At 41.7% G+C, this 72089-nt stretch overlaps 1 protein-coding gene across 1 annotated transcript; it reads left to right on the top strand.

Moving 5' to 3' along the window:
* Positions 1 to 21731: 21731 nt before the first annotated feature.
* MAP7D3 (MAP7 domain containing 3) lies at positions 21732 to 69320 on the top strand. Its single transcript, XM_075720800.1, has 21 exons — positions 21732 to 21805; positions 22908 to 23035; positions 39151 to 39252; positions 40087 to 40167; positions 41575 to 41738; positions 44626 to 44740; positions 45698 to 45730; positions 50791 to 50892; positions 53347 to 53445; positions 53848 to 53946; positions 55044 to 55169; positions 57272 to 57417; positions 57796 to 57926; positions 58507 to 58751; positions 63271 to 63406; positions 64532 to 64712; positions 65860 to 65964; positions 66233 to 66286; positions 67088 to 67181; positions 67644 to 67842; positions 68983 to 69320. Exons 1-21 carry the CDS (start codon positions 21732 to 21734, stop codon positions 69290 to 69292), a joined length of 2724 nt encoding a protein of 907 aa, XP_075576915.1. The 3' UTR covers positions 69293 to 69320.
* The last annotated feature ends 2769 nt before the right edge of the window (positions 69321 to 72089 follow it).

The following is a 72089-nucleotide window of genomic DNA, read 5'->3' as shown; positions in this document are numbered from 1 at the left end:
TACCCAGTTCTGCACAGCACCATTAAAAAGGAGTTAAAACCCAAACTACAGATCCATTGAATCAGAAACATTCAGACCACCGTTGTTCAAAATAAACAGTATAAAATATTTAACAGCAAAGGGATCCAGTGTTAAGTTTTAACTAACAATTGTTATTCTTTTTCTTCAAAACAGAAGCAGCGGGGCACGTTGCAGGGCCACACAGCACAAAGACCTGGCTGCACAGGGCGGCTGGCCGAGCAGAGGGAGGGCTGGAACTGCCCTCTGGACACCTATCTGTAAATAACACACTTCATCATAAACCATAATCCTGCAAACTTTATTGTAAAAGATTAGATTAGTTCACTAAATAAGGGCGGGAAAAGATTAGCAGGGTGTTAATCCTGTCTTTCAAAAACCTTGAAGGACGTAAATATTACAGAGTATTTTTGGAGGCAGCTAACAGCTAGCCCATACAAACTTCCAGGTTACAAGTTGGTTTTAATACAAAATTGACTTTTTTCATTACTTTTTAATTTCAGAGCTGGGAGAAAAATCTTTTTGACCATGATTTATTGAATCCTGTAGCAGGTATTTTAGAAACCTGGGTAAAATCCTTATGAAGTTGTAGGCATTTGAGAAATACAACTTTAAGAATACAACCACACCTTCAGATTTACTCAGGTCCTTTGCTACAGGCTGATTCTAGAATGGCATATATTTTGTTCTGTCAAAATATCCCAGGCAGGTATTTCTAGAATGAAAAAATTCAAATTTCCTACATTCATTTTTAATTTTTAAAAAATTATACTTTTAAAATTCAAATTGGAACAAGGATTTTGAGTGGCCTAAAAGAATGTGTTCTGAAACATGTTTTCTTTTTCTTTTTTGGTTATGTTTCAACATGAGAAGTAGTAGAAATTTTAATTAAATCAAAATCCTGTTCCCCCCAGAGTAGTTACCAATGGTTCCTGAACGAAACCTAGCGTCAGCGAACATTTTGCACCTTGTTTATCACAGTCTGCTGTGCCATCACCTCACGTTGCCTTTTGACATGGCAGAAGCTCTGGATGAACTTCCAGAACATGACGTTCAACGGGATCACGGCTGCTCTTTTTCACTTCCCGCTGCGATGCAGCGCCGCTGTTTCAGCAGAGTTCCCTGGGCACGGGCTTCTGAATGTCTCTCTGTGCAGCCCTCACTGGGGAAAATAAGCCCCAGTTGTTTATCCATTTGCATCCAGCTCATTGCCATGCAATTGTTGAGATGCTACTATCATTTTACTCACCAGGTATTACAGCTGGAGTAGTAGGCACAGTGTGCAGCTGCCTACATATACTGTCTCATACAACCACACATGAGCAGTGTCTGTTCATTCTTAACAGCTCTTAATCTGCTCTTAGCAGCCCTTAATTTTTTTCTCCATGACCACAAAGGACGTATCTGTAAAAAGTGCATCTGGACATCTGTTTTGCAGCTATAAGGACCAGATTGTTGGTCTTGCTCCACCTCTGAAGTCCTCACAGATCCACCAGCCTAGGGGATCCCTAGCTGTGTCCAGGCACTGAGCCCAGGGCTATTCCTCTCCCCGCAGCCAAGCCCCTTTCCAAACATCAGTGCCAGGAGCACGGCCACAGCATGCTGCATCTCATGTGAGGTTCCTGAGTGGCTCCCAGGAAAGGCCCTGGCCTTTCACCTGTCAAAAATATTGCATTACATCCAAGGACCGAGCCTCACCAACATTTCTCACAGCAAATCAAGAGGAGAACCTTCTGCATGACCCATGAACCTCTCTGCAGCACCTAGCAGGTGGTTGATTGATCCAATCTGCTACTGCTGTTACAGCCACAACACATAATTGCTGGGACAGAAAGTGCTACTTCCATGCAACACACCTACACTCCACTCCCTGGCTTAATGGCCCCAGAGTGACGGCAGCACAGAGACGGACACAAATTACAATGTCAATCTCGTAACTGATTTTATTAGTAGTGTCACCTCCTAGTCCTCTGGAATTATGGATTATGAAAATTGCCTTGAAAGTAATTTGATGTTATGAGACTTTGGAACAGGACCTTTATGGCTTGAGTGGTTAATACCGTATTAGACTCATGTTGTGGGACATTTAAGTAATGAAAGAGGAACGAGGTGGAAAGGTGAGGTAGATATGAGTAGCTGTGGTGCGAGTTTAAAAGATTGAGGGAGAGATTTGTAGCAAAACTGGCATGAAATGAAGACAGATTCTAAAATGACCTGTTTAAACCCAGCTTGTCTCCACAATATGATTGAAGACATCTGGTTTGCTATGAAAGAGCTAGGTCAGATGCACTGCTCTGCACAAGCTGATTTACCACACTTCTGTCTGGGGTACAGGACAGACCAGAAGGCCCAAGCATATCCAAATGACTAATGTGAGTCCCTAATAGGGACTCTGATCAAATACCCCCACCTCTGTCACAGCAGTCTTCACCACTGTGAAGTGCTTGACTGCATTTAGCTGCCCTTGATGAAGCCAGCTTTGCCTTAGGTGCTTCCCCCACTTTCCCAGAAGGGGATGCTAATAGACACAAGCACAGATTGGCCTGGGGAGTGCACTGACGGGCACAGAGCTTTGGACTTGGTGAGATGGAGGGGATATTCCGCACTTTCCCTGAATTCTTCAGTTTTCCCCACTGGAGTCTCAATCCCAGGCGTCTGCCTGCCAGGCGATAAGGAGAAGCAGTGGTTCTTTCTGCTGCCAAAAAAACCCTTAATTAAATACATCCCAAGACACTTTTTACCTACAGAACTCCATGATTTTAAACTTTGGCTTGAGAAACATGAAGACTGGGTCATTAGAGTAAGGGTTCAGCCTAACTAGACTTCCTAGTAGGTGAGCACAGCAAAAATATACAACAAATATCAGAAGGACCTACAGTCACATACCGTAATGGTTATGCGGGTAAGCCACCAACACAGCTTTTCTTTTATAAGGTCTTTGTGACACATAAGATGAAATATTTCTTACGGAATTTCGTTTATATCTTATTCTGAGCAAGTTCTTGAACTTCCTTTGTCAAAGTTGTAATTACGTTACAGCCAGGACAAGGCGTGCAAGGTCTTAATTACACTGGGTGAACTTTAAAGAGCTTAATTTAGTGCCTCTGTTAAAGCGACAAACGCCCAGTGACTTCAGCGGAGACCCAGTTCAGTCACCCCACAGGCGGGCTGGCCCCGGCAGACCGGTGCAGGCAGATGTTTGCAAGGCGTGGGCTGACGTGGGACCACTGGATGTCACTGTTGTCCCACGCAAGTTTTGCTGCCGGGCCCTTTCCCGGGCACACAGCAGGTGGCTCTTGCAAAGCAAATGCTGTCGTTGAAGCAAGAGCAAAAGCAGCGTAAAAAGAAGCAAGCCGCTTATTTTTCGAAAGCAGCATTAAAAAGAAAGAGTAGAATTGCAAGAAACGAGGAGTGAATTTTGCTCAGGGGTCATTGCTGTGCTCCGAGGGTGACGTGGGCTCATCTCCTTGGGGTCTGCAGCAGCGTGAGCTCAGAGCCCAGCCAGACGCTCACACAGAGCCCTGCAGAAGGTAACATGTGCCAAGCTGACACATGCTGGAACGAGGCACAGATTGCGTCCCTGTCAGCTACACATTACTGCTTAATGTATGAGCCCGAGGGACTCATACATAACTCAGCCCGAGAGAGGCTGTTAAGCATGGCTCACGGTACACTGTAATCCATCTGCAGAACAGGAGAGCTGATCTGCAGCATCAGTTAGTCCTCTGCCTCTCCTTCAGCTCCTTTTTAAATATGCTCCTGTCCGGATCCTGAGCACATGTATAGTGCAGGAACAAAACCAGAAAAATAAACATAATAAGAATACTGTCCGGTGGTTAGTAATTTCCACCGCCATTCTGCCACAAGCCAGAAACACCTTCGGGAAGAAAAGTAAGAACCGTAAGTTGGGCTCAGATATTTCTTAAAGTTACCTTTAAAATCATTTGTGCCAGTGAGACAGAATCCCTCTTGCACAAGACCACCAAAATTACAAACCAGAGATGTGGCCCTGTGGCTTTAATCTGTGCCAGGTTACACTTTAAATCCTCCCTTCCTTGGTAAAATCTTAGTTATATTCAGGTAAATATGATGGAGTAATGATTCTCATCTGAGCTGAACACTGCTGTCCAGGCAGGAGTTCAGAAAGACGGGGACCTCCATGATAGTCTGTAGAAGGAGCTTCCTTCAAGCTACTGAGGTGTGATTCTTCTCTTTGACTTTTTCATGCCTGGTGGTTGTGGTTTCAGGAAAAATGATCCCCTGCTCTGAATTTCGCATTGGACCATTTGCATTGAAAACATGCCCTGGACCCACTCTCTGGCTGTTCCTCCCCACGTGCAATGGGACTTTCCCTCTTGCCCTTTTCATTCAGTCTGCTCCATCAACTGTGCAGAAGGGCATTTCTGATCGGTGGTATTCCCAAACAGGGTTCCTGCTGGGATTCCTAAATTCTCCCACATCTGGAGCTTCCCTCAATGCACGTGAATGGAGGAAAACCCTGATCCCAAGTTTCCTGATACATGCACCTACATTTAGAAGTTACCTAAAGGCTGGAAACTTACTGTTTATAACTTGAGGATTTCTACATGGTTATGATGCTGCTAGTCAAAAACACGAAAGCTCCAGTTACTCCGAGAGCCACCAAAATTGGGCAGTTCAGCAGTGGTAACAGGCTAAATATTTCAGACAGTCAGCTGGGGCCGAAAACAGACCAAAGCAAGAGGAAGAAAACTTGTTCCATAATGGCCCATGGACATACGGCTGCAGATGTGGAAGAGAGCAGCACATCAGTGGGAGGATTTCCTCCACAGCCACTGCATCCAGCTGGGGAGTTGGAGCTGTCTTAACTATGGGAACTATTCTGCTAGGAAAGTACAGACGACACAGAAACTCAAATAGCCGAGATTTTTTCCACAGCCTGAATTCAGTGTGTCACATCATCGCTGCTTTTCTCATTCCCTGTGGCTGGGGAATTTCTTAAAGTGATAATAACATTTTCACTAGACATGAACCAAAAGCCTGTAAAAGCTTCACGGTTAAACACAATAGGGTGAGATTCACATCTCAGGTAAGCGGATATACATTTCTCCCTCTGCTTACGCTAGACTTGGTTGTGCAGCCAGGGACCCAAAACACAGGGACCATTACCAGCTAACAGCACAGCACACTGTCACGTCAGCCTTTGGTTCCCCCAGGACAGGCTGAGCTGCTAAGAGGCAACAGCCCTTCTCTGTTACATGTCTTATAGGCTAGGATTTGTTACTAGATTTTATTTTATTACCAAGCAATGCCAGGAGTCTTTTTACTTAGTGTCTTGCTAAGAGAAATGTATTTTGTCCATTAATTATGGGTACTAGACGTGAGTGGGAGGAAGAGCTTTTGTTTTCTCTCCGTTCCTGCTAGTTAACCATGTGTAGCTGGTGAGAAGGAGAAGCAGTCATGCAGAGGTAGGGCCTAGTAGATGGAAACGTTGCTCCGTGGCCTGCCTTGAAGATGCTGGTGATTTTGGCACATATCTCATGCAGATAGTGTGCGTCAAACACGCAAACTGTGCTGGCAGATGCCAGTGACTCCCCATTTCACGAGCTATAAAAATGGGTCGTGCCTATCCTTTCCCCCCAGAAGTTCCTCCAGGCTGGGGCTGCAAGTGATGTGCAAAGGCAGAAAAGGAAGACGGTGCCCTGTTGTAGGATGGATGGATGAAGGCCAGAGGGGTTGGTTGTTCTTCAGCTACATCTCAACCCACCCTCACCCTCACGCAGGGAAAAGGGGCCCAGGGGGTGGTCAGCGGGCAGGCTGATGTCCCGGCTGCCGGGGGGCTTCCTTCCCTGCCCGCAACGGCCAGACCACGGTCACAACAGTGCCCATGTCACCAGGGTTTGCTGAGGGTAGAAAAGGGTTTGTCCTGTGACTTCTGACTCCTGTCCATGCCTGTGGCTGACCCTCTGTTTCATCTCTGCTAGCACAGGGCAAACCTCAGGCAATTCAGTGGTTTGATCCAGACGCGTTTATTCTAAGTGCATCCTCATGCCATCTGCACTCTTCAGAAAATTTTGATTGGGAATTTCATAAAACACGCCTTTAACTCTTTTAATTCCTCTGTAAATAGGCAACTGTCTTTACTTAGCAACTGCCTGACTCATTTCCTCTCAGAGCAATCCCCAGGGTTCACCCAGCTGTACTTCCTCTTCATATTTTCTACATCTTCTGATATTTTTCCTTTTCTAGCTGAGGCAGGCCGTTAAAAATAGCAACAGGATTGCACTGTGTGTTTGTAAAATCAATACTACCACCCTAGAGATCTTCCCAAGCCCTTTCTCAGAATCATTACATTTTCAGTTGTATAATTACGGAAAGGATGCATTTTAGTCATCCTAAAAAAAAAAAAAAATTTCGTTATGAACATTTAAACTTGTTCAATATAATTCCAATTTATGTTTTTAAATACTTCTGAAATAATATTGACATTAACAATCTCGCCAAAGTAGGAAAAACAGACTTAAGGGATGAAAGCTTTTTGCCATCTTTGTATATTCCCCAGATGCCTAGAGGATATACTGCTTTCCAATGCACTCTTCTACAATAGTTTACATTCATTATCACCTAGAACTGTCCTAATACAGAGTTAATTTTTTGCTGTAAAGAGATACCAAAATTCTAACACATGAAAGCCCAAACCCTGTAACTACTCAGTGGAACAAGCTGTGCTGTGCCAATGGAGACTGTTTCAGCAAAAAAATTAGCCCTGCTTTTAGGTAAAGAAGGAGTCTGGGATTTACTAGCTGTAGTAGCACTGCCTGAAGAAAAAGAAAAGTGAAAATGGCAGCCATTTTTTCATCATGATTAAGTTTACTGTAGACATGTCAGTGTGCAAGGTGCCGTATGCTCACACTGCCCACCGTCTCTGCCACGTACAGCAGAAGACGGTCTGCATTCCTAAAGGTGACCCTGTACCCATTTCAGGGCAAGGGCCTTGCTCAGGCCGTGGAGAATAAAGCTGAAATCTGAGACTTCACTACACGTTCAGTAAAATGTCATTTCTGAAACCAGAAAAGTCATGATCGACAGCTAGTGATATTTATGCGACTGCCATTCATGCTGGCAGAACCCCAGCCTGCGCTGCTCCTGGGTCTAACCTGTCCTGCAAGAACGGTCAAGGAAGCGTCTCTTCCAGGAGCACCTCATTCAGTCTGTCACTGCTCTGGGCAGAAACGAGCCGTGGCCAAAAATGTGTCTGAAACTACTGGGGCCCAGGAGATGCTTAAATCTAAACCTCAATTTGAGCTTTGCTGAAAGGATGTGCCTTTGCAGCCCCTCAGAACATTACATCTGCTCTGCTGAGGGCATTTGGGAGCCAGAGCTAGCTTTTAATTGCATTCTCCCAGCTCACTTCTAATTGAATTTTGCTTTAACGTTTGTACATGAGAAGGAGTGATAATTGAAGGGGAGGGGACCCTGCTCGAGTCAGAAGTGTGTATATTCAGCTGATTTATAGCAGGTAATAACCAGGGCCTCACTGGATTGTTCCCATTGAGATAGAGGCTAAAGACAGAAGTCAGATATTTACAATACTGAGCCTTGTTTCCTCGAACACAGAAGAAGAAAACCAAGCAGGGCTTCTCCTATTCACTGTTTCCAAATCAGGGTCATTAGCATGGCCTACGCCCAAGACAGTCTGTCCTCCTGTTATTTCAGGAGTCCATTAGATGACTCCTTTTCTCACTGACATGCAAACTATCCGGCTTGCCTCAAATCCTCTAGCCTTTACCTTTGCAAGTGCAAGCTTTGACATGCAGTCCATTGCTTTGACTGGGAAACCAAAGAGAAACATGGACTTTTAGCTGTCATTACAGAAATAGGTGGTAATTGGTCTTTCTACTCAGTTTCCAAGAGCGCAATGGTAAGTGAACCACCAGCTTTAACCAAGTCTGCAGTTGACGTACCCTCCACTGCACACAAAGCATTCATAATTCCTGATTTATTCTGTTCTGCCACAGCCCACTGGAGATAAATTCCAGATCAGATGCTACGTCATCCTTCTGTGCTGTGTCTTACATTTAGTCACTCCACACAGGTATGCACCTTCTTTAATTTCTAGTGGTAAACTGTGCAGTGTGTTCAAGTGAATGGATTCTTAAGGGCTGTACTGCGTCAAAGGCTTTTAAGGAAAATTGTCCCATGAAAGCAGGATGAAATCTGAATGCAGAATACAGCTTTGTGCTTGTACCACTTCTCTTTGGAAATGAGGTATTTGTCAGAAAAGCAGTAAACAGGCATGAGTAGTTCTCTCTTTATTTCTGCAGGTGGCACCAAGCATTTAGTTCTGAGACATTTGTTCTTTTAAAGCTATTTTAAATATCTAAAAGATGATCTCTGTGCTATTCTGCCAACCCTTCCCATATCACAACCTGTATACTAGAATGATGCCTAGACAAAGCAATAGGGTCTGTTTTGATCCTCATCCCCATGGTGGTGACTTCTCACTGAGGTGATGCAACACTTCTTCCACCAGCTCTGAGTCCCATCTCTCTGTTCTGTGCCGGTCCCCACTCCTACCTGTAGGATTATTTTTTACAACCTCATAAACCTAATTTAATTTTTCAGAATCTTAATTTTTTATTCGTTTCAGGCCCTCATTCCTCTTCTGTGCTTCTGTGAGCTGATCTCCACAAGAAGTACTCCCTGACTGATGAACACCACAGCCATGCACAGCTGGGATGTGTCAGTCAGCAGGTGGAAAAGTCTCATGGTGAAACTGCTTTGCCATAGCTTCTCCACCCAGAGCGAAGGGTTTCAAAACCTCACACTGACATTAGCCAAGGAGAGGAACGAAGGGCACAGGGGGAGGAATGATGGAACTGTGCAGCCTTCCTTCTTGGACAGGTACCTGTGCAATATAAGGCACACAAATAAAGGTAGAGAAACCACATTATAGAATCATAGAATCATAGAATCGTTTAGGTTGGAAAAGACCTTTAAGATCATCCAGCCCAACCATTAACCCAACACTACCAAGTCCACCACTAAACCAATTAAGGGTAGAGTAGTAATTTTGTGTTTCCTGGTTTGGTGGCTGGATTATTTTTAATGAAAGTAAAAACTAGGAATCATTACAAGGACATTTAGAGGCAAGACTGTTGTGCTGCACTGCACAGAACCTCTTGTAGCTAAATATCCTGCTCATCTGCACACCCTCGGTGGCTGCACAGCACATGGCCTCTCTCCAGCTCTGGGACCCTAGGCACCAGGCCCAGCTGGTCAGCGGTTCACCCATCAATCCTTGTTGTCCCTGGGATTGCAGTGGGAACCGAGGTATGAGGAATAGATAGCCCTAGCCGGGGGAAAGACTGGACAGAAGCCAGTGGAATGAGTGAGTGTGGGATTACAGCTGAGCAAGCCGACAGCTCGCTGCACTCAGGCAGGGGGTGTCAATAATGAGTGCCCCAGCCCCAGCCCTCCAGCCCTACCCACGCCTCGCACCATCCTGGCCTTGCCCGAGCTGCTGGGGGAAGCTGTGCCCTCAAACCCCTTCCACAGGGTCAGTTTTCTGCCGATTTAACCCCACAGAGACAGAGACACCAAAGGGCTGGTACCGCACACCCAGGGCCGCCTCTTCTTTGAGCAGGGGAGGTCTGCACAGCTGGGTGCTCAGACCACACCAGAGCATCCTGCCCATGACAGCTCTGGCTAACCTGCACGCAAACAGCGATTTGGTGAACCAGGGAAAGACCCAGGACTAAAAGTGGACCCCATTCAAGAAATATAAACTAAATACCCTTATTCCTAACCACTTGCCATCACTGTAAAACTTCAGTGTCACAGTCACAGCTCTCAGATTTGCAAATTGTGAGCTCCCCCACAGCTAGGCCGGGTGCTTTGAGTTTTCAAGGATCAGTTGGGGATTATCAGTCTTTGCCAGTTACCTTTTTGGGTGCTCCTTCACACAGTTGGCCTGACTGGCTGCATTGTGTCAGAAGCAGATTGCATTTCACTGCAGCCTTTTGGAGCTGTTACTCTATCCCCAGGCTAACATATCTCCCATACTCGCGTGCAAAGCAGAGAGAGACAGCTCAGTGGCCCGAGCCCAAAAACGTTATGACTTATTAATTTAGCAACGCTAATTCACCACTGGCAGCATTGGCTGAAGAGCAAAATGGGGAAGCCAGATCCATCCTTGACTCCCATGTTTCAAAATAAATGAACCCATCTATATTACCGCACAGTCATGCTCAGAGCAACCATGAACTCCAGGGCTGGAGGTCGAAGGAAATCCCTGGAAATAGATGATGCTATACCTGTCCTAGCCTCCTCCTGGTCCTGCTCTACAAAACACTCTGCTGTTTGACTGGATTGTACATAGGTTTTTGCACTACATCCATCACTGTTATATTTGACAGCTACTTGTACTGTGCTTGATTTTCTTAGCTGGGCTATCCATGTACTCAAGGTGCCTACACAGTAAATTTAGAACTAATGAAGATTTTCATTGATTTCCTGGTGTCATTGAGACACAAAGTCCCAGATTATTTCACTTAGGTAGCATTTCTGGCCTACAGCCGAGTGTGCTCCTGTGTACTGAAGCATGTACTTGTTACAGTATGTTATAGAAGCATTATAATACTTAAAAGGTAGGTAGTGTCTTATAATTTCAAAGCACTGTATAACCACTAACTAATTGAGGTTCATGGCATCACCTTTAAGCAGATAAGGAACTACCACTGAAAAGTAAGTAGCAGCCAACTCTTATTACCCTGAGGTCTGAACTACAGTAGTTATTTTTCCAGGTGTGGAACAGCAAAATAATTGAGTTTGCTCAGATACCACCGTACAGTAATAACTGGCAAATGTCAGTATTTAAATGGAAACCCCCCACCCCCATCCACTCTTCCACCTACTCACCAGCAAAAGTTGCACAGCTAAAATGCTACCATCACAGGACTTGTCACAACTTCTTTTCACACAAGTTACACAGCCCCAATACCACCTTGAGTCAGTGGGGCGCAAGCTCTCTGAAAATCATGCCCCAGGGAATCCCCCGAGAAAAGACAAGGCTACAGACCTGGTAGGCTGAGCAGGTTGTTGTCATACTAAGAAGAAGAACTAGTATTGCTGGTGGAAAGCAAGCACTTCATGCTCAGACCTACCGGGGCACTGTGTGCTGCTTTCTTTTTCATTCCTATAGCAGAGCAACCTTCAAAGGGCCTCTGCCTGAGCTGCCTGCTTTGATCCAGTGCTAAAACACCTTGAAACTGGGAATCTCAGATACCAAAGCAGGTGCTGCATCACCACAGTAAGGCAAGGACAATCTTCAAGGCTTTTCAAACTTCTCCCCCTTCTTCTTCTTCTTCACTGGACAAACCACGCAACCTCAACAACACGCTTGCAGCCAAGGTTATACACATATGGGTACTATCACACTGTATTCACAGTAATTTACACTAGGCCACTTACCACAGAATTTCAAACCACTTAGGGCTCACCACTGTTGAGTGGAGACAGAAACCTTCACATGTGAAAGCAGAAGTCATGGCAAATAAACTAGTAGAAACTCTGTTAGCAATTCTATGACCTGTGCTAATAACAGTCATATTGAAAGCCATTAACTCCCAGAAAACACGAGCCCTCAAGGTTTCTGTTAGCAGGGTAAGAGGGTTGAAGAGTACCAAAACTGAAGAATTTGCCTTGAAGAGCTCGCTAGAGTATGTGCTCAATGCTTTACTGAAGCTGTCTCGCTGGCTACTGGGTGTTCAGATGCTTGGTGGCTGTTACTGTGCATGGCTCGCTGTGCATGGGTATGGGAGAGAGTTACGGCGGATACTCTTGAGGGTTCTTCTGGAGTTAATATCATTTATATGATCAGCCAGCATTGCCACAAAATGTATCTAAAGGATTCCCACATGCTATTCTTATGTCTCATTTATTTCAGAAATATTTAAATGTCTTGCTAGTTTGGCTCTTAAATTTCTAGAAGAAAGAAATCTGGCTGTCCTTTGAAAAGATGTAAATAAATGGGAAGCTAGAAGGTAACAGACTGGACAGAGTGGATTTCTTGGGGGGTCTACAATCCTGCATGTTGTTGAATCTGTGGCCCACAGCATCAATTTACTCATCATGATGCACTTACCTATTATTTTACACTTGCAATGCTATGAAGAACTGAGCCGGTGCTCATTACAGGCAGCTACCCTGGAGGCCTAATTGCAGAGTACATCACTGATTACATTAGAGGGGGGTGTAATAACTGATTGGCTGTGCGTGCAAAGTGGAACTGGCATACCTCTAGCATCTGCATGATTTGAATCTCTCATTTAGAAAACTCCAGTTACCGTAGACAGGCCTCACATATATCACCTTCACATAGTCCAGTCAGGGACATCTTGTTACCTGTCTGTTAAAAACTCATCATTTTCTAATAGCAATTTTGATTAATTAATTTCCTTTTTCATAAATGGAGCACATGTCCTTTTTCTGTGGTGGAAAGCCTTCTTCTGTTGCAGCTCACAGCCATATCTTGAAAATTATTTCTGCTAGGAAAACTCTGCAAGCATATTCCCTAGTGCTTGGTGATTCCCCCAAACAGCAAAGTGTTCCTTGGTTTATTGCTTCAAGGCTGAAGCGCTTTCTTTAGATTTTAACCTTGAAGACTTCCAAAACTGAAGTTAAATACAGATGTGAAGCCAAAGGGATCATGGAATGGTTAACTTTTGGGGGAGAGACAAATAGAAAATGTTCAAGGAGAAACATCCAGCCTTTTTCTTTCTGCTTGTGACAGATGCGCTCGACCCCTTGACCAGACTGGCGGTGGTTTGGTGCAGGGTCCGGAAGAGGTAAAGGCCCAAGCCATAGCCAGGCCGTGAACTCCTCTAGTTTCAGTATGTTCTCTGAAAACCCACAAAGGAGCAGAGTGGCACAGTGAGCATCGATGCATGTGAGCTTGGAACACTGAACATGTGATTGACACATGAATAACGGGTGGCTTTTCCAAGACTCATTTATCAAGGAACAAAGAAAGTTGTGGGCACAAGAAGTCTCCTACATGCCTCTTCCATCGCATGTGATTTGACTACAAGCCAACCACTTTATCCTATAAATATGACAGCCTAAGTGAGCCTTCTTTGAGCGCTCCCTGCGCAGCATGGCTGCATGGCAGTGACCTCCCCTTGAGCTGGGACACCTCCCAGGGTTGCTCCTCGAGGCAGAGAGATCTTTCACCAATGGCAGATCTTTGATAAGTGACAGAAATCGCGCATAACCTTGCAGTATGGTAACTTTGATTTTGTCTTGGTAACTTGGATTGCATGCTGAATTCATGTTAATGAAATATTACATAAACTTTCCATGTACAGTCTCTTAGACATAAGCCGTTGACCAAGTCTGAGACTAAGATTAGACCTAGCCGCACCTAAGCTCTGTCAGAAGTTTAGAAAGCAAGGGGGTCTACTCTGAACCTCGTGACTCAACAGGAGGGTCCTCCTTACTCTTTGCATCCCCAGTCTCTGTAAATCATTCTAACTCAAGTGTAACTCAATTTTCCTTTATATGATTCTTCCATGCAGTAATTAATAGTGACCCGTGCCATCAACCTTTGTTAAAGTCGCACTTTTACATCATCACATTAAAACCACTTTTGCTAATACCTTTGTCGGTGATTCCTTAAGCATCCTAAATCATCCGTTCATGGCAAACTGGTGTAGTTGGCAGGATCCTAAATCAGGATTCACGACACTGCTTCATGCCACCATTCAGAGGTTTAAATGAAGAGTAATCCAAATGGGAAAGCATGAAACTTGCTTATGACAGATGCTAGCGATTTGTTATGGCTGTCCCTGCAATGCAATCCACAGTTTCAAGAATAAATGGCACTGCTGATTCTGTAGCAACAACTTCACAAAACAACCCTACTAGGCAGGAAAACCAGCCACAGGTGGTCTGATGCTTGTATTTTAAGGCTCCCAGCTCTAAATCTAGCTGCTTATCACTCCTTCCAGAATCTGAGGTCCTGATTTTCTCAGTAGCACAGGTCTTGTTGGGTTAGTGTTTATCAAGAGCTGTATAATGGATCCAAAATTGACTTTTGGGTTAAATTCAGGGGAAAAAAAATGTGTAAAAAGAGAGTTTTGTTTGTGTAAAATGAGCAGAAGTCTGATCAGAATCTGACCCTGCATCTCTCACTATGAGTGCATGGATGTGTGGGTGCAGGGAGGCAGAGGAAATATGTGAGAGAAGTCATAAAAGCTCCTAGATAATGCATCTAAAGTATTTCTAAGCCATTGCACAAGTAACAATATACAGAGACTTAAATTCGGACACAAGGGATCTATTTTACATGGACAGAAGAATACTCATGTGGAATACGCTTACAAAGAAGCTTCTTTAGGCAAAACAAACAAACAAACACTGGAGTCATTTATCTCCTTGCCCTCTTTTTGTGCTGGAATACAGGAGCTTCACAGTGTTACAGTCTAAAACCGTGGCAGGGGCCTCCCGCTGTCCCTGCCGAGTTCATCTGCAGAATCCCACTTCAGTCCGTTCAGCTGCTCAGGAGTAGAGGGCCCATTTCATGGGGGGACAAGGTAGGGTCTATGGAAAAGCAGCCTGTGAGACCAGGGTTTTTCCAAGCCATGTAAGAAGACAGTGGGAATTGCCAAAGCAGCAACCTCCAAGCCAAAACAGGAAGGAACACCATAGATTTCAGTAACAACTATACTGCTAAAGCCTCTTCTCTAAGTACTTTTCTTACAAAAAGGAACTACTCTGTGTTTGCCCAAGCATTATTTCAGTATGAAATTGGTCTTTAAAAACTGATTAAGTAATCCAAGAGCTAAAATCGTTCTTGATGCTGCTGAATAGGACCCATAGCTTTTACCCCATATTGAACTTGGTAAGGTTGGATTAATTGAATGGGGAGAGGCAGATCCAGCAGCAGCAGCATTAACAGATTGTAACTCCCAGACAAGAAATGGAACCACAGCTTCTCGACACCGTGAATGCAGCCGACACCTGTCTGTGCCAGAATCGCATACAGTCTTTTACTGTGCAGCCCTAACAGTATCCATCTAACACCAAGAGTGACTTTGGCCTCTGACAGAGAGGAAAGCAAATTGGACACAGTCTTCCTAAAACACAACTTGTTACTGCCCACTCCCATGTATAGGGCAAGGGTCCTCTTACAAGGTGCTAGATGGCATTGAGATAAAGGAGAGTTTTTCAGGTAGGTAAATCCCAAAATACTGCAGGAAGTAGGCATTTGGATTAAAGTAGCTCCAGCTATTAAGTGCATTAATAAAATAATTATTGGATCTTTGAGTTTTGGTGGATTTTTGTTCTTGCTGCTGAAAAGCAGTTTCTTCCTCCTCTTCCCCTTTGTGAGCAGGGTAGTGCAACCACCACTGCCAGCGTTCTCCTTGGCTGGAGTTCACTTCCCTTTGGCATGGGAACGACCGGGCAAAAGGCTGCGCATTGCTTATACTGAAGCTGCACAGGCAATCAAGACAATGTAGCAAGGCTATTAAATCTAGGCCTGCCAAGAAATCTAGGAAGAGCAGGTGGCAGTATGAAGCAAAAGGTCTACACGGAGCTTGGGAAATGGGAGCTGTTCCTGACAAATCTCATTCGTACTGCAAGCAGAGCCGCTCTTCAAACTCCAAGCAAACGTCTTGCATCAACTTAGGAAAGCAAAGACCAGACAAAGCTTCTATCCTTGTGCTAAGAACATTCCCCATCATCACTACAACCCGTTCTTTATTTTTGCTTTTTCCAAAAGCAGTGAGGCAGTTATCAGGGACTCTCCTCTGCTCTGCCAAGGAGCTTTGCACATAATAAAATTAGCATGACTGACTGCTCTTCTTTTTTGTCCAAGGAGACTTTGAAAACTGATCTTTCAAAAGAAGCCACCTTTGAGCTGTTAGAAAGAAAAACATCTAAGCAGCGTTGAGTTACTGAGAAATATTTTCACACTCAGATAACTGAAAAATTATTCTGTATTCTCAAATTTCCCGTAAGTACTCACTTCTAGGCAGGGATCAATCAGAAGGATTTTTAGATCATCACATAGGTTTGAGGAGTCATCTAAGAGTTTTCAAAAAATGTCCTCTCAGTCAGATGCACAGCACTGTTAGCCTAATACTGTAACTCTCCACAATGGTGTTTTATCTCAACATCACTTGGAACAATACGATATTAATAAAAAGCCACTGCTGGAATATATTATCTCATCAGCACATAATGTTAAGATTAAATTGTTTGCATGTTAGAAGTGATAAGGATTACCATATCAGTGTTTAGCTTGTTGGAATTGTATTACTTAGTGCCATTGACAGTAATCACATCAAAATTCTGGATAATTTCAAATGATTCAGTAATAATTACCAGCTTGTGCTGTAGGCAAAAAGAAGTGCTGGAATCTGCACAGCCAGTGCAGCGTTTGTACAATGACTCAGTGTGATGGGATTTGTACCTTAAGAAAACTGACTGAGCTGATTCACCTTAATCTGTTCTTTGGGAAATTTACTGCTCCAAATCAGAGCAGGACAAGATAGAAGCAAATATAAGAAAAGTAGTTGCAAACTAGCCAGCTACTCTACAAATCCTGCAACAAATTCTGGACCAGATTTGGACTCTTTGGGGCAGGGAGTAGCCTACTGCTGTCTCTGTTACTGCAGGCTCCTAGACACTGTGGCAACACAAACAGCTAACGGTGACAGCATTAGGTGTTTACACATGCAGTGAGCACTCGAGCACAGAGCATCTCAGTTTAGCTGAACAGATAAAGCTTTTGCACATGCTGTTTAGGCAGTCACTTTCACAAAATTGGCCCAAGAGCTTAAATTTTATTATTTACTTTGTTTACTATCGTCAGTGTGCTCAACCTACCAAACACACATACATATACACGTAAGTACAGTAACTGTCAACCTCAGAGAGATCTTCCGCTTGATGGAAAACCACAGAATAAATAAGTAGATACATAAATGCTGAAAAGACAAGAAATGGTGAGAACGAACTTCTATAGCCCTATTTTGACCCCAGTACCAACTAAAATTTGGATTTCATGGGGAATATGTATGCTTAGGCAACACATAGGTGTTATTCTATGAAATGAGAATTGGTGGGCATGCAGAGGATACGCAGGAAAGGAGCAGACCTGTTTCCACATGTATTACATGTGCAAGTTCTTTCTCACTTTATTCCTTTCTCTATAAATGGGTCTCCTGTCCTTACAAAACTGTTATACAGCGAAGGATGATCTAAGATACAGAACTGGTGTCATGCACTGACGCATCAAGCCTTTTCTGCCAGCTACCCAAGGCAGCCACATGATCACGGTGCCTTCCCTTGAACTCTTTTATCTTTTGTCACCGCTTAGTATGCTCTGTCTAAATTTAGAAAGCAGTTCTGCAATCCTTGCATTCAATAATACTTGTTCTGGCCAATAGTCCCAAAACCCACAAGCAGGAATTGTAGAATCATGGAAATACAGAGCTGGAAGAGACCTCAAGAGGTCATGCAGTCCCTCCTCCTGCCCTCTGATCAGACCCGCCTTTCTGGGCTGATGCTCTTCCAGCCACAGATCTCCCATGTTGGGGCTTTGCTGCTTCCCCGGCAATCTATCCCACTTTGCTTTCCTACCCCTACCTGATAATGTTTTCCTTAAAATGAAACATTAATCTTCCCTGATTAAAATCAAGTCTATTGTCTTTTATTCTGCTGCAGTCAAAGAAAGCAGATTATCACCCTTCATTTGCCTCTTCTTTAGACTGGAAAAAAAAAAAAAACAATTCTTTAACTTTCCTCATTCATCTTCTCGTTATCTTTGTTGACTTCCTCTAGATCTTCTCCAGTTGGCTTGTATCTTCTAGTGCAGTGCCCCAACAGTAGTCCCGCTGGTGCCTTACCATCGCTGAACTGAGCGGAGGACTGCTGTACGTCCGAGTGGCTGCCCTTCTGCCCATGCTCGCAGGCAGGGTGCTTCTCTTTTCACAATACCATGGCACTGTTGACTCATGCTCAGCTTGTGACATCCCGGATTATTTTCTGCTCTATCTGCTATTTAGCAAGCTGTTCTCTGTCTTGTCTCTCTGCAATTAATTATTCCTGTCTAAATATTTTATCTTGCATCAGTCCCTATTTATCCTCATTTTCTTCTGGACTATATTTCTAACTTTCAAGATCATTTGGAATTCTAAGCTTGTCCTCTAACACATCAGCAGTGCGTACAAATGTTACAGGGATGCTTTCCACTCTGTCATCCAGGTAACTAATAAACATACTGGACCAAGGGCAAACTAAAGGCTTGATTCTGTATCTCCTGCATTAAGCAATATTGTCTGATAACTTTACGTCCAAGAACTTATTCACCCAGATAAATACAAGTCAACTTGAGCCAAGACTGAGAAATGAGGTCCTTAGAGTACAGATGTATTAGCAACACAGACTGTCGCAGGTACTTGTCCCAGGAGGAGAGTAATAAACAAGAACGTGCAGATAAAGCCCATTTGGAAAGAAGATTGGACAGCTATGGCAATTTTCATGCTACCGATTTTCTTCCCATCAGCCATGGCAGTTATATTCACCACAGGAAACCCACTATAATCTGTCACAATATATGCCTTAAGCCTTTGGATTTAGAACATTTTGAAATACTTTTTTGTAATTTTTCAAAATCCTATGCATGGATATAAATATATAGATGCATCTAATTTCCCTGGTTTGTTGTTTTAGCTCTTATTCAGCGAGAATCCTACATAAATGAAGTTGAATACACATCAACACTTTACTATTAGATACTTCAATGATCAAAGTGATTAGGATCTGTAGGTTCACAGAAAATCTGGGGGCCCTTTTTTTCAACTAGAATATAAAAACTGTTATACCAGATTTCAGACTAAGTCCAGTCAAGCACAACATCTAATACTGTGTAACACTGGATAGTGTGGGAACCAGGGTAAGAAAGAGATTGATGGCGGCTTCTTCTTCTAGCACCCTCCCCAGATCTACCAACAGCTTAAGTATTTTTTGAGCTAGCTTTTTTTTTTTTTTTTTTTTTTTTGCATCTGGGTCATCACATGTGCAAGCTTCTACTTGACTAATTTCAGCTACTATTATTTTGACTAATTTCAGTATTTCTTTAACTGAAATGGATAGTATAAAACCCCTGGAATCTCAAATTGCATGCAGTGCCAGGGGTCTATTGATTTTCATCTCATAATGCCAATATGCACCCATCAGTGATTTGGCCTGAAACATTTTTGAAAGATTTGTCAGAAACTATCGCATGAAAACTAAAAGGACAAAAGAAATGACTGTAAAATTAAATTATTCACTTTTCCACAGGGACAATGGAAAAAAGGACAGTCTTTAAAGGTTTAGAATAAATCAGCTACTGCAATCAAATCTGCAAATGCTGCAAAATTGGAAGATGATTGCAACTGCTGCTGATGCCACGCAAGGTCAAAATTTTAATGAAGTTCCACTAAAAATGCATAAGCAGTAATTGCATGACCAAACTGAAAATCTGAGAAACAAGGTTAAACATGAAATAAGATGGAAGTTACAGTTACAATTGCTGAAACATTAGCTCAAACATTCCTAAACTGCTCATCAGAGAAAATGATAGCACATTTTCCACATTGGGGCAGATTTTCTCAGCTCAGTTCCTGTGTGCCTAAAGATAAAAGATATGCATATCAAGCAGTATGTATATGTATGGAGAGCAGGAAGGGACAATGCCCCACTTCTACCTCAAGAGTCTTTTCATCTCTCATGAATTTGTATATGCTTGGCCTCTTTATTTTAAGTTTACAGCCTTCACTGTCCCACCACAAATATCCTGAGTGTGCAACACGCAGTTTATTTCGCTTCCTGTAATTTATACCTTCCACTCTGAAGTTTTGCATGTGCAGAATATCAGATGTGTTAAACTGCAGGCACTGAGGCCACTTGTATATGTGTCTGTTGAAATGGAAAGAACAGAAAATACCACCTCATCTGAAAATTAATTTTAGCTGCCCATTCCATTTGTAAGCGTTCCCTTCAGCAGAGTGATTCCCCCCATGCCAATTGTCTCATTTTCCTCAGAGGAACAAAAATGGATAAATAGACACTGACACCTTTTATTGCACACTGTGTTAAAGAAATTCTGTAAGTTAAGGAAAATATAGGTAACCTAATCAAAATTCAAAGGCACCCCAAAACATTCGTGAGCACTTTATTTTTACAGATATGGAAAGTATAGCCTCGTAACTACACGTTACTCATGGAGCTTGTAAAAACATAAAAATTACATTCTATCAGGTAGTTTGACCATTTTTTTGTACCACGCCTATTGTACTTTATGCTGTAGAGAATCAATATAAACAATTTTGGTGATATTTTCTGATAGTTGTTGATGAAAGGAAGATAGAAAAAGACATGGATATAGAACAAGGAGTCAAGAAATCTGGGCTGGGTTTTTTTGCTGTGCTCCTTTGTTTGTGAGGTAACTAGAGACTTTAATTTCAGTGACTCAGTTTTCTCATCTGTAAAATGAGGATAACATCTGAAGGTCTCTCAGTGGAACGATGAAATTTAATTTCAGCACATGTATAAAGCACATTGAGATTGCTAAGTGGCAAGGTGTTATTACTACATATTATAAACACAAACTTGGGAAATTTGGCACAGAATGTTTAGGGGTTTTTTTCCCCTTTAGCTGTCCTTTTGTCTTAAATAATAATAATAATGGGCATTCTATTAACAGTGAGAGGAAACAACAGACAAAGGATTCTCTGTACACACACGCTAAAGTGGGGAAAGCCAATATAACAAACAAGAAACAAAGAACAGGGCAAATCTGTGATCTGAGTATTCAAGTTAAAATGGAGCTCTGCTCTGAATTTTTGTAAGGTTCCTTTTTACTCTCTTGAAACTCTACATGTTCTTACTGCTCCTTTTTCTGCATTCTTCCCATTTATGGGCTACTTCTGTGGCCCTCTGACAGGTAAACTTTCCATTTATGATTTCAGAGGGAGTTTTCTCCACAAAGGCCAAAGAAACTACCCTTTAATGGGGCCACGGATGCTGTTTTATCCTCACTCTTCCCAGAGCATAAATCCAGAGGCAAAATGAGAAGAGACTATTCCAGAATCCATTGATAACCAAGTAGGCAGCAAAATAACAACTAGGTGACAAATTCGAGTTAACATAGAACAATATCTGGGAATCCATTCAATGGGGTTTGAGTGATTTTTCTCCTGACTGGCAGGACCACCTCACCCTTGCCCCACTCTTCTTTTGGAAACACAAAACCAGCGGTGTTTGAAGCACAGGACTTAAACCCCGGCCCTGCCACAAGCCAGCGAGCGCTCAGTTACGCAGCGGGTGCACCCGAACTCGTACATTTGTGTCTGTTTTCTTTTGAATCCAGTGAACCTAAATTGCCATAGGGCCGATAAATCCCGGGATGCGCTTCACCTTTAGGCCACGGGCCACTCAAGCCTAGCAACTTGCAGCACCCAGCAGCTACAACCCTCGCGAGCTTGTCCGGCTGTGCGTTATTTTCCATTGCTTCAGGCCAACACTGCATGTGCTACAGCCAGGTAACGCTGCCAAACCATCTCCAACTCTCATCCACCCAAGCTGAGACTAAAACTCGGTGCGCGTCTGGGAATTCAGCCCCGCTCCCCCTTTGCTCCAGGCTCTGCTGGAAAAGCGAGTTCACAGGGGGGCCCTTCATCATGGCTCCTGGCCCCGGACAGCTGGCCGAGGGCTCTCCCTTCGAGAGCTCCCTATCGAAGGCGATTCATCACCGGTAAAGGCGGGATAACGTTGCCGTGGGGCCACAAATGGCCGCCCAGGCCGGCCCGCGGCTGTGGCTGTCACCTCTGCCTCGCGCGGGCCACAGCGGCGGGCCGGGCCGGGGCCCGCGGAGGTGCCCGGGGATGCTGGGCCCCCGCCCGGGGCCCGGCCCACGAGGGACCGCGACGGCTGCCGCGGAGCGGCCGCTTCTGACGCCTTCGACGCCCCTTTCCGCGGGTGCTCGCCACCCGCCGCCCCGGGCGGGATGGAGCGAGGGGGAGGAGGCCGCCTTCCGCGCCACCGCCGCTTGCGGCCCAGCCACGCCGCCGGAGCGGGGGGCAGCGCCGGGGCTCGCTACGCCCGGGCGCGGCAAGCCCCGCCCGCCGCCGCCGCCCTGCCCGGCCCGGCCCGGCCCAGCCCCGGCGAGCGGCCGGCCCGAGCGGTCGCTGCGAGGGGCCGGCGCCGGGCGGGCGGGAGGCGCTGCCCTGCCCTGCCCTGCCCTGCCCTGCCCTCCCCCGCGGCGGCGCTGCCGGGCGGCGCGGAGCCTGCGCACTGCGCTCCCGCGGCCCCCTTCTGCCCGGCCGGCAGTCGCGCGTCCCGGCGCTGAAGATGGCGGAGGGCGGTGGCGGCGGCGCGGCGCCCCCCTCCTGCTCTTCCTCCTCCTCCTCCTCCTCCTTGAAGGGGCTGCGGGAGCAGATGGGTGAGAGCGGGCAGCGCGGCCCCGCGCCGTGAGGGGAAGGAAAGGCGCGGGCGGGGGGGGGGTCTGTCCCGGCGGGGGCGGTGCGGGGACCCCCGCGCTCCGGCGGCCCAAGGGCACGGCCCGCCGTTGGGGCCGGGTCCCGCCGCTCGCCCACCGCCCGCCGTGCGCCCGGCCCGGGGCGGGGGGGAAGGGGCCGCGGGAGCGGGACCTGGGGCCGCCGCAGGCCGCCGGGCTTTGTGTCCGGCTGGCGGCGGGCCGGGGGAGAGGCGCTGCTCCCGCCTCCCGCCGCCGGGGCTGCCCGGCCCCAGCCCCGCTCCCCGCCCGCCGGCCCGGACGGGTCTGCGAGGCTGCGGCGAGGGCTTCCCCCCCACCCCGAGGCGTTAATTGCTGACTTGGGACCTCTCGCAGCTTGGAGGCAGCAGCAGAGGCGGCTGCGGGACCGCGTCGTTACACGAATCGCCCATTTTTCGCCACTTCGTGACGGGCTGAACTTCTCGGTTTCTCTGGCGGCTCTTGCGTTCGGGCTGGCAGCTATTGCAGATGGTTTGTCCCAGCGATGTGTCCCATGACCGCTCCGAGCCCCAAGTGCAGAAGGCAGGGACAGTCTGTGGCATTGATTCCTAATCCAAGATTTGATAATGCCTTGGGTTTGGGGTTTTTTTTTTTTGTTACTTTTTTGAACTGGTGTCTTAAGAGCGCTAAAGAAACTGTGCTTTCATTTTGTCCTCCAGTGTGTTTATGTGCCTATTTATACTGAAGGTCCTTAATAACATCATGCTCCGAAATGAGTATTGTGCATGCATGATGTATGTTCCAAGTATAATTTCATGGCACATCTCCATGTTAGCTTTGTGGGCAAGCCACAGGTAAACATTTTCTTATCCCAGACTTAAAAAAAAAAAGGAAAGAGAATCATGGTTTGATCTAAACTAACTAACCTGGACTATGTATAAAACCGACTCTGACAGCCTCTCATTTGATTGTTTTCAATATGCCTGTGTAATTACATAAAGGAGAGTGGTAGCAGAAGATCCTGAATGCACAACTCTCATCTGGCAGTCTTTCTTCTTCAGTGTGTTGTGCGGAAGAAATATTATTTAATTACTTTTTATTTCTCCTTCAAAATTAAGACAATCTAGTGCTCCAGAAGGATAACAGTCTGCCAAAAGATAGCGCTTCTCACCTGCACAGACCATGTCTATTTGATCCTTACCCTCCCTGCTAGAACTGCTGAGTTTTCTTCTGTGTGTTGGATGCACTTACACTGTGGCTCCTACGTTTTTCTAAAGACGGGCACCCACATTTGCTGACAGCTGTCATGACCTAGATCTAGTCCCAAAATTGGAGGTGAAATGTTCTTTGAACCAGGCAGCGCCATCTCCCTTTAGATACGCACATGTTCTAATACGCACATCATGTTAAAAAACCAAAAACCCTCACTAGATCCTGGAAAGGCCAGACCTTGGATTTTTTTTCCCTGAGGGGGCAGAAGTCACTGAACCAGAATCTAAACTTCAATTTGCATAGAATGTATTTCTAGCAGTTACGTGCTAGAAGATGAACTCATTACTAATGTGAATTGAAGCAATACTGTCTATGAGTGTACAGGCCGCTGCAGTTCTGCTCCTGACTTCTTGTCAGTAGCACTCCCTCGCTCTCTGGGGAAAGCAAATGATGTTTAGAAATCATCCTCGCAGTCCAGTGGTTAACAGTGGAATTTGCAAGGCGATTGCCACTGTATTTGCTGCTGTTTGGAGGAGTTGTGAGCGGCAACCAACTCTGATATCGCAGCTGTTTGGAGAAGATGTAGAAAAAAAAGACAGCAGGAGGAGCCTCGTTCAGTCCCACACTACCGTTCAGCAGGTTGGGAGAGGGACATAACATTCTGCTTTTCTAAGCTTAGGTGGCTGCGTGGGGAGCTTCTCGGTTCCAAAATACCTGCTAACTAGAAACTTGCACCCAGTTTCTGCTGCTCTGTGGGCAATTATGTACTTCGCCATCTTAATCTGAAGAACAAACATCTGTGCAAAACAAATACAATGCTGTGCACCTTCAGTCATTTGCCAGTGAAGTTCTGGTTGGAAATCTCATGTTTAAAGACAGTAAACATAAATTTGCAGCACCTTGCTGAGAAACCACAGCTCTTTCTGGTAGTCTGACTAAGCAGTGTACATATACCTTTTGTATAGTTACCTTTTGCGTAGGTTCCTTTTTCATAGGTTCCTTTTGTGGGTCCTTATTACAGGACACTGCCGGGTTCTTGTTCCCTGCTTCCGCTCTCTGTTACCAGCCTCTTGATACTAGTTTGATCTCTGGCTGATTGGTGCTTGTTAATTATTTTAGGCCTTGAAAGCATAGAATCTCATGGTGCCACTTGTTACTAACTTCCGTACTGATGTGGTAAGTTTAAAGAGAATCTTTTTCTTGCCAATGCAAGCTAGTATTGAGGTAAGGAAAAGGTGTTTCTCTTTGAGTATCAACTGTAATTAAGATTCTGCAGGCCAAATCATGCCTGCTGTGTCAGTTCTAAGATTCCTTTGCAAGAATCTTCTGCCCTTACGCACTTGTCCAGTCTTACTCCCTCTATGTGGGTGACAAAAAGCAGAATTTGCTACTACAACTAGAAGCCAGTTAACATTTCTGTCAGTGATGCATGAACATCACTTAACATGAGAAGCGAATTGTGATTGTACACTGTGAATCAGCAGTGCATAAATGGCAGTTGCTTACACCATTCTTGTGACCCATGCTTGCTGCTGTCATCCTTCAGGGATGAAGAGGAATTTTTGCTCCTATTCTAATACTGTAAGCTCTGCTGAGCTTGTTAAGATTTGAGAAGAGGGGAATAATCAATTACTTGTCGTTTCCCGGTAAGTGAAGTTTTTCTTGAGTGGTGTGGGTAATCAGAATAAAAATACATGCAATTTCAGCTGTTGTAGCCTACATTTATTGTTTTATCTTCATTTTCACTGAAATACTAAAATTTCCTATCCTGTCTTTTGTAGTATCAGCGGTAGAGAATGTGTATTTGCTTTTGCCTGAGCTTGGCTGTGCTGTTGCTAGGATTTCATAGAATCATAGAATAGTTTGGGTTGGAAGGGACCTTTAAAGGTCGTCTAGTCCAACCCCCCTGCAATGAGCAGGGACATTTCCGTTAGTGTATTGAATCACTGTTGTGAAGGTTGTTCAAAACAGTGTATTAAAGTGCTGTATGTATATTTTTCTTTCCAAGACCTACATGATCTTTTGGGAAACCTGTCTCAGGACATGGGACAAAAATAAAATGCGTTTTTCAACAAATCTAGCTGCAGGCATAATTCTCATGACCTGCATGGCCAAGCCCAGTTTGGTCGGAAGTTGTCTAGTAAAATAACAGCTTCATTCCGTCTAATCAGTTGCTTCTCCCTGTATAAGTGACGCTGGCTTTGTCTGTCTTGCCTGGAGCACAGTTCCTGGTAACTTCTTTACCAAATGTATATACACAGAATTGGCATGAAAAGAAGGCTGGATGGATAACTAATAGTCAAACTTCATTGCTCGAGCAAGTAGTCAGGAACATGTGCAGATTTGTCTGGTCTCTAGGTAATAGTTATAAAATGCAACTTAAGAACACAAATTTGTACCAACACCCGTGGAAGTACTAGCAAACTCCTTGGCAGTCTTGGTGGCAAAGTCCCACAACAGAAGCTGGTGAGTGCTGTCTAGAGAAAATTATGTGGGATCCAGAAGCATCTGTCAGTCAGACAACCAATGAATTGACCTCTGCATCAGAACTGCTTGCTGGAAGAGAGAGAGAATTTACTTTTGAATTTGGATCCTTGAAAGCCTTTGGGTTTTACAGAGTGGTTGTGAGTAAAGGTAGGCTTCAAAACTTGTCTGGAAAGCTGCAAGACAAAGAAACTACTCCTTTGCTAGGTTTCTGATAGCATGGCAGCTCTACAGTAAAAAGCATCTTCAGCATTCAGTTGTCTTACTTGGTGGTATTTGTAGGAATGACTTGTACATGTTCCATCTGTGGAGCAAAGATGACCCAGTGACTGGGGCGTTCAGCTAGTGTTCACTAGGTCTGGCTTCAGTTTCTTGTTTTGTCAAACTCCTAATAACGTTGGAGAAGGTCTTCAAGGTTTTTCTGTGCTGCATCTTTTTTCCCTGCATGGAAATAGGATTTACACTGCTTTACAGAGTGCCAAGGTGATAAATGCGAAGAACTGCACAGAAATTGGATTTCACGTAGATCCCAGTGGTGAGAGAGAACATTCCCAAGTCAGGCTGAGAACTTAGTGTAATTGTAATGGCTATGAGCCTTAATTTCATTTTCTTGTTCATGCAAATGCAATAGTACGGAGTAGGGATAATTTCATGCTGATTCATAAAGATGTATGCTGTGTATTAGGTGCTTAACATTTGGAAGATTACTTCCAGTTGTAAGTGGTTTATAAAAAAGGGTTTATTCTAATTTAAAACTTCAAATTCTTGAGATTTCTCCAAATGTTTTCAAGAGAGATATCCTCCTTACTGTAAAGCAAAAACAAACAAACAAAAAAACCCACCCAACTCAAAACTGTATGCATATACAGCATATTTTTTGAAATTTCTTGTACAGAATGTTCCATTCCCTACATATTTCTTCATGTATTAAAATTACAAAATATAAATTTGGATTCCATGCTTCAGTTCAGATGGAAGTACTAAACAAATAATGACTTGCAAGGATCACAGCTCTGATGGTGAGAGTCTGGAGATACTCTGGCTTGTACTGTCCCTAACTGTGCACAGCCTTAAAATGTCATTAGAGTTAAGGGCTGCTTCTTTATACGCATGTGTTTTTCAAAAAGAAAACAGATAGGAATATTTAAAGACTAATATGCTATTATTAATTCTCAGTTTTTAAAAGTGATAGGACACTTAAGAAGAAAGGCACTGGGTTACTATGAGATAAATGGAAGAAATACTCTGGGTTAGTCGTAATCATAGGGGTATAAAATGCTGGTCTCGGTCTCTAAACTTGATTAAATAATTGGAGATGCTTGCAGTCCTGTTGTGAAAGGATACCCTGACAAATAGAATTCTAAGCGTGCAATTTTAGTGACTTCTCTGAACATGACTTATCAGATGACTTGCAATATTTTAAAAACAAACCTGGGACTTCAAATTCCTGGTCCACCACAAATAAATTAACACCATTTAGCTTCGAATTACACAGCTTACAACCAGGTAATTCTTAATTGATGTGTTTGCACATGCCTGTCCAATAATTAAAACTGTTCTAGATGCTAGTGATTAACTTGTTTGGAGCATGGGATTCATGGAAGAAAAATCAAATGTTGCTTGATGTGTTTTTGTTTGAAAGAGAAGCCGCAGCTGCCCTGCATAGTGCCTCAGCCATCCACCCTATATGCCAGTGGTGTTCACAGTGTGCTTAAATGGACACAAGCATTTGCTTTTAAGAAAGGTTGGCCAGGTTGCTTGACATTTGTTTTCTTCTAAACTATTTTCATTTTCCAGTCAGTTTTGAACTTCTGCTTTCTAGGTGAAGGATCCACAGCTGAAGTTGCCTTTGAAGAAAACAGTTACTACTAGCCATGCTCAGAATACCTCTGTCTTTCCTCATAGTGTTTTTTGCCTTTATAATGCACAGGGAAGATTTAAAATACTGTTTTATGAGTACTTAACTGGCTCTTAATTTACAGACCCCCTCTGCTGTTTAAATGTACCCACCTGAATTCTGGGAGGGAGCAAAGATACTATAGTGTCCTGCAAATCGCCTCTCCGGACAAGTGTTTTAAAGCTTCCAAGCGTTAAAATTTCTCTTCTAAGTCCAAGAGGGATTGGCTACAAGAATATAAAAATCCTGTAGAGATCTTCATACTTAAAGAATATAATTTAATAGAACACATTTATTCATTTGAAATTTTATCCTCTGCTTAGTTTTGCCAAGAGTATTTCTTAAAGGAACATATTTTTGCAGCACAGTGTTGGTCAATGATATGTAAGCTGTGTTCTGGACATTTAAAACTGAGGATGGTTGTCTCCGGACCAGATCAGCAAGTGTCGCCTTACTCACTTTCAGATTTCTCTGAAAGACTTTCTGCCACTAGCTTATGAATTAAGGAGCAATACAGTCTTTTTATTTTGCCCTTTTATCCTGCTTGGTTTTTTACACCCATTTGTCATTTTTCACTTACCCATTCTTTAAGCTCTTTGGGGCAGGGACTGATTCGTGATTACTTTGCTGGGGTCTCATATTACTTGTAGTGGAAGCTTTCATTTTTTAATTAGTTAGGTTAAGAATACAGTTTTAAGAAAACTTGAAGTTTAATTCCTTTCACATTTTGTACCACTGTGTTCGGCTTTAGCCACTGGGTTTGCTGCATTAAACACACTGTTTTTAACACCTGTTAGTGTCTTGTAGCACTGTTCTGGTGCACAGCTGTATTGAGTGATTTGATTTGAGTCTGGAGGCTGGTCTCTTGGTAAATGCCAACACAGTCCCTCTTTTTCTGAAGCAGAGACAGTGTTTGAATGGGCTCTAGTTGTCATAAGAAATTAACAGAATCATAGTATGCTCTGGGTTGGAAGGGACCTTTAGAGGTCATCTAGCCCAGCCCCCCTGCAGTGAGCAGGGACAGCTTTAACTCGATCAGGTTGCTCAGAGCCCCGTCCAACCTGACCTGGAATGTTTCCAGGGATGGGGCCTCCACTACCTCTCTGGGCAACCCGCTCCAGTGCTTCACTACCCTCATTGTAAAAAATTCCTTCCTTAACGTCCAGTCTAAATCTACCCTCCTTTAGTTTAAATCCATTACTCCTTGTCCTGTCACAACAGGCCTTGCTAAAAAGATTGTCCCCATCTTTCCTGTAGGCCCCCTTGAAGTGCTGAAAGGCCACAATAAGGTCTCCCCGCAGCCTGCTCTTCTCCAGGCTGAACAACCCCAACTCTCTCAGCCTGTCCTCGTAGGAGAGGTGCTCCAGCCCTCGGATCATTTTTGTGGCCCTCCTCCAGATCCGCTCCAACAGGTCCATGTCCTTCTTGTGCTGAGGGCCCCAGAGCTGGACACAGTGCTCCAGGTGAGGTCTCACCAGAGCAGAGCAGAGGGGCAGAATCACCTCCCTCGACCTGCTGGCCACGCTGCTTTTGATGCAGCCCAGGATCCGGTTGGCTTTCTGGGCTGCGAGCGCACATTGTTGGCTCATGTCCAGCTTTTCATCCACCAGTACCCCAAAGTCCTCCTCCCCAGGGCTGCTCTCAATCCCTTCATCCCCCGGCCTGTACTGATATCGGGGGTTGCCCCATCCCCAGTGCAGGACCTTGCACTTGGCCTTGTTGAACTTCGTGAGGTTCACACAGGCTCACCTCTCCAGCTTGTCCAGATCTCATTTGGATGACCTCTTGTCCTTCTGGCGTGTCAGCTGCACCACTGAGCTTGGTGTCATCTGTAGACTTGCTGAGGATGCGTTCAATCCCACTGCCTGTGTCATTGATGAAAATATTAAACAGCACTGGTCCCAGTACAGACACCTGAGGGACACCACTTGTCACCAGTCTCCATTTGGACATTGAGTGATTGACCGCTACCCTCTGGATGTAACTGTCCAACCAATTCCTTATCCACCAAACAGTCCACCCATCAAATCCATATCTCCCCAATTTAGAGAGAAGGATGTTGTGGGGGACTGTGTCGAAGGCTGTACAGAAGTCCAGATTGATGACATCCGTTGCTCTTCCCTTGTCCACTGATGCAGTCACTCCTTCATAGAAAGCCACTAGGTTGGTCAGACAGGACTTGATCTTGATGAATCCATGCTGGCTGTCTCAAATCACCTCCCTGTCTTCCATGTGCTTTAGCATAGCTTCTAACAGGATCTGTTCCATGATGTTCCCAGGCACAAAGGTGAAGCCAACAAATCGGTAGTTCCCAGGGTCCTCCTTCCTTCCTTCTTCCAGTCACCAGGGTCTTCAGCTGACTGCCATGACTTTTCAAGTATCATGGAGAGTGGCTTGGCAGCTACATCAGCCAATTCCCTCAGGACTCTGGGATGTATCTCATCAGGTCCCATAGACTTATGTACGTTCAGGTTCCTTAGGTGGTCACAAACCTGATCTTCCCTTACAGTGGGAGGGGCTTTACCCCCCTGGTCTTGCGGTCCATCGACTTGGGAGGGGTGAGGAGAGAGGTTGCCAGTGAAGACTGAGGCAAAGAAGTTGTTGAGTACCTCTGCTTTCTCCTCGTCTGTTGATACAGGGTCGCCATTCTTGTTCATCGGGGGAGTATGCTTGCTTTAACCTTCCTTTTCTGGTTGACATACCTGTAGAAGCCCTTGTTATTCTTTGCATCGCTTCCCAAATTCAGCTCCAGCCACGCCTTGGCCTTCCTGACCCCATCCCTACACAACCAGGCAGCTTCCCTGTACTCTTCCCAGGACACCTGTCCCTGCTTCCACTGCCTGTGGAGTTCCCTCTTGCTCTTTAGTTTGACCAGCATGTCTCGACTCAGCCATGCTGGTCTCTTCCCTTCCTTGCCTGATTTCTTACACCTGGGGACTGAGAGCTCTTGCGCTCTGTGGAAGGAGTCCTTACAGATCTGCCAGCTCTGTTCCGTTCCCCTGTCCCTGAGGACCGTTTCCCAGGGGGTCTTTCTGACTAACTCCTTGAAGAGCTGGAATTTTGCTTTTCTAAAATTCAGGGTCCTGACTATACTCCTCGCTTTTCCCATATCCCTTAGGAGTGAGAACTCCACTGGTGCATGATCACTGCAGCCCAGGCTGCCCCCAGTCTTGACGTCGCCAATGAGCTCAGTTGCACTGGTGACCATCAGGTCCAGTATTGCATCCCCTTGGGTAGGGGTGTCTGTTACCTGGCTTAGGAAGTTATCCTCAGTGAATTCTAGGAATCTCCTGGATTGCCTGCAGCTCGCCACGTTGCTTTTCCAGCAAATGCTGGGGTGGTTGAAGTCCCCCAGTAGGACAAGAGTCTGCAAGCATGAAGCTTCCTGGAGCTGGAGGAAGAAGGCTTTGTCAAGTGTAAAAGGCAAACGCAGTAGTTTTCACTGCTGTCATGTAAAGGAGCTATTATCCTGCCATCTAAAGAAAGCTCAAAATGGTGTTTTCACGGGGTTTGTCTCAAGTTAGTTGTGACTTGTGTTCTTTGCTGGCGCTGTTTGGGCTGAGTGTATTAAACAATCGCCAGCCTGAAAAGAAGAGGACAAAAGCATTTACAGGAACATGCTTCAAGCAAGCAAAAGAAACCAGACTGCTCAGGAAGGGGGAAGTAGCAGATAGAAGTTAGCTGATTTCCAGTGTTAGGGATAGTGCAATATAAGAGAAAGAAATAATACAATGCGGAAAACAGATGTGAAAGAGGAGAAGAGAGCAAAAGTTTGTCTTGAAGTTGCTTTTTGCTGTGGCTGTGCAGGAGTGTGAACCGGAGTCAGTTTAAGGCAGCTTCCACAATTGGAGGAGTAAAGCAGGGCTAGCTGATTTCTGTCTGTCTAGCTTTTGCTGACGCTTGAGCTAGAATTATGGTAGGAACTAAACTGCTCAGTGCATGTTAGAAGTGGGACTGCTCTGTTAAGCCAGTCCAATGTGAGGCATAAAACATGTTAAAAATTTTTTTTTTCCTAATGTACTCCAGGAGCCTGAGGCATTGGAAAGTGTTAGCAAAGAAAGAAAATGATCTGTACAGCAGAGTGGGTACTAATAATCTTCCACTCTGTGTTTGAAACTCCACCATTTTACCTTTTTCATCCTGTAGCTGTAAAACCCTTGTCTAATTCTGTCAGGTTTGGAGTGTTTAATCTGTACACACCTATATATAAGCATTTAAGTTACGTCACATAACTGGTACATTTCACAGTAAATCCACTTGAAATGATGTAGGGGCATATTTTTTATATAAACTGCTTTCATTTTACTCCAGGCTATTAGGATATTTTGGAATTTCCACTATGGAGAAACAGGTAAATACTGATTTCTGTTACACTTGGCAAGGTTCACCAAGGGACTTTTAGTCACAGTTCATTGCATCATCATTGCAGTCAATGTCTAATATATCCTTAAAAGAAGTCACTCAAGGTGGATGAAAGCAATTTTTGTTTGTTTTGCAGTTGGTGAGAAGAGTTTGTAGTTGCCAACCCACAGAAACTTTGTGTAGAAATATTCTCTTTACATCTAAAATGCAACCTTAATGTATTCTGGTGGAGAATTTTACAAAGAGTATAAATACCTTAGTGCCTTGCTCTTTCACTGGGAAACATAATGAGCGTTCCAACCTTTCCAAACCTCTGGCTTCCCTGTGGCTGTGTCTTATTAAGGCTGTCTTCTAGACAGCAGAGAACAGCAGCAATGTGTGGCCGTTTGCTAAAGAACACAGTTGAGATGGTAAGGCTTGTATATCCTTTATGTAGGAAGGATCAGCTCTAAAGGGACATCATTGTGCAAATAATCTTGGTAAGCACAATGCAATAAACTGATTAATAACTAATGCCAGGTACAGCAGGGAAATGATCTGACTTGCATTAAAGCTTGCAGAGAGTCGGGAATGTGTGACTTGGAGAAGTGTCCCCTTTGGACGGCCTTTTTGTACAAATCATTTATCAAAAGAGAGAGTGAAAGATTGTGTTCTTTTTTAAAAAAAAAAAAAAAAGTGACAAGTGGATCATGCTGAATGCAAAGCCTCTTGACGGTGCTTTGGAAAGATGAGGAATAGCCGTGGGGAGGAAGAGAGTGGCAAAGTGAAGGCAGCAGAAAGCTGGTGAGTGAGAGCAGAGTATCTGCTGTGGTTCAGTTTAATTTCTTTCAAGTGGTAATAGCATACCTTACTAATAAAGAACCCCAAACTGTGAAGCTGGGTCTCTTTTCCAAAGAAGGGAGTAGATTTAGCTTGTCAGCCCTGTGTGCACAGTACAGACAGTGCTTCTTACCAACCTTATGGTGGCTTCTGTAAGAGTTGGTGACATCTCTCTGTCTTCTTTAAGCGTTGTGCTGGCAGTTGCTTTTTCCATTAGGTAGAGAGAAGCCTAACTCTTGGTTGGGCAGTTTGAGCAAGGTTAACATAAGAGTATGAGCAACAGCAGGAATCAGTAGGACCTCTGTAGGAGATATGTTCACAGTATGTATCACTAGTGTTTGGACTAAGGATGGTACTCATCTCATGGCTGTTGGACAGCGGGGTAGCATCTCTAACTGTAGAAAGTTTTGGAAGATGGCTGCCAGTTCTTTTAAGGACAAATTTTGATTCCTTGGTCTGTGCTTATATTACGTTCAAGTTTGGTTTAGACTGTGTGCTTCCCCTAGGGAGAAGTGTACAGAGATCAATGCAGAAATTACTCTAGCAACCTTCCTGGTGCCTCTCTGAGCATGCTCTAGGCTGAACAGATACAGTAACATGTCTTTGCAATTGCTTCAGCCATTATCTTTGTAGTTTGCTTAGAAGAAATAAGTAGCATTTTGTTAATGATGCGATTTTTTAACGTTTCTAGCTCTTAATCTTGAGTATGGATGTTTAAGGATAAGTAAAAACTTACGTTCTTGCAAATACATCTCAAATACTTGTGGACCTGCTAATTCATATTACAGAGGAATGCTTGTGGCAAACAGTTTTCCAGTTGGACTGGTACTTGTAATGAACTGAAGAAATCATCCTAAACTGCCTTGAACATTGGGAAGAAAACCAGATTGTTGTACAGAATTAGCTGCAGAAATGGGCTTAAGGGGAGGAAGGCACTTAAGGGTAATAAAACAGGTATCCCAAGCAGGGAATAAATATGCAATGGAAGTGTGCAAATAGAGTCTGGAATAAGGATAAGACAACAGGAAGCTCTTCTGGCCTGGCCTGCTGAAGCTGAGAGACGGCGTGCACTGCTTTCTGGAGATCTGTGTGCTTCCCATCTGGTGACTGCCCAGACAAAACAGGAGAACCATCTGCCTTCCAGCTGGTCTGTCAGAAGGTGCCTACTGGGAGGCTCACGTGTTTGGTTGTGGAGCCTGTCAGTCCTTGCAGCCCAAAGATGGGACACGAGGATCAACGGGGAAAGACAGAAAGAAGGGGGAAGGAAGGGAAAAAAGGAATGTGTACAGAAAGTCTCTTCTGTTCCTCATTAGAAGCTTTCCGTGTTGTCCACCTGTTTGTGTGAGGGAGCATCCTCCTTTAAACAAGGAGTAGTAGTATGAAACCAATACTTGATTTTGAAACCATCTCACTATATGATCTTGCATCCATTTGTCTTAACCTGTGTTAATTAATGAGTGGAAATCAGCTTAAAGACAATACGCAGAAATCTCAAACTTGAATGCTGACTTCCCCCTGCTTTCCTGAAAACATGTACAAAAATTATTAAAAGAAATAGGATCTGAACACTGTTACTGAAGAGGATTACTAGCAGCTAGACAAACAGTAGCTGCCTGTAGCAGAGCAAGACAGGAATGGCATCTTGCAGATTTGACACAGTTTGCTATAAAATCAGAGATATTTGCTGGGAAGTTCAAATTTGTTCTGTTTTATGGATTGCTTATTGGCTTCTTGTTACCTGCTTTAAACTTGCTCGAAAACAGTTTGGTTCCTAACAATACTTAGCATTCAGGAGACCTCCTACCTTTCATTTCAAAGACGTAGTCTCATATTTTTTTTTTTTGTTTGTTTGGTTTGCATCATGAGTCATTAAATCATAAGAATGAGAAGGATTTCTGTGCAAGGTAGCACTTTGTGCTCTCTTTTCTGGTTCAGCACGGGACGGGAAGAGTGGGGCAGCGTCCGGCTGGGTCAAAGACAGCGGGAGAGGCGATGGGGTGGAAGCCCTAAACCTCGCTAGGTGAAGGGATGGAGCCGGTTCAGTCCCTAATGAGGTTTACTAAGAACAGCAACTGTCTGGGTCCTTTGACAGTCTTGGCAAGGGCCAAGGGTATTAACTCAGTGCAAGGATTGAAATAGAAATAAAGTTTTATTTTTAGCACCGGTTTCTTCAGGGCATATGGGAAACCTGATCAGTGAAGGGAAGTGCCGTCATGCTCAGTGCCAGGGAGGTGCCACTGTACCTGCACGGCTAGCAGTACCGTGAGCTGGAAGGTGAAACTGGGAGAGTTGGCTTTATCTGACACGTTGCCTCCCACAGCGGCCAGTCCCTGGTGCTTCCATTGGGTTGGTTTATCCATGATGCGCTTGGCCAGACACATGGTGCTAAACGGTGAGGAGGGTGCAGAAGGAAAACTGCTTCCCAAGTTACCTAACCTTTTTATGTTCCAAATAGCCCTATTTTATTATGCACGAATGCAAATATTATTATTGGCCACATGTGTGGCCCGTACTTTTATTAATTTTAGCTGAAATATTTAAAGGTAGACTACTGTAAAATAAGCACACGCATTATGCTGATCACAAATTATAGTTGTGAAAGCCTTTAGTGACTACTGTGGGAGGGGAAGCTCAGAATAGAAATGAGATTTAATTTACCTCCGAGCGAATTTTTCTTCTCCAGGAACTTTGCTGAATATGTCCATGAAGGCACCCCCCAGTAACAGAGCACGTGACACAGGTTGTAGTGGAATGGTTGTTAACTGGTTTCCTGTTCTGGGGTATCCTGGTTAATTACAGAAGTGTTAGGCTTATTTGACAGAGATAGTTAGGTTTTGTGGAAAATTCTTTTCAGTGAAGCTTTGCTCCATAGCAGACTGCTACATTCATTATGGAAAACTAGGCAAAAAAATTGTAGGCATCTGTGCCAAAGAATATTTGAATGTATTAAAAATTAAGATTTCTTTTATCATATTAAAGCAAAATAAAATCTGTATTTTTTGAAAGGTTGCAGAGTGCAACAGTATGCAATTCATCTTCTTTTACTGTAGTAGAATGTGGATTTTGAAAATCACATATTGTAAATTTACCATAAAATTGGCAAGGGCTGTAAAACCTGTCTGTTGAGCTGAGACTTGGTGAAATTGAGCTCACGCATCTTGGGGATGTATCTAATGTGATGGCTGTTCCCCTTTTAATAATCTTTTGTTCAAATCCCCAGTTTACTTTTAATTCTTACTTTCTGTTAGTTAAATGGATTGCTTCTGTGTATCACGAAGGTACACTCCTAGTGCCTTTATATCTGCTGTTTTCAAATTTGTAAGCACATTGTTTCTATGCAAATAATGAAGCATTGGAGCAGTGAACATAAATATTTTAACTGACATACAAAAAAAAAACCCTGACATGCAAAATCCTTTGGCTAAGTATTTCTAGACTTCTTTCACCTCTGTGTCCTTTGCAAGCTGTACTGTTTCTGTAACCCACTTTCCTGTTCTATAGAACCTCAAGCAATTTTTTGCAACCTTAATTTAGATGAACTGACTAATTGCTTTGCAGATATGACACATTTTTTTTAAATGAATGCCTTCTAATCATGAACATTATTCAAGTGTTTGTTTATTTTTAAATGAATAAATAAATACATAATCTCCTACATCCATTATGACTGGTTTGTTCAGCAAGATTTCTGATAATAAAATACTTCTGCAAGTAAAATAAGATGAATATTGTACCTGTTTAAATTGCAGCTTGCTTCTTACTGTAACTTTGTTACAGAAATTTGGATGTTTACACTGTGAGAGTTGAGGCAAAATTCCAGTGTTGGTCTTAACTAAACCTGGTGTAGGTGTAGGGTGAATTTATTCTGTTGGGCTCATTTCTTAGCTGGGCTGGGCTGAATTGGCTCAGTCTGCCTGTACACCTCCTGTCTCTCCTCCCTTGCTGATGGAGACTGAAGAAAAGATGCAACTGGGTTTCTGTATTTGTCTCAACTTTAAATATTTGGTATTTGAAGAAGCTTATGTTCTTTCAGCTTTGTGATCTACAAAGGTGTCATTGCATATCAATGCCCTGGCTGTATATTTTTGCTCTCAGAAAAACCTGCAGTAGACTGGTTTTCCTCAGGCTGTTTTCACATCTAATTGTGTTGAGAATATATAATTTTGTTGTTCTCCGCTTGGTGAATTTTTGGGCTAGATGTCCCACCGGCATGATGTGCAACTGTCTGCAAAATCAGCTTTTTGACTGACTTTCGGTCTACATAGTGAAATTACAGTGAGGCCTTCTTTAGCTGTTCTCTTTGCCAGTTGGTAATCTTACCGTGTGGCGGGATATCTGGTCTCTGACTTGTTTGAAAAGAGCCTCAGAGATGTATGAGATGGAACCGAGGAAGACTTTTGTTTGGTGCTGCAATGAAAAATTAATTCAAGACATGGCAACAGCTGCGGGTGACAATTTAGAGTTGCTGAATAAGTATTGTAATCAGCGTTTATCACTGACATCACATGGGATTAAACACTTCGAGGTGATTGTTCTTGGGCACAGCCTTAGGGAGGGTTATTACCATGACACAACTAGTTGTCATGGCAATGCATGGAGAAGAGAGAGGCTCTTCCTTCCTCCTTTGCATTCTGCACTACTCTATTAAAGGGAAGCCTGAGATCATTGGCAAAGCTGTCGTCTTCTCTTTTTTTAAAATGTAACACCAAATTCTACTATTCGTCCTTCGCTTCATGGTTGAAATCATGACACGTTATGCGTTAACTTTTGTGGGTTGCCTTTTCTGTTTAAAACAGGCGTCGACTTCTGCTTTCTCGTGTTTGGTTGATTGCATGGTGTGTTCTCTTGCCTCCCCCGAAGCTGGGCTTTTCTCTAAGAACCAAGTTGATCTCCCCGTATCTGTCAGCCAGGGTGAGAACAAGGTGTCACTGCTGTAAGGACACTCCTGTTCAAAGCTGTGCAGTGAAATGGGGTGATGCTGTCTTACAGGTTGCCCTGCCTGCTTTCCCTGTAACACTTCACCTTCACACATTAAAAGGTGATTAGTTAAAGTGAAAGTTGATACCAAAATAAAGAAAATCTGTGGAAAGTGATACAGTTAATTAGTCTCCCCAATTTCTTAATGGGTTTTGTTATTTAGCGAAATTAATGTTGCTAGCATTTCATTACTGCATGGTTAGCTGGGAGTTGTAGCCCTGCAGTTCACTGTACTCACCTTGGTGTAACTTGAATAAGGTAAATGGGTCTCTGCACAAATGCTAAAATTACTGTTTTGGAGTCTAATTTATAATTAAAATTTTTTTTTTTTTTAAGATCCAGTTTTAGAAGTACATTGTAAGCATCCCTTAATGGTTTACTTTCATGCAGCTAATCCACTTTCTGTTTCATGTCATGAAATAATGAAAGGTCTTCATAAACCTTTCCCTGCTTGGGTCTCATCAGAATATGATTCCATCAGTGCTAATCAACTATTACATATATGTGTTCAGCCCGCAAATGCACGTGCAGTAGCAAAGAGTTTTTATTATTAAGTGTAAGTCAGACTCATGACTTTGCTAAATATTGTTTTTCTTCATAGAAAAGTTCTTTAATAAGTCTGGTGGGTTGTTTGTTTGTTTGTTTGTTTTTGAAACTTTATAGTCCTTTGCTATACATTTTAAAACATAAGGTTTTGTAACTGTTGTTTTTGCAAAGAAAAGCTGTGCCAGGTCTGAAGTCTCATTCGGCAAGTTTTTCTTCTTACAAGTTGAGCAGTCCCAAGTTAGTTATTTAATAAAACCTCAACTAGAGTTTTATGTATTTATTTTAGATATTTATTTCATGAGTTTTGGTTGTAGAGCTTGCCTTAATATGAAATGATTCTTTCTCACAGTTGCTGCAGCCCAAGCCATAGCAGAAGAAAGAAGAAGCCAAAGTGGCGTTAGCCCTATTGCAGTCCAGACCTCAATAAATATAAAGACAGCAACGAAACCAGGTATAATTATTGGTCATTGGTCTTAATTAAGTACTAGGTTCACAAGGGAGAGTTAGTAGGGAATGAATAAAACATCTTTTGAGAAGAAGTTTGGTTCTCTTTCTTCAGGAGGCATCAGAGCATAAAGCACCTGGTAGATGGTTCATAGATTCATTGAAGGTCTGGGTTTGATGACAGACTTTTGCTCTTGACTCACTCATTTGGTTGGTGAAGTTGCCTATCTTTTCAGCAGGGCATGACAACAAAGAAATGATTTTTTTTGTGCTCTGGTCAGGTTACCAGTTCACTTCTTGCTGAAATTCAAGTTTTTATACCTACAAAGACTTAAGCAGTCTTGGTTCTGCTTAGCCGGCAAACTAGCTATCCTACAGCTCTTTGAATTTGTCATAGCGGATGAACTATCTGTTCTCAGATTGGGTTTTCCTAGGTTCCTGTAATTCTTGATCATAGGACTTAATATGTACAAGAATGAGGAGCAGAGCTGAATTTGGAGTAAGGGTATGTTCTCACATGTCTGACTTCTTCTCAGGCCTTCTTTTGACTGTACACATTGGGCCTTTTACTCTTGTGTCTGCTTTCTGCTGCACCTATTAAAAATAGTGGATTGGTTGTTGTGAGGGAATGGAAAGGGAAAAAAGGAGGGTATTCAGCTTCCTATGAATTTTTCAGATGACATCTTTAATCTCTATGTAGAATGTGCAGTGCTTTGGTGGTATGCGTATCTCTCAAGAAGTTCCAGTGTCCTTTTGATAGTAAAGACTTTTGACTTTTTTATTTAAATCTGAATGTTCTAAATAACTGACAGTTATGGGTCTTCAATTTTTCTTTTGACAGTGATAGATGGTTCCACTCTGAGAACAGAAGAAAGACAAAGACTGGCCAGGGAGCGTAGAGAAGAGCGGGAAAAGCAACATGGTATTTTCATTTAAAATACAATTTCCTAAAATGTTTGTCATACATGTTTGTCTTACTCCTTATTCAGTCACTTTTTGCAGCTTGCTGGGGACAAGAGACAAGGTCTGCTCTTGGTCTTGTATCAGTGACCATCTGTGAACCTCAGTGGAGAAGTATTGGATTTGAGAGGAAAACATTCCAGAGATTTTTAGCTTCTTGAAGCTGTATGTCACTTCTGACCTTCCATTTCTTAGTGACCACCAAGCAAATTTAGCCAGTTTCTCACTGAAAGCCTTAACAAAAACACTTCTGAAACAGTAACTTTTAGCTTAGAACTGTTTCCCATAGCCCTGAAGACTGAGGTTTGGGGAGCAGTGATTCAGAGAAAACAAAAAAAGATTTAGCTAGTTGAATGGCTTGATTGCCTTAAACACTGCTTCCCTTGTTTTCTAGCACACTGAAACGTTTCCTGGATTGAAGTGTCAGCAGTATATGCTTTATCTTAGCAGAATCTGAGACCTAGAGAAGAGCATAAAGCTCTTGCTCAGCTTTATGCTCTTTGTGACATGAATCAGTGCATGTATGTGCAGCAGGAGATGAAAGGGTCACAGTATGCCCTGCAGTCCTAGTTCTTGGTCTCCCAGCTCGTGAGGAGTGGTGCGTCTCTGGCCTGTATGTTTGTTTCTTAACATAAAAGCAAAACCACACAGGAACGGGAATGATTGTGTTATCCTAACATGGAGAGAGGATAGGACTAGGACACATAAATTCAGAAGTATTTTGGGGGCCTTATGTAGATACTGCCTGTGCATTGTTGGTATAATTATCTGGTCTCTCGGTTCATTTCATCTGTCTAGCCACAGAAAATGCTTCCACTGTGTATTCAACCAGTAGCTTTTTGTCACGGGACTTGGAGCTTCCTGTTAATCTGCGCACAGCCGTTCCTAGGTGGAGGCTGCGGAGAATAGCGAGATAACTATTTTGAACTCGGATACAATAACTATGGGGTCTTCCCATCTTGTCACTCGGTGCTTTAAATATTTTTGTTATATCTTGTTCTAGAAAAACGAAAATTGCAACATAGAAAATTCTGCCCTTTGATACTCAACTTACTACTTATAAAGACTTCGCTATTATGACAGCAAGAAAAGTATATGCTTAACATAGGGTACATGCATATCCTGACATTCCTTTCTAGACAGTAAAGTCTAGTGGCAGGAAAGGTTCTAATTCCTGCCCAACCTGGGGACCAAATTAAAGACACCTCTGTCATCATGTGCAGTGTCGTCCAGCACTGCAAGCTAATCTTGCGCTATGTTTTAGCTTTAACTGGTGATAATTTTGCTTGGTAGTTTCTTGCCTGTAAGTTGCATTGTAATCTCAATGAATAATTAAGTTTGATTTTAATTTTTCCTTAAAAATGTACAGCTGCCAAAGAGACACAAATCCTTGAAAAGGAGAGAAAAGCAAAACTCCAGTATGAAAAACAGTTAGAAGAAAGGCAGAGAAAGCTAAAAGAACAGAAGCAGAAAGAGGAACAACGGAGGGCAGCAGTAGAAGAAAAGAGAAAACAAAAAATAGAGGAGGAAAAGGTACTACACGTCAAAGTTCTATAGTTTTGAAGAAACTCCTACATTGTTTTCCTACATTACCGTGCCCTGAACTGGTGTGAAATAGAAAGTTACAGAAATGTTGAATGTATTAGAACATAAAAATATTTTCCACATCTGTAAAGTGGGCTATATAGACACATATATATATATCCTTCCTCATCCCAGGCTTAGCTTTAACTATCCCCGAGGCACTCAGGACTTTAGGAGCTGTTTGGCCACTGGTTATTTTTCACATGAGCAAAAACTCCACTCCATATTCCTAGATTTCTAGAGTCCTTTCAGTGCCCTTTGTAGATTCTGTTTGTAAGTCAGCATGGGTGACGGGTCTTAGACTTACTTCCCTTAATTCTGTGTCTTGCTAATTCTGTGTCTTGCTTCCTGGGAGCCCCACTGTGGCCTAAGAGGCTCACATTCTTTCAGTTCTTCTAAATGACAGTTTGTTACTATATGTTGTGCCATTGATAATGTTATCTGTTTAGTTACTATTTGCTGCTTTGAGCTGTGTATTGACTGTTCTGACTTGACTCTTTGCCTTTGCTTTGACTGCACATGGACCAGCAGGGCAGTATCTGAGTTGCAGAGTTTGTGGCAAGATTGACAGAAGCTGAAAGTAGAAATAAATATATAAAGTTATGTCATCCCCTTTGAAGAGTAGGTCTGCTAGTGCGTATTAAATGTGATGCATGTTCTGAAAGGGTTCATTTCCAGGGTGTTAGCAGTAAAAGCATGACACGCACATGCTTTCATAAACTTTCATAAGTTGTAAGAACTTGCTGTGGGTCATTGATGAAGAGCATGTAAGCCTGGCTGGCTGTTCCCTTGGAGTCCAGCCATTCTTACATTGTTCTAGCAATGCATCTTTTTTTTTTACCCTTTTTGACTGGCAGTATTTGACACTGGTGTTCAGTTATCTGTAATCAGCTTCTGGGTGTGTTCAGATTGATATTCCATTTGAACTTCATGGAATAGTTTACATTGTTGAAGAACAAGCAGAAATGTTTGGGTGGGCCTTGACTGCAGTCCAGTGCAGTATCATCTCTTTAAGCAACTACTTTAAGCAAAAAGCATCCCTTATGCTTCGAGAGGTGTTGCCCCTAAGCCTGTAGTACGTTTATTCATGTAATTTTGAGGATGATGGATATGTTTTAAGTGGCCACTGGCGTGAATAATCAAGGAAGACAAGGACTAGTTGATGAGTGTTTGATTGGTGTTAACCTTGTCTTTTACTTGGTCCCTGGAGGAAGATGACCTTGTACACAGAGAGTTATACATGAAGAATCGGCAGGTGGGAAAATAGTGTGCACTTGACCAGTAAACTTTGTTTTCAACCAGAAAGTGAAAACAGATCTTGACTTTTGTACTCTGACATTAGAAAATAATCACTTTTAAAGAAGCTAAGCTATCTTAGGGCAATATTTGCCAGCCAGATATCATCTACTCTTGTAAATTTAGTAGATAGAATTGCATAAAAAAATACATAGAATCCAACATTCTTGTTTAGTACTTCAGCCAAGTCTCATTTAGTTAATCACCTTCCCTAGATAAAGTAGAAGCAGCAGCACAAGAGCAAATACTGTGGAAAAATAAGTGGTCCTCTGCCTAAGAGAGTCTTGAAGACAACTAGCCGTGGCTAGGGTTGAGATACCTGTCTTCTCACAGTTACTCAGTTATTCTGTACAGCTGTGCAACTTATGTTGATGTCTTAAGCTGATTTTCTGTTGTTTGTAAAGTGAAGCCTATGGCTTTAACTATGACTTTGCAGAGCTACCACACTGCAGATACCTCCATGGAAATATCATCTACAGATTACATAACGTCTGGGTACTTCCATGCCTTAGGTAAACTCTAGTTCAGGTTTCTTTAACAGAGGGGAAGCTAAGCTTTATATTTCAGACAAAATTTATCTTTTATCTTTAATTTTATCCTTCCACCCTTCCTTCCAAGTTTACTTTGTCTGTTACGCACTATGACTTTTTTAGTTTGTGTTGTGAAATGGTGTTGAAAGAAGGTGAAAGTCTTGTGTCCTCAAGAGAGAGAAATGTTTGGATAATGAGTCCCTCTGGCATCTTACTGCAATGTATCAGCAGTAAATACTGCTTCAAAAGATCGCTTGGGATATGACTATTCCAGAAGAGAAATCTGTTGTTGACACATGTATGGAAACCTGGCTGATTATGGAGAAGAAACAGTCTAGCATGGTTATAGTTCATCTTTATGCGCAAGAGCTGAAGTTCCCACAGTAGCAGTTACTAGTCCTGGAGACGGAAGAGAAAGCTTCTTTCAGTCATCTTTGTCCTGGTAGCAGCGGTTACTGAGGTCTGGAGTTGATTGGTCTTTTTTGCAGTTTTGCCTTCATGTCTTGCTATTTCTGGTGTCATCGTATCTCTATTAATGCCAGTACCTGTTAAGACCTGGGTCAGTGTTTGTGTAGTTCTCTGAAAACACAAATAACCTTATATTTGGTATTTTATAGTGGAGAATTTTTAGCATATTTTAGAAATAACTTCAGAATATAAATAGTTTAAAGGGTAAGCAATTATTTTTGCTCAGTTTGGGGTTATCCCTATTTAGAAAATAAGTAGTGCTGTTTACTGAATAGGAAATCTGTTTGGTGGCTATTTTAAGTAAAGAGTAGAATAGATTATCTGTGCTTTAGCTCATCCTAATCATGTCTGCAGTGTTTTGAAACCATTAATTGCCCTTAACATTCTTTGCATGGTAGTTTTTATAACAAAAGCTTGTTATCAGGCAGCATAGGTAAAACAGATTTTAAATCATACTGGGGGGGAAAAAATCTATACTTTTTATTCTGGCATAGCTGTGCTTTATAATTATATAGCTTCATAGAGGTGTTGTTTGATGATAGGAGCGCTATGAAGCAGCTTTGCATCGTACCTTGGAACGGAATCAGCGACTGGAAACACGACAGAAGAGATGGTCATGGGGAGGGTCTGTAACTCCAGATTCAGAGAGTAAAACAGGTAAGTAGCACCTTTTCTAGCATAGCAAAAATCACAGAATATTACGTATGAACACTGGCAGGTGCAGCACTATTCACAGGGACCTGGGCATCCTTTTCTGTCTTGGATCTTACAACAGGATCTACAGGTAGCTCTTGGGGAAAGATTCATATCTGTACTTGCCCAGAAATGCTGCTCAGACGCAGAGCTATTTTTGACTTTGGAAAGAGCTGGAGAGGAGCCACATGGGAAATACAACACCTGGCAGCACTGCATTGCCTGCCCCAACCATCAGATAAGGGGAATTGTAATGGATAATGTTAAAATAATTGAGTCCTTCAAATGCAGTACATGTAATAGTGTTCTAAGACTGATAATAAACAGAACAAAAAAACCCCAGTTGTACTGTAGTATTACATCTAAAATGTTTTAAACACACCTTTAGAGTTACAGAATGCTAACTGATTATTTGAATGACCAGTAATGAGTAAGAAGATGCAGTGGGCAGTATCTGAGCTTCTCAGAGAGCAGGTTCTGTTCTAGATCAGGTGATACATTTTAACGCTCTTTAATTTGAGCTCACATTGCTTCCTATTTCACACAGTTAACTGTTTCTGCTTGTAAACATTGTGAAATCAGACCAGCAAATCAGGATTGTGGTGGAAGGGATCTTTTCATGCACTGGCTAACTGGAAGACTCTGCCAATAAGTAACTTAACATAAGTTATTGTCTAAGAATAAAACAAAAAGCTTCAATTCAGCCTATCTTCTGGATTGGTGGAATTGTACTGAGTGTGTTTTAGTAGTGTCTTCTATCAGCTTGAGTGTTGACTTTTAAGTGTTTATTTAGAACATGTTTGAAAGTGCTTTGATACAAGCTATCATTATGATATCCAGTTTCCCCTTTTTTTTTTTGTTAACTTGCATTGTTTGCTATTTGACCTTGTGACTTAGCTTACCAACCTTCTTCTCCTACAGAACAACAGACCGCAGATGAAGGTGGAACTGGTGGTATTGATTTCTAAAATGTTCTTTTTCTGTTGTTTCACACTCACTACTAACCTTTTAAACTTGAGTTCTTGTTTCTCTGAAACTAAGGAAAACCATCTTACAGATCTTTTCCTGGCTCTTGGCCAGCTGTACAACAAATGTGATCCCTAAGTAGAAAGCAGCCCCCTACGTTTTTAACTATCCCTCCCAGCTAATTAAACTACAGCTTAAGTCATGGCATCCTGAGGGAATTTTCAGGGAAAGGATACGTGCATTTGGGTTTTTAAAGATGACTGCATACAGCATGGGGGAGGAGCAGAGAAATTCCTAGTGGTATGTATTTGAATAGAAATTAGTTCAGTAGTCTAAGCTTGTTTTTTTTTAAAGGGCAATTTTGAACCCTTTCATTGTTTCCTAATTTGCAAAAAGTACATGGTAGGGCTTGGTTTGTTTTCTTTTTGCTTTGTTTTACCAGCAATTGAAGTAACATTTGCAAAATCAAATGATATTTTGCTGAAACTTTGTGAAAGGGAATGGGTCCTTTGTGCAGTTTGATACTTTTTCCATGAAGGCTTTTGCAAAATCAGATCTGTCCAATTACCTAAACATAATTCTATATATTAAATGTGTTTTCATTGGATTTCTGGCACTTTCTAGTGTGCAGACTGAGCCATTCATAGAAATGCTTTGGATCACTGATAGATTTGTCAAGGCTATATGTTTAATAAGCAGAATTATTTCTTGTAGCTAGTTTAAGATGATAGCTCTCAGCTGAGACCCAGCTAAATCTGAGTTCTGAAAATCTGTGCATGCTCACAGCATTACTAATTCAATACAGCTGTCTCGTAATGCTGACAATATGAGACTTGAAAATGCAATGAAAGTCTGACTGAGTATGATTTAACTACTGTGGCTTATTCTGGCAACACAGCAGAAGCATGTGCATTTTATTTAACTTCTCTCTTCCCTTTCTCTGCACAGCATGAATCCCTAATTTTCTCCAAAATTAGCCAGTTTGACTGGATTGGTTTACCTGTTTAACATGTGTTCCTTGGATATGTATATAAATCCAATTACTGTATTCCACATTACCAAATGTCATTTAACCTTGAAACTAGGAAATCACGTTTGCCTTAAATGTTTAGGAAAGCACTGGGTTTTTTCTCCTCTATTCTTTTTTACCTTATCTAATTTTAAAGCTAAACTTTATAACAAACATAAAATAATGTCCTTTGCGCTCTCCTCATTTATGTGAGGAAAAGAGTCTTGTCTGTCCTTTTGATCGTAGAGGAAGACTTGAACCGCAGTGCTGCTGAAGCGCATTAAAAATAAAGTGTCTTCCAACAAACATGGTCCTAATGTAAAAATAGGCACTTAAGCTGTACCTTATGCATCATAAAATAACAACAGGAGGAGCAGATAAGTTCAGCTACTGCCTATTAATTTCAATAACTTTGCACCATTTTTGAAAAAAATTTACTGTGGAGATAAACAGATAATGCAGTGTTTGACCAAGATACTTGTGCATCCACACTGTTAAATTCGTGTTCATCATTACATTGAGGTTTCAAGCGTACAGCTGTCTTACCTGGGCTGGATAATGTGGAATCATGATTGGATTCATGTGATTCACCTTTATACCCATTTCAGGATCGTCCTTAGCCTTTTAACTTTCTGGAAGCTCCTCACTTAATTGTTATTTAAAATCTACCCAAACCATGTAGAATGCCTAAGTCTAGCTGGCTTTCTAAAAAAATCCTTATTTGGTCCCTTTCACTTCATGTTTGCATAAGTGCTGGAAAGACAACAATTACTTTTCGATTTCTGAAAAACGACACCATATGAGCTCTGCTACATTATGTCATTGTGGCTGAGCAGCGCACCTTCTCTAACAGCACATCTAGAGCAAATTTCAATACAGCATTATTTTTCCACCATCAGTTTCTGTGGCAGATTTGAGATTAAAGGCTCCATTTCTTAAACTGAAAACCATTGGGGGAACAGATTTCAAATATTCTTTACATTATTTTAGGACTAAAGGTTTTCTTGTCTATTGTATTGCTGTACAAAAAAAATATAAAATCAGACACATTCTTCCATGAACTGGCTGTGTCAACAGTAATGTTTAGGAACATTGACTGGTAAAGCAGCATTTGTGGGTGATAGAGGTAGTGTGCTCTGAGGAAAGTAAACCTCAAGTAACTGAACATTTCACCAACCATCAGCTATTCTGCATTATGTACAGAATGTGATTCATTGAGACTGCACCAAGTACCCCGCTGATGGCCTGAAATTTTAAAATTGATGAAAGCCCCAGAGTCAAATGTTACATTAATGACATTGCTGTCAGTGCCAAGAAGAAACATGCAGGGTGTGGGTCTGCCAAGAGAAATGGCAAGGCTGTGTCATAAAGCATCCTTGATGACAGAGTCCTTGTAAATGAGGGAGGTTTAGTGGTGACTGCTGAGCAAAACTAGATGTTCAGGTGCACCTGTAGTGGAGACGTGCTATTAGAATAGAAATTGGGCTTCCAGAGTCTCTCCTTTCTAAATAAAGAGCTTCCTTGTCCTAGTAGGAATTTGGAAGGAACTAAGAGATAGATAATCTTATTTTATTTAGCCTAATTTTATCCAGCCTCAGATAGGCAGTGCTCCAGCACCCCCTCTCAGTGAAACTCAGAAGCTAGGTTGAGAGCTGCGCTCTCTGATTAACGGTTTTCTTAAGGAGCTGGGAAACCCAGTATCTTACCCAGTTGCAGGCCTTGCTGCATGGCAGTGATATGCTCTATTTGGCTTTGCTGCCACAGTTTGCTTTCCCCTTTCCATTAAAAACAATACAGACATTTGGTATTGCATCGGACTATGTTAATATGCTTCTTCCATTTAGAATCCCTTGATGTAAGTAATTTAACTTTCACCCCAAAATACAAAAGAGTAATTTACCTGCGTAACCAGACTACCTTACTTGAGAATACCTGTTTGTCTTCTAAAGCTTTTTTTCCTAGTGAATTGTCCATAGCTTTCAGGTTTGCAGAAGCTATCTTGTGGTTCAGGTAGGGAAAAACTTGAGGCCATCTGATCATACATTTGCAAATGTATTCATCAAGAAAGCACTGACTTCTTAAGATCTTAAAATTTTCTGGAAAAAGAAAACTCAAATATCTGTATGAATATTCTTTACCAATTAGATTTTTTCAGTCAAGGTATCAAATGAGATAATGAGTTCATGCTCTCACCACTGCTCTCTGTTTCCCTGTAAAATAGAACCTGATATTTGTTTTTTGCTTGAACAGTCATATATAGACTGTCATTTTTTCTTTTGAATCTTCTAGTAGAAGTTTCATCCCTTGTCTTTTTACTGAACAGCACAGCCCATCTCCAGAACTTGTAAACTTGCTGGAAAAGAATTACTTTGCTCGGTGTTGTTTTCCTTGAGGCAAGATTTAATTTTCTGCCCTCTGGGTCTTAGTAGGTGATGGACCAAGTCTCAGATTTCATGCAAGTGCTAATTTGAACAAAGAGAAATTTGTATGAAGCATCTTCACGATGTTTGGAGGCCTTTGACTTGCACGCTTGAGTTCTGGCAGGAGCCAGGCTTTCTTTTTGAGAACAGACGCTAGAGGGTAGTCTTTTCCTTTGAAAACACCCAAATACATGTATTATGCGTTTCCTGATTTTCGTATATAAAACCTCTCAAGGCTGTTGTAGTTATCCCAGTACTCTGGCTTAATTCAAAAAATGCCTGCCTTTTTTTTGTTGTTGTTATGTTGGGGAAGTATCTGCTAAGCTCAGATCTTCATTTCTTAACTGGATTCAACAGCCCCCCCCCCCCCCCTTTCTCCCTCTTACCCCGTGGGGACTTTGTTCTTGTTCACTGTGAGAAGAGCTTGCCACTTTTGTAGCTTCAGCTCCAAAAACTGGTTTTCACTTGACATGGTTTTGCAGGAGGCCCCTAGCTCAGGAAGCCTGGGTTGGGTACATGTGTCAAAAGTACGATGCAGAGGCAGGGCTGTCCATAGGAATCCTTACGTCCTGGCTCTTGCTATAAGGAGCTGCTGTAGCATGCTGGCCAAAGGGAAAAGGTGCTGCCTCTGTGGTGAGTAGAGCTGCTTTTTCCTTTGGTACTTACGCACTAATGAGTTTACGTTAATCATCTTTGCTGTCCAATATGCCAGCAAAATTGATTACTTGTGTTTGATGTATAGAATTTCTTGTGTTTATTACGCTAGTCCACATTACTTCGTGTGTGCATTACTGTTTGCTGCTTCCTGAGTTTCCATAGCAACAGGTACATGCTTTTCCAAGGCTTTCACACTCTGGAGTAGTGTTCATCCTGAAAGTACATTATTTGAAATTAAGAAGTGGGTATTTATCTGGCTTGTAGTAAACTTGAAATTTTGCTGTGTGAGATGTGATTTTTATGTGTGTACATATGTTTGTGTGTGTATATACGCATAGAAAAAATAATTACTGCCTCTTGTGGCAATTTTTTTTCAGAAGAGTTGCAAAATTGATGGGAAACATGAACTTAAGGAGTAGCTTTTTGAAAAAAATGGGAAATTTCTAAAATAGTCAGAGCAACCCTTGGGAACTAATCAGAAATAGGAATGCTTTGTGGCCTTTCCTCAGGCCTTGCTTTTATACCTCCAACAGCATTTGTTTTGTTCTGTTTTTGTTGACTAGTGATTGAAAAACTGTTTTGACATACCTCTGTGAAGAAATTATTGTAATTCAGGTTTTGTTGTTACTTTCTCTGTCTTGCCAGTCTGTTAACAACACACCACCTCAGTAGCTTTTGTCTTTATATGTTAGGAGCACAGGGTTTAAAAATCACCTGTTTGCATACCTATGCCTAGAATCTTGGCATCACTCCACTAAAACTAAATGCCTTTTCTGTGCACATTACAACTGGTGCTAACTGTATCAAGTCTGTTCGGAGGGGGGGGAAAAAGTATCTCTGTTTCTCATTAAGCAAAACTGGAAATAGCTTTCAGGATGTAATACTTCCAAAGTTAGCTCACAGCAATGTGTGAAAGGTTCTTCCTCAGGTATGAATTCTAAAGTAAGCGCTTCTTTGCACAGCCAGCAAGCGGTCCACCTCCACAGCAAACCTCAAACAGACAGAAGCTGTCATGAATAAACGGTTGTCATCGTCTGCAGCGCTTTTAAACACTTCTGATCGAAGTAAGTGTTTGTGAGTCTGCTGGTAGCAGGTGTACTGCTTAACTGTTCTTTGGGGAGGAGACAGGAGGTGGAATGATACTCCTCTTCCTCCCTTGCTCTGTAACTCACTTCATATTTTGATCTCAAATGCATTTCATGCAATTTGTTAATCCAGCTTGACTGTTGAGGGCTTTGACCCAGTTGATGTGATCTCTGTTAGAGGAGAAGAGTAACGGTAAAGATTGCTGGTTTTTTATTTTTTATTTCTGTAATTGTTTTACTAAAGTCAAATCTTGGTGAATGACCGATTCACAAATCATTTCACATCATCTTTAGGGGTTTGCATGCCTTAAATCACACCCTAAAATTTCAGCAAAATACAAATAGTACAAAAATTAAGTTTGTCTTGCTCTGTTAGGCAGCTTCAGTCATTTGATTGCCTCTGGGAAGGAAAAAATCAACTTAGTTTTGACATCTTTCTGTTGTGCCAGTCCTGTGCTCTGTAGACACACATTTTAATATTGAGTTCTGCTTTAACCAAATACAGAGGGATGCATGAAAAGCTCTGACACCTGTGGGAGTTTTTTGGGTGGGAGGAGATAGTTTTGTTTTGACTTGGAGTTCTATCATGATTATGGCCATAGCGTGCAGCTCTGACACCATTTCCTAGCCCAATAAATTAGTGTAATCTTGACACTGATACTCAAATGATGCATTTCTTAAATTGTTAGTGCTCACCACTGCTTGCAAGCATTCTGGGTTACTTACTGTGCCAGTGACTATCAAGGAATAGAAATGGCCTGGAAGCCAACTATTTCTTTAATTTCTTTTTTTTTTTTAAGGGTTTCTGAGAGTGTTTGCACTCTAGAGATCATCTGCCAATTTCTGTGGCTTCCAGTCTCATTTTGAATTGTAACTTTGGGGTGGTTGAAGCTCCTGACTGCAGCGTGTCATATTTAAATGCACACCACCCAACTAGTCTTAACAAGGATGCAGAGGATGGGATAGATCTCTGGTTTTCCCACTCTCTGGTAAACCTGTATGTGCGAGTTTCCCTCTGCCTCCTTCCCTCTGCCCTGTCCTGATACATGTAAGCTACTTATAGAGAGGAAATGTGAAACAGACCTTACAGAATGTTAGGTCAAAGTCATTCTGTAAATCGTGGCTATCAGCCATCTCCAAATCAATAAACAAAAGACAAAACGCAAGGAATTCTCCTAATCTACTTGTTAAGAAAAATAAAAATTATTTGCATGAGCATATACCAGCTTGTTTTAGCCTGTAATTTCCTTGTGGGAAATCTTCCCATAGGAGCCTGCCTGAGTGCCAAATGTATTTTTTTTCTCCCAAAATGATGAAAAGCATTAATAAGCCAAGAGCTGTTTAATACAAAAACAAGTTCAACTAGGTCTGTGCTGCAGTCTTCTGTCAGTCTACAACCTTTGATCAAATGAGCTGTGCTAGAAGAATCCCTAATGTGGACACTGCTAACAGTGATTTTGCTGGTTCATGTTGGAAGGTGATGCAGCAGAAAAACTTGTATTTATACACTGTATGCCTGGTAGGGGAATCAGGGAATATATCTATACTGGCATAGCTGCAGGGCCTCTGAGTCACTGGAGACTGCTTGGGATTTAAAATGATATTTATATATAATGTGTCTGCAGGGCTTAGCTCTGTGTATGAGTCAGAAACAGGGCTGTAAAGTACAAATTAAGCCGCTAACAAAGGAAGTCGCTAATTATCAACTAATTGGGATTGCTTTCAAACTTACTGTCATACCTTGAAATCCTTTGTGAATCCTTGTTTGCTTTGGAGGAAAAATTCTCAGGTGGCTGAAATAGAAGAAATTTGAACAGGACTCCAGTGATAACAGAGATTGACTAACTAACTCGTTTAGATCACCACAGCAAGTTAGAGCCATTCTATGCTCTTGATCCGGCACTCAGGAAGAAATGGCTGTTTGGTAAATGATGGCTTAATTCAAATGACAGAAAATACAGTCACAGAATTAACCAGTTTGCTTCTGCTGTGTGTATGTGCCAGGGAAGATGGAGGAGCAGAATGCAGAATTGAGAGGAAGACGCTTGTCCCTGGATCAGCGGAGTATTTAATCACCTGTGATCTTTGTTATTTCTGAGCTGAGCACTTTGTTTCTTGCTCTTACTCATACAGAATGGGAGCAATGGCCTTTTCCAGTTATTTATTTAAAAAGGTATACAGGGATGGCCTTGGTAGGTCAAACAAGAGGTCTGCTGAGACTGGCATCCTGCTGCTATGATCAGTAACATACAGGAATATAAGAGATCATGCTTTATATAGAGTAATTCTTCCCTGGTCCAGTTTTCCTGTTGCTGAAGGATTCGTAATAGAAAGTGACTTAATTACTTTTCTGTATCTTAGGGAAGTGGGGCAGGTGTTGGAGGGGATTTTTAGGCTTTTCAACAAAATTAATCCGTGCGCTTTCACTTCCAGGTACCACAAAGAGAAGTGCCTCATTAAACAGACTGAATAACAAAGTTCCTCTACATTCTCAGCAGTCAGCACTCAAAGGTTCGCAGGTGGAACAGAAAGGTGCTAGAAACCAGTTTGTTTTGAGAATTGGGAGGCAGTAAATGGGATATTTGAAGTTGACTTTAAACCACGTCCCAGTTTCATTATGAATATTTTTACTTGGGCTTTCACTGCTGTGCATGTAGTCTATGCACTGTGGCATAAATATCATTATGCACATTGCAGTGCCAGATATTGGGTAACTGTGTCTAAAACCAGCCTTATTCCTCTGAAAAGTAGAAGGGTGGGGGGAGAGTAGACAGATGGTAGTCAAACCATTTAGCTCATGAGAAAATAGTGCTTCATAATGATAGATCGGTGGTTTTAGCTGATTGGCAAAAGCAAAGCATGGGAATGGTAGTTTAGAAAATCATGTATATAAATATCTTGTTAAAAATAATCTTCCTTACGCTTGGTCTCTAGGAGGAACAGAAAAGAAGAGGAGCACATCTTTGAATAGAATGAGTAGTAAACCCCAATCCTCTCCAGAACTAGAAAAAGTGAAAAAGGAAGAAAAAACAGGTGGTTGTTTCATAAAGCTGAATATTTCTTTTTAAAGCCATTCATAGTAAAGTTTGGATAGGGTTACTTTCATTAGTTTCCTTGGTTCTTAAATTTTTAGGACTTTTTAATGGCTTTTTAGTTATCCAGTGGTAAAGATAAAGTTATAAATGGTAAAGGTTAAATTTCTCTCTTTGGACAAAAAAGAAATCCTGTAAGAAGGCCTTTGACTTTGTTAAATGGCACTGTAAGTAGATAGGAAAATGTCTCTCTGCTTAAGAGAGAGATGTACTTGAAAGCTGGTAGGCTTAAATATAAGATATAGTAAAAATGTGACTGATATATTCACTTCTTAGTTAAATCTTACCTTTGCTTTTTAAGCTCTCTTTCATTATTCAGTTTAAAAGCAACTTCTCTGTTCCTGCTGCTAGCCTAAACTTTGTGCATGCAAATGAAGGAAGAAATCTGTTCTCACTTCAGTCTCTTTTGGTCTGTGTATTCCCCACTAGGTTACAAATAACTTGTTTTCTAGGAACTCTTCCTAAAGCTGAAGACTAGCAACTTTTCTAAGAAGTTTTTCCCTTTGAGTTAACAATTCTGAAACTTTCCTTTTTAGCAGCTATTGCCAACAGTGGAAATTATATTCTGCTTCAGAATCTTTCCTGTATGGGAGGATGATGGGTGCTGTCCATGTGAATTTGTGCGTGCAAATGATGCCTGACGATAACCATTCGCTTTGACTTGCAAGTCTTCTGTTTATTATGTCAGAATAGCCTTTCCTGCAGTCTAGAGAATAAATCTCCGAAGAGCCGGGTCAAAAACTTTTCATACTTTGACTGACTTCAAGCATTCATTTCTGTTGTACGTGTGCCAGTCTTTGCACATTAAAATGATTAGTATTAAGCAAACCGAGGACAAGAAGTGCAACAGAAGAGATTGCAGTGTTTAACCCTTCTGTGCTTTTAGTTCGGATTTCCCTCTCCATGACTTCAGTATTTTTCTTCCAAAACTGTTAAAATTTGCAACAATGCTCACAGTTGTCCTTTGCTTTGTACTGCTTGTCTCTTTCATTATATGATTTCATGTTGGATCCTTTTTGATTTGTTCCCATCATTTAGCTCGTCGCTCCCAGCTCAGTCCTCTGGACAGTAGCGTAATCAGTCGCCTCCTCGCCCCCACACAGGCCTCCTTAGCTAGGAGTAAAAGTGCTGCTACATTATCGGCTGATGGACAAGATCCCTCAGGTAACAGGAGGGCAGCAAAGCCTGAAAGTTTTATGCAGTTGCTCTTCAAGCAAGAACTTACATGATAGTCGCTAACTGTGCTACACTTCAGTATGAATCAGGCAGATAATATATGGTTATGTATAATACTACTTATCCAGTATTTTCTTTGGTCAGTAATAACCAATTCATATGCTATGTTGGGTGTTTATTTTACAAAACCGTAGAATAAAACTGGCTTTTAAACACCAGTGCCAGTTTACTTGCTCTGAAGTGAACCAGATGTTGGTGTTCGTTTTGGGTTTTGTTTGTGGTTTTGTTTTTTTAACTGACAGAGATCTGCATTTGGGTGTACCCTCAAACCAATCTGAGACATAATGGTCAGAGAACAGTGCTAGGAAATGAAAGGGAAAATACCCAAACAAACATGTAATTTCAAAGGAGGCCAATAGGCTGAAAAGTGCAAGGCCTACATTTCTTTAGGGAGAGAAACTCTTGTAGGAACATGACAAAGGAGTTATCTTAACATAAGTACCGGGAGCCCTGAGCTGGCTTCACTCAGGCTGATTGTAGAAGGAGAGGCATACTAGAAGGAGAAGATATTGTAGAGAAGCCCTGGCTGGCTGAAGTAATTTTATATTGGTCCGGACTGAGCTGATAAGCCCACACTGTGGCTCAACTCAGTACCAGCGCAGGAATCTCTGCATCATGGGTAAGCCCTAGCTGCATCCCAGATGTCTTATAGTTGTTATTGGTTGTACTAATGCCCTAGTAAATGCATATCTGGAACCAATGTGGAGTCCTTTCTCCTCTCTTACCTTACAACTTGCGTTCCCAGTTTTGCTTGTTTCCTCTTAAGTATGTTATGCCATCTTTATTTTTTATCTTACGCCACTTAACTTGGTCCGTGTTGGTAATGGTGACATTTCTACACTGCTCCCCTTGTGTAATAATCAGTTTTCACTTTTTTGGTTTGTAGTCAATGGTCATATTTTTGCACACCTATCTATGCGCCGCTTTTATTTTACCATGAATACTTCAGTTCATGTCATGTGGGGAAATACCATCTTTTTCGCTGTTACTGACAGCATGTGACTTACTCACTATTGCTGAATTAAAGATAACTTTTACATTTTTATCAGTTTACTTAGAGGCACTTTCTTCATTTCAGTAGAAACATACCTGTGCTTTAGCACAAGCTATGCACAAACAGAATGCAGTTCTCCTTGCACAAATGCTGTAAATATAAAAATAAAATGTATTTTCCATAAAGTTACAAAACTAAGTGCTGGCATCTGTCACAATTTATTCGGACTATAGAAAAAAACAATAGTTGCAGAAGTAGATTCTTACATCTATGTATGCTTATCCACCTGTGATTATGTTGGTAAAAAAAGTAATTAGAAGATACAGTTTCTTTCAACATCTTACATGTGAAGAGATTGACGCTTCAGGTAGGAAAGGTATTCTAGTTTAACAGTTGGCCTTTTTCTCTTGATAGGTTTCTTTTACACCACCTATTTTGATTTGTTAATGTGGATAAAGGGCACGCATATATAGTAATAAAGGGGTCAGAGAGGGAACAGAGGAAAACATAATGTTGCACAAATACTTATTTCACAAGAAAAGTTTGTGAAGTAATACTCAGATTCTTAATGTAATGCTGCTTTATAAATACTCTTTGAAAAGCAGGAGGATTTCCTCCTTGAGTATGGGGCAAACGTGCTTAAAATTTGAACCTGTCATGAAGAACTTGTAAAGAAAGATGCTAAGCCGTTCAAACTGAAGTATTTGTGATTAGATGCAGCTTGACTGAAATTAAAGTAACACTGGTGTATTGCAAATTTAGACGTTGTTTGGAAAAGCATTTTATTTTTATCTACTCCAGACTGCTGCTTTCAGAATGGTTTTATTCTTGGTGCTGTTGCTTGCAAAGTACTAATCATGTGGTGGCGGTGTCTGTGTCCGTGACCCATTGCAATGTGCGCTGCCTGTGGTGTTTCTCTGTACGGTTTCTAACACACACAATCTTTCTTTCTCTCTTTCTCCCTCTTCCTTTTCTCCTGTTCTTATGCTGTGCACTTGGTTCTCGTTTTGTCTTGTCAAATTCCTAACTTTTATAGAATCTCACCTCTGTCCTCGTTCAGCTTCAGCCAGTTCCATCAGTTCCCCAGTCCCAACTCCTAAAGTGCCCGTGCGCAGTCGTAGCATCGACAGATTGAAGTCCTCTGTATCTTCGTCTGATGCAAGTTCACCAGATTCAACCCAGGTTTGTTGAAAATCCACAGGAATTAGGTTTTTATTAATCAGGGGGTTTGGAACAGCTCAGGATGGGATCCTGTTTCAACAGTTTGCTTGCTTATTGAAATGTTCAGTAGCATTTGCTTAAAAAACACAGTATTGAAATCAAATTGGGATTTTATGGTCCTTGATCTCTCTGGTATCTTAAAGGCATATTGTCTGCTGCTTATGGTTCCCAAAGTTTAATTTAGGTAACGTATTGACTGGGTCTGTGTTTTGGAACATAAAGGAAATGTAAAGTACATCTTGTTGAGAAGTTGTATGTTTGTTGGGTTAGCAAGCAGCTCCTCTGTCTGTAAGGTATTCTAGAGAGTGAGCATTATTTTGTTTTCATGTGTCGTCTTAGAAATCAGAGACAGAAAAACCGTCCACAGGTTCTGGTTTAAGACGCCCTCCCTCGCCATCTGTGTCTGCCCGTAGAAGATCCCCCTCTCCTGCTAATTTGGTGAAGCGTCCTCCATCACCTTCTACAGTTAGGTACGCGTCCACATTAAGTATCTTCTTTTATTCAGAACAAAATGAGGGATGCTTCCTGTCTCAAGGCAGCTGTTCTGTTCGAATTTGGATGACCTATGCTATGCCATGTTTATACACATAAGGACTTCATTTTTGGTCCAATTTCTCTTTTCCGCAGTAGGGATGCAGCTCTTGAACCTTTTGTCTCTTTTGTGCAGACAAAATACACCCTGGTTTTTTGTACAATCTGTGCACTAAAACCAACAGGAAGCATGCGAGCTTCTGAGTAAGCTGATCTGCCTGTATCGGTGTAGGAAGTTTCTTGGATTGGAATCACAGGGTTCATCCTTGATGTGGAGTAAACGGAGGTCTGGGCTAGCAGACCTGTTTTGATGTTAGCCCACAAGTAGCAAGTCCAGGTGCCCAGGATATTTTGGAATCCTGTACTTGAGTTTTATGAGGAAGGCACGAGTAGTTTGTGGTTGGATTTATTTTTAAAAGTGAGGTACATAATGTAAACTAACCAAAGTAGACTGCTGTCCTTAGTTGTGTGTTTGAGGTTTTCAGTGTTAGCCCTGAAAAATACTCTTTATTTCAACAGACAGAAGACTCGCCCACCTTCGCCTAGCGTGTCAAAACAAAGGCCACCATCTCCTACTCCGGTCTCTAAACCAGCACCCATCCAACGTCCACCTCTCACACCAGGTGTTATAAACATTACCAAAAAGAAAACTGAAGCAGAGAGCAAACCAAAGGATAAGAGCACGGAAGGAACAGGACAAGAGCAAGGTGCTTCACCAGCCTTGGACAGGGATGCGGTAGCAGCTAGCACAAAGACCAAAGAAGGTGAGTGTTTCTCAGTAACTGATGCATTCAAGACATCTCCAGTGTGTGCTAGGACTGGTGAAATAATTCTTTTGTGAGGCAGACCACTGGAGGGTAGGATGCTTTAAGGCACAAGCTGTCCTTGCTGATTATTTATACAACAATTTTTTGTGGTATGACTTCTGGGTGTGGATTTTAGTGCAGTTTATTTGACTTGGAGATTTAAGTTAGGAGCTTTCAGTATTACTGCTTGTACTATAATTTTAAGAAAAGCAGAAATCCTGTTTGCCTTTTGGACTTCAGCCACACTAGCTGAGGGATCTACTAGCTTAGGTTTGCAAAGTCAATAGTTAAACTACGCAAAGGTCTTTCAGTCCTGTTGGTAGTTCTTAAAATTGCTTGTGTAGAGACCTGCTTGGAGGAAGAAGTCAGCTACTGGTGCATCACAGGCTGAGAGCCAGTTTTCATGAAGCTAGAAGGCTGCCACAGTCTCGATTCCAGTGAATGTATAATCATTGCTGCCTCAGGAAAAAGTGGTCAGTTCACAGGTCACACTGAGTAATTATCGTGGTAGATTAAGGAGAGCCATATACTGGATAAGCAATTAGTCGCCTAGCCCTCTTCATCGTGCCAAGTAAGCACAGCCTCTATCCCTCTTACTGGAAGAATGCCATCTCCAGAACAGAATCTGGGAGAGCCTTCTGATAAGGTCTGGCAGGCACTTCTTTGTGGAGAAGGACTTAGGGGAGACTTAACAGGAAAAGGAGGGATCTCTGGAATTTAAGCTACAGCCAGTGGGCAGTACTGGGGGTGAAAATCCTTCAGACACAAGGTAAGTGGGAACATACGCTTGCTGCATGTTGCTGCATGTATGGTTCCTGTTTTGCATTACTCAGCTGCTGCAGTTGTCTGTTACTTCTGAGGCTCTTCCTGACACTGCTCGATGTTGGATGTGAAATAGTGTTAGTCAGCTGAAGAACTCCTTTATGGTACAGTTCTTTTGAGCATGTGTTCCTCTAGAAGGAAGCCTGGATGTCATAGTCAAATGTGGATGTTTGTATGAAGTTGCACATCCATCTTCGGTGTCACTTCATTTATCTTTGCAGTCAGAATGTCCATCCCTTGATGTGCTACGTTACTGTGATAAATGTCTTGCATGCCTCAGAGCGGGCATAATCAATTGTGATCGATGTCATTGGTTGGTTGAAACCTCCATAACAATGTGTCCTATTTCTGTGTCTTCCAGTTGTTCTGGAACAAGAACGCCTGTCCTTGTTCCTTGGATGCCCCACCTGTCTCCTCTCTACGCTGACTTCTGGAACTGTATCAGCCCAGTTTATCTGTTTCCATTTTATTTTACTGCTAACCTCCAAGCTAGTCATCTTTGTACTGATTCATACTGGGTCTGGTGAAGCTCTTTTTCTTTGACACATAGAAGATAAGGAAATAGTGGGCATGTTCTTCAGCACAGAGATTATTTCATTTATCTCTTTGAATGTTTTGGTACACTGCAATATTGCTAAGTGAGGGAAAATCTTTGTTCTTAAAAAGTTGCTTTCAGTTTTCAAGGCAATTTTTATTTTACATGTCTGCGTAGGCAGTTCACCCTGTGGGTTGGTGCAATACCATATTCCAGACAGCTTCTGAAGTCAGAGCGCACCAATGAATGGCATGTGGCAAATCAGTCTCTAGGTCTTGTAGGTTCAACCTAATTTCAGCTTTGTGCACTCGTATCTTCATACCATCTCTTCTCCTTCAAACTAAACTTGATTGCCCATTGCTGACAGACAGCAATCAAGTTTTTGTCTTGTTTTTTCTGTCTTCTTACTAAAATACACTGTTCTGCAGTAAAACACTTTTTATTTTTCAGTGACTTGGAGCAGTTGTAATTTCTGGCAGCAGCCTTTTGCAGCTTCTCTGAGAGTTAAAAGGCTTGTTTCAACTTAAAGCATAAGAAGTGCTCCTTCATGAGCTCTCACCTTATGTGTGATGATAGGTAATAAACTATCATGGAGCCTTACTTTTTTGTATCTGGGTAGTGAAGGCTTTGGAATGTGATTCCTAGATTAATTGTGAATAAATTACTTGCCTTGAAATGTGTTGGAATCTTCCCTCCATCCAACTAACAGTACATTTTACAGTTGTTCTGAGACATTTCTCTTGCCTGCTTCCCTCTTTCCCCTTCCATCACAAAAAGGTCCTTTGAGAAGAAGACAGTTCTTATCAGGAATGACAGTGGAGTACAAGGAAAATGGAGCTGTGTATGAAATGCTGGAAGAATCATCTTAAGGCATGTTAGCAATCATGTTGGGAAGTCCCATGTCCTGCCCTATGGAAACAGACTGTCTAAGGGGTGCATGGAGGTGAAAGCATTATTGAAGTAACCATATGGAAAACATCAGTAAAGCTTCAAAAGTGAAAATGCAATGGGAAGGTCCCCCAGAGACTTGAGGTCTCCTACCCTTTCTTTTGTTTTTATGCCTCCTGTTCTTTCCATATCTGCGGTGTTCTGAATCATTGTGACTAATTTTCTTCTATCATTTTCAATACCAGATATTCATCATATTTCAAGCTATCATTATCACTTTATAACCCTATAACCTAAAAGACTAAAACCTTTAGGCTTCTTGCTGAGGATTAAGTTGTCTTATTTAGGTTCAGTTTTGAAGGGGGGAAATAGGTTAAACCTGACATTAAGTGTCAACCAATTTTAATACAGCTGAGATTCCAGCAGCGTTAAATAGGACTGCTGCATTGGCTGCAGTGCAAGTGCACAATAGAAGATGGTCTCTGCTGTAAAAAGTGACTAGTCTAAACTGGCAAGATGCTCAAGTAGTAGAGGAGGAGAGAGGCATTTTGGTTTCTTCATGGTTGTATACTGGCAACACTAAATGAAACCTCCCTCCTTTTCTTTAAATAAAAAAGAAAGTTGCAGAATATAGGAAGAAGAGCACATGCAGATCTTGAGCAGGCAGATCCTGTTAATGGTTCTTATAGCTGCAAAGGAGTGGTCTCTCCTGCTCAGGGAGGAGGAGGAGGACCTCTTTTGACTGAGTTCAAATTTGGAACTGTCATGTCTGATTCTTGCTTGTACCAACATGACTGCATTTTTGCCCAAATCACAAGCAATGTGTATTCTGGGGAGGTGCTTCTTTTTCAGTGTTGGATAAATCTAAATATCAGAAAACTTATCTGTGACTACACTCCATCAGTGCTGGAATGCTTTTCCTAAGACTGCAAGAACAATTTTCATGCACAAAACACTGCCATGATTCAGCTGCTGAGGGTTTACTCTGTGTAATTATGCCCTGTGGGTGCAGGTAGTGATTATGTGTCCCGTGGGGTTTAAGCAGCTTTTCAGGTATTAAAGTTCCTAATGGTGGCATTGTGTTTTGAATGATTTGTCTTTAGGTCAGAAGTAAAATAACTGATCAAACCCTGATGTCATTGTTCATTAAAATTACCTTGACTTGAAGGCTTTATAAATGTTAAGTAAACATATATGTGCTGATTTGTGAAATATGTGTTAGGTTAATGGTTGGACTGGATGATCTTAAAGGTCTTTTCCAACCTAAACGATTCTATGATATTAAGAGGAAGAAAGGCAGGTCAATGTTATGATGCTATTGCTCTACTGCCACCAAGAGCTAATTCTCTGAATATTCAGATGGTGAGTTCTTAAGTCACATTCAGACAGTAATATTTCTAGAGAGTGGGAATAACTGATAAAAATCAGAGTTCTTTCAGTATATATTCAGAGCAACTGCATGGCAAGGGGTTTTTGTTTTTTTTTTTTTGTCCCAGTGTTAATTTAGAATAGTATCGCTGATGTTCAGAGACCGTAACACCGGGCAGGATATGAAGAAACATAAACTGCAGGACTGTACAAATATCTGCTAACCTGGTGGTCGGAGCTGTTTTGATCTCCGTGTAAATTGGAAATTGATTTGTTGCTAAAATGTGTAGAAATATGGTATTACTGAAGTCATTAGTATGTGCCTTCAGGATCAGATAAAATGGTGATTATTTGCAGCCTAAGATATATAAATATAAAGGCATGAATGATAATGTTATGAAACAAGAGAAATAAAAAAAATTAATATTTCCTCTTCAGGGTCATGTGCATTCAGTTTTATTAGAAGGAAGTTAAGTATTTCCTAAAGCAGTATTTTTCCAGTTTCCTTTTAAGTGTTCCTAGGCATGTTAGAATAAACATGTCTTTTCAGAAACATGTTTTTAAGTACTGTGGTAATTGGAGAGTATCTTTAACTGTATTGTCTGGAATAGGGCTGGATCACTGGAGTTGAAATGAGTTGTTATTTCAGTGTCAGTGAGATATTGTGGCTCTGCATCTCTTTAGGACTCCTCTTGGGCTCTTGTGGACCTTTAGCTATGGGGTATACTTACTGAGTGATGAGCACTGATCGAAAAGATAGTGGGTCAGTTGGCCAAAAGAAAAATCTTATCTCACACTGATAACATCTTTCTTAATTTTAAGTTACTGGGGCTTTTTAACAGCAGTTTCTTTTAACTTTTGCAGAATCAGGTAGCAAAACAGTAGCAGGGACCACCACAGCTGAAGAAGCTGCTAAAATCTTGGCAGAGAAACGACGTCTAGCACGGGAGCAAAGAGAGCGTGAAGACCAAGAAAGAATTCAGAGACAGGAGGAGGAAAGGTAACAGTTCAGGAGAAGAAAGGAATGCTTCCAGTGGTGGGCTGTGGTTGGAGTGGACACTCCAGCTGTGTATGTTTCCTAAGCTTTAAGTTCCTGTAAATCTTAATGCAGTTCGTGAAGCAGAGACAGGCACTAGCACCATTTAAGACAGGACAGGTTGCTGTGTGTGTCATTAATCTGTATCTCAGTATATATGTAATGCATAGTCCCTGTGTAAATCACTGCTTTTCTTTCCTTCCAGTCACCAGTGGTGTTTTTATTTCAAAACTAGAATGTGCTTTTTACACCACTTGTATTTGTTTTGTTTGTATTTGTCTTGAAACAGTCAACCTCCCTGTATTAAACTTTCTTTTGATGAACTCGGGCAGTGGTTGACGGTACATTAAATCTCATGTTAGTGATCCGAAATCTGGATCAGAAATGTTGCAGCCAAGTAATTCAAAGTGATAAATCAGTGTGCATTTGGTTCACTGCATAGAAGTTGTTAAAAATAAATTACTAACTTTGTGCTGACTAACTTTATTCCAGATCAGGGGTCACCTGTCTGTGCTTCTGTGAACATGATGGAACATCAGATTTTGTCTGTTTTCCACTCATGGGTATAAAGCTGTCATAAACTTGCATGTAGTCTGCTATAGATGCTTTATCAGAAATATGACATCAGATCTGTTGTGTACGTCTGTGTGATCTGGCAGCGTACACCTCCGTATATCTCTGGAATTCGGACTGTAGAAGAAACAGTCTTTAGAAAATCCAACTAAATTTATGTTTGACAGTGATTAAAAACTTCATTCATGTCATGGATGCAGGTGGTATTTATTAAATAGTTGTCACTTAATCCAGTTCTCAATCAAACATTCCATTATTGGAGCAACCTGCCTTGGCCTTGACTTAATCAGCAAAGAACACTTAGGTACTCATAGGTAGTTTCTTCCAAGTTATTCTGCTTTTTCCTTTGACTGGTCTGGATGGTGGCATTTGTAAATCCACACCAGAAAGTATCTTTATGCAGTTATTTTGTGATCAGATAACTTAACTTTCTTGCTTTCTTCGTCTGTCTCATGTGCATGCACACTTTTAAAGAAATAAATATCCAGTCAGTAATCTGTATCTTGGAAACACTAGAATCAGAGAAGAAGAAATGGCCAAGAGAGCAACTGAGGAAAAAGCTCAGCGGGAGGAGGAGCTCCGCAAGCAGGAGGAAGAAAAGAGACTGGCTTATGAAGAACAACAAAGACAAGCTGAAGAGGAGAGGATCCGCCGAGAACAGGAAGAGCAGGAAAAACTTGCAGAGCTTCAACACCAGGTCTGCTTATCTGTAGGCTCAACTGTGTTCCTCATACAAGCTGCTGACATGTTTTTGAGGAGGTTGTCTTTGATTTTCTTTCACAGAACAGTTTTGACAAATCTCTATCAGGAATGATGTAAAGCAGAGTTCATCCTGTCTGAGATGGATTTGAGAATGTCTTGAAGTCCTTTCCTTGCTTTAGTCTATGTGATTTTTTTTTTTTTCCCCTCCCCAACATTTGATAAGTTCAAGTGTGGGGCAGAAGCAGATATTTTGGAATTTTTTTTAGCCATCTGGGATGCTGTTTTGCATACGTAAAATATTTGTACTGAGCCCACTGTACTAGCTTACTGCTATGGATTATAGGGAGGTGGTCTGTCTGGCAAGTCATCTGGCTTGCTCTGATTCCTTTAAAAGAAAGATTGGTAGTGTTTCCACGTCAGCTTTTCCGGTTGCTAAATAGTCTTCCACAGCCAGTATCTGTGTACTGTTACAAAAGCATCCTTCTAACTGAAAGAAGCTGTTTTGCAGAAAGTGGACTTCCTTTAAATGAGAGTAATTTTGAAAATTAAAGCAGTTTTACAATGAAATTGTTTGTGTTTAAAGAGCTGTATCTTATGGATGGCATTGGCATGTGTCTGAATATTTCTTTAAAAGCTTGTTGAAGTTTTTAACAGTTGTTCAGAGTGTTAACTATGCTTCTATCTTCTTTCCAGTCATACTGGAAAAGATTTTCCAGTGTAGAAGAAACGTAAGATGTTCAGCACCAAGTATCTTGGTAGTAATACCTGACTGCCAAGATTTTTAAGTTAACCTTGCCACGTTTAAAATGTAATTGTTGTCTTGTTACTTTATAAATTATGCTTCTTAAGACAAATCTTCATCCTGAAGCATAGATTGAACCCTGAGTAGTTCAACAACATTCAGAACATTTGCATAACCACAATATAGCCATGCACATCATTTTTCTTTTCAGATCAGTTTCAGAATGTCACAGTAATATATATTTCATGTCAGTAGCTGGGTAATTGGCATTTAGCTGCAATGTATGGTAATATTAAATAGTGATTGTCTGATGTTCCTGTCTGTGTTGAACCAGAATCTCTTTAACAGCTCTGCTTTTGACTCTTGGGAATGAGTTGTCTTCTTTTTGTTTTATTTTCAGAGAGAAGAAGCTGAAGCAAAAGCTCAAGAAGAGGCTGAAAGGCAGCGGCTGGAAAGAGAGAGAATTATGCAGCAAAATATGCAGGAAAGGCTTGAAAGAAAAAAGGTATACTGTTTTGAAAGCAGAGGGGTTTCTCAGCCTAAAATAGTGGTTGAGGTGTTAAACTGAACAGGCAAACGCTCTCAGATGCATTTAAATAGAAGTAGTGTGTTTTTTTAAAGAAGCCAGCTCTGGCTTGTGAGCTTTAAAAATGGTGAATAAAGTAGTAAGTTTATGAAATATGAAAAGATATTATGTTTTATGAAAATTTAAACCAGAATGCTGAAATATAAAACTCTGTATGTCATTGCAAATATTTTCCCTGTTTTAACAGAGAATCGAAGAAATAATGAAAAGAACACGAAAATCAGATCAAAGTGAATCCAAGGTACTTTTTTGTTTGGATCTGTTTAATGACAGAATAGGCCCTTCCCAGAGAAGGCTTTGTCTTGTATCCTGTCTTCCTCTGTTACCCTTACACAAACTGGCTTCCATGTGAAGTGCAAAGTTCTGGTGCAGCAGAGTAATTTTCAGTAGCTTCCCATTGCACACATTCTTCTGCTTTGCTTGTTCTGCCAAAAAGGCTTTGATGCATTTTTGTTCAAGGCATATAGAAACAATGTGGTCTGGCATTATCACTTGCAGATTGGTTAAAAAAACACTGGTTAGTAATAATGGATTTTTTTTTTTTAAACCGTATGCATTCTGCTGGGGCTATTTTTCCCCCGAAAACTTAAATTCCTGGCTTCATCTGTTTGCTTAAAGCAAATCTTGGATGGCCCTTGGATTGCTACAGTAAACTGGATGTATTTTTGTTAATGTAGTGACCTAAGGTTTGTGGTAAATTATGGATATTACATTGAGGAGTAGCTGTTCTTCTCTGAACATTCAAAGACCCAAGTCTTCATATACCTTAAGATCAATAAGTATTTAGCACACACCTTGGAGAAATGAGGGGAAAAGGAACTCAGGAATAGTTCATAGGTAGGAGATGGAAGTGGGTCCCACACGGTCCTTTACAGTAAGGCTCTGGCTCAGCAGAACACGTGTTGCTGGGTGACCCGATTGTCGTAGCCTTTGCACTAGCATGGCCTTACTGCTGGTTAGTCCTGCACGGGAGCTGTGATTGAACCATTTGTGAAACACTAGAGGGTACTGAGTTACTCCAAGTAACACTCCGGCAATTCAGTTGCAGAATGAAGGGAAGTCTGCCTCTGAGGCTATGGAGGGAGATGATATTGAAGAGGAGGAAGAGTTGGGTCTTGAGAAGACTGATCAACCAGGTAAGGAAACCGGGTGAGTCAGGTCTAAGTGGCAGTCAGTGTCTCAATGATGTTTAAGCATAGTTAAAAAGGTTGCTCACGTAATAGCATTGTGAGGGTCTGAGACGCAAGTCCCAGAAATGCGAGGGAGGCTCTCTGCTGGAACAGAGAGTAGATCACTGCCTGTTCCATACCACAAGAGCCAGTCAAAATGATTAAATGCAAAAATGATTTGAGAGTGAAGTGCAGGCAGCATGCTTTCATTTTACAAGTGTATTTTTTAACATGGAAAACAAATTTCATGTTGTTATAGGCAGCTTGTCTATAGAGAAATAATCTATTGAAGCCAAGTGCCTCGAGTTTCGGCTAGGAGAGGTCATTTTAGCACTTGTATTTTATTTGTTTAGAATAGCAATTCTGTTACTGAAGCTCCCCCCGCCCTTTCTCTTGTTTTTTCTTTCCTTTTTTTACCCCCACTTTCAGGAAAGCTAAATGGCATTGACTTAGCCCAGGAAGTCAAGGAGGAGGCAGAGGGTTGTTTAGAGACTGCGCATAGCTTGATCTCTACAGAATCTGAGGAGCAAGATGTGTCAGAATTGAAGGCCAGTGAAGTGTTTATGAATGGAGGCGATTTGAAAAGTGATGAGGGGTCTCTACTTGTTACTGAATTAAAGGATTGCAGGTGAGTCTGTGTAGGTGGCTGCTTTATTGTCAGAGCAGTTATCTATCACATTAGAAATCTCTCTGTATGTTTAAATTAAAAATTTAGTGCTGTATGTAGCATTGCCTCAAATTTTGCACCCCACTAGCTTTGTAGTATTTCTCTGGCTTGGTCCAGGCATGTGGTGTGTGCATGCTGTCAGTTTACTGCTTCACGCAGAGGCAGTTAGTTTGGGATAATTGTTCGTTTAGATGGCACCATGTTAACAGTACTGGCTTTGCTAAGAAGTGAGACACATAGCCAGCAACGTGGCAGTGTTACTCATAAAGAATGGCATTGGCTTGAAATCTTTTCCCTTGAAATGGCAAGCAGTTCTTTTCATTAAAAAACATTAAACAAGAGGGAGGGGGACAGCGCTGAAAAGGAAGAATAACCTACAGAAAGCTTTAGAACACTTTCAGTTGCGCTGAAACACCAGATACAACACAAAAGCCTCCCTTAAAGACAATTCCCATTAGTATTTCAAATTTTATCTTTTTGAACATAAAGCATTTCTATCTACTACTGGAAAATCTGTCCTCTGGTGCTTGTTCCATTTGCTCATTTAAATGCTAATGATTTAGAAATGACATTGTGAACTCTTTTTTTTTTTTAAAGTGATGATAAATTAATCTCATTCCTCCAGTGATGGAGTATATTTTCATGATCTTAAGAATGAATGAAAATTGATCGCTCTGATTTGGGTTTAGATTTTGAATCTGTTTTAAATATTGCTAGTCTTCTGAGGCTCAGTTTTGTGTTTAAAAAGTCTTAACTAAATTAAAAAGGAAGAATGCACACTACTAAAATAGGGTTTTAATGGTGCAGGGCTTTAAACTTGTTGCTTGCTTTTATCAAATTTCTGGAGCCAGACCTTACCTGAGAGCTATTAGTATAGTAAAAAGTGGCTATATGTTGGTGAGTTGTTCTTCCCATTGGCTCTTGGAGAGGAGATCTTGTGTGGCAGCTGGAGGACCTTGTCTGGGAATGCCCTTCAGTGCATTTGCAATGCCTTTCAGTGCTTTGCAAAGTATGCAGACTGCTAATTGGCTGGCCTGTAATCAATCTAAAGGTTAAACATGCAGAAATTGTAATACCAGTATCCGTTCCTTTTTTTTCTAGCCATCCTGCAAAAGAAATGGTTATCAATGACTCAGTGAAGTTGGGTGTTAACGAAGCTGATCATACAATTGGACTCATTCAGAATCTTAATGGAAAATCTGGTTCGTGGACTTTTGAGGAGTTTATTGACGTTGGAGTACATTCCAAGTCAACCAAACTGAGCTTGGACAGCATCACTGCTGGTAACTGTAATCAAAACTTGAATGATGCTGCTACAATACCTTCTAGTCCCAAATTGGCTTTTGAGGAAGATGGTGCAGTGAATTCATTGACCAAACCTATAGATGCTTCATCAGGTAATCCAAGCTGATTTCCCTATCTGTCTCTTCTTCTGGCTAGGTAATTAACTTCCTTGCATTTTACTCTCCTTGCCTTAACTGCAGCTTCTTATTTTCAAGACAGTTTTTCCAATGTGTAGACTGGAGGGAAGGCTCTTTCCTTAGTGTTTGTAACTTGCGTTCTGTCAAAAGGAGTTACCAAATGATGCCTTTTTAGGGACTTGCTCTAGACAGCAGCTAAGGCCCGACATTAAGGCTCTTCCAAAGACACAGCTGAGACCCTGTGAAACTCCTCTGTCTCCTACCAGGACTCAAGCCCATCTGTTGTATTTTAAGCTGCTTCTAAGATATCTTAAATGGCACATGTTACTTTTGAAGATACTAACAGTTTAAAAGGTGTCTGATGTAACTCTACAGTCAAGACTTTCCACTCCTACGCATGTTCTCTAATTTTTTGATGCTGACCTGCATAGTCTTACAAGGTCTCTTCAGGCTCTGGCAAGGTGTTAGCTGTCCTCTCTACTTACTGTAGAATAGTCTTCCACTTCACTGAGGGGGGTAACACCAACCTTAAATTCCACAGACGGTTGTGTTATATTTTGGGAGGAGTAATAAAGCTGCACACGTAATATTCTGAAAATAATTTTCTGAAAGAAGCAGGGCTGCATCTGAATCCACATGTACTTGAGAAGCCAAACCACAATGCAGTACAGCATAGCATGTCAGAGAGGCTACAGTAAGCTAGTTTACGTGAGACTAAACTTCTCTGTTGTTGGAGCTAAACCCCAAATGGACATACAGCAGGAGATCTCTTTCCATGAGATAAATGACTGTGTGAACAGTTGAAATGAATGGTAGTGGAAAAAACAAGACTTGCTATCCACATTTTCTTTAAGCAATGTGTAGCACATTTTTTGATTAAAGTGTAGCACTTTTCTAGACTGAACTGTTTCCTGAGTCTCCTCTGTCACTCTGCGTCTTATGAATTTTAGTCCCATGGACATAGCGTTATTGAGGCTTTCCTTGAGGCTACGACTAACCGGGCCATGGGAATAGATGGATTTAACGTGATACTGCTGATCGCATTTTCTTCTGATCAAAATCATTATAGTGAAGAAAGTGTTGCCTCTTAATTTTGAACTTGAAAATGTTTAGACATAATATGGTTTAAGAATTATGTACATAACTTTGAAAACTAATATTTGTATATAAAAAACCAAAAGCTACTGTGCTGGTTTTGGACTGTAAGTAACGAAATGCTCGCTCCCTGGATGTAGACTGTGACAGTGATGATAGACGTATGTGGCATACACACAGTTATGATGGTTAAATGTTTTCTTCTCTTTGCTCTTTGGACAGAACTGTGAACACTAGAGACCTGGAAATAATCTGATTGCACTTCAGTGTTTTATCAAGTACCGAAGGCCTTGTTTTGAAAAGCTGCTTGTTTACCTTTATCCATCTTCAAGTTTGCAAAAAACAAAACACACCAGGGGAGGGATGACAAGCTTCTAGATTGCACCTTGAAACATTTCAGGGAAACTATTGTGCTGATGCTCCTTTTCCATTCATTCAGCTAATTGTTAGATAAGATTTCCTTGTTTAAGTATCACTTGTTTCCCTTTTGCAGAGTTTACAGTAACCTGAGTCTTTTTTTTTTTATTTTCGTATCAGTATCATGTACAGCAACGTGCCACTGGAGACTCCCCAGTTAGCTGCTGGCCAGATTTTGCATATTCCTAAAATGGCACGTGATGAAGTCAGAGACTCATTCAGTGTGTGTTAAAGCTGAACTCCCTTTGTTATGTTCTAGAACGCTGTTACTTGTTGGTTCCCGTGCTATTTAAAAACACAAAATTGAATGTCTTCAGTTTTGAATAGAGAAGAAAAATTTCTCACTTTCTACCGTGACAATGTTGGCAGTTTCAAAATGCAGTATTGTACCTTTGCTAATATGTTTTAATCTGTTGGAAAAACATCAAAACATTTTACAGCGTATGCACTAATATTACTACAAAAATGTGGAGTACCTAGATATGTCTGTCGTAGTGCAGTGTAACATGACATGCTTTTAAAAATGTTTTCCATTTGAATTACTTATTTAAGTTTATCTGCACTCATGGAAGTATTATTTTATCGTGTACGTAACAGTATTAGACCACTGAAGTCATGTTTTGTTCATGTTAATTATTCTACATGTTCCTGTTCTAGCTTTATAACAGTGGCTGCAAGGTGCATATATATTTCCCTTCCCCTAAAGCCTGCATGAAGTAATCTAACCTAAACTTGCCTGCTTTTTACAGCATGAAGAGAGTAACTGAAAATCTTCTGAAAATTGCTACTAAAAGTAATAATGCAGTCTTGTTCTTATGTCTCCTGTAACAGATATACTGGATAAGTGATTACTGTAAAGAATAGCTGTCTCAAATCCTGCTATAAACCATTGGCTGATACTTCAATTCAAATGAATCATCCAAATGGCAGCTGTGTTTTCAGTGGTTAAATGCAAATGGTTTTGCTGGAACTAAATGCGTTCTTTCCTTGACATCGCAGTTACAGTAGGAAACCCTCAGCCTTCTTACTCTCACTGTTTGCTATTCAGAATATGGTAGAACTGTTTTAGACTTTAGAGCAGTGCCTTAGGTAAAAAGAAATATGGTGGGTTTTTTTTTTTTTTTGTATGATAGCTGTTTCATTCTGGCAGAGACAATCATTCTAACAAAAAAGATGCTGATATTATTTGTTGACTGGTCTGTTACAGCTCTGTGTAAATATGTGCACACTATTAAAATAAACTTTGCAGTCGAACAATGCTTTATTTTTGTAATG

The sequence above is a fragment of the Pelecanus crispus genome, chromosome 13 (assembly GCF_030463565.1).
Source record: "Pelecanus crispus isolate bPelCri1 chromosome 13, bPelCri1.pri, whole genome shotgun sequence".
NCBI lineage: Eukaryota > Metazoa > Chordata > Aves > Pelecaniformes > Pelecanidae > Pelecanus > Pelecanus crispus.
This window is presented reverse-complemented; position numbering and strand designations above follow the sequence as displayed.

What these genes read in the sequence shown, in the direction of transcription:
- MAP7D3 (XM_075720800.1), top strand. Translation starts at nt 21,732, where the DNA reads ATGGCTCCTGGCCCCGGACAGCTGGCCGAGGGCTCTCCCTTCGAGAGC. An exon ending in TCGAAGGCGATTCATCACCG is followed by an intron (nt 21,806 to 22,907) that starts GTAAAGGCGGGA and finishes CGCAGCTTGGAG; the next exon opens with GCAGCAGCAGAGGCGGCTGC. An exon ending in GTTCACCAGATTCAACCCAG is followed by an intron (nt 57,418 to 57,795) that starts GTTTGTTGAAAA and finishes GTGTCGTCTTAG; the next exon opens with AAATCAGAGACAGAAAAACC.